This window comes from Kogia breviceps, chromosome 10 (genome assembly GCF_026419965.1).
Source record: "Kogia breviceps isolate mKogBre1 chromosome 10, mKogBre1 haplotype 1, whole genome shotgun sequence".
In the NCBI taxonomy this organism is placed as follows: domain Eukaryota; kingdom Metazoa; phylum Chordata; class Mammalia; order Artiodactyla; family Physeteridae; genus Kogia; species Kogia breviceps.
In genome coordinates, this window is record NC_081319.1 from 60,119,906 (window position 1) to 60,191,994 (window position 72,089).

The 72,089-nt window shown below is 45.5% G+C and overlaps 1 protein-coding gene across 1 annotated transcript; it reads right to left on the minus strand.

Annotated features, from left to right (window-relative positions):
• Positions 1-11,245: 11,245 nt before the first annotated feature.
• Positions 11,246-40,665, minus strand: LOC131764150 (death-inducer obliterator 1-like). Its single transcript, XM_059077147.1, has 13 exons — positions 40,210-40,665; positions 30,364-30,573; positions 29,379-29,574; positions 23,185-23,662; positions 22,778-22,937; positions 22,161-22,275; positions 21,898-22,004; positions 21,517-21,652; positions 20,765-21,293; positions 20,175-20,328; positions 19,360-19,449; positions 18,353-18,548; positions 11,246-12,663 (listed from the first exon to the last, which is right to left on the minus strand). The coding sequence occupies exons 1-13, from the start codon at positions 40,663-40,665 to the stop codon at positions 11,246-11,248; spliced, it is 4,245 nt and encodes a 1,414-aa protein (XP_058933130.1).
• Positions 40,666-72,089: the final 31,424 nt, after the last annotated feature.

Sequence of the window (72,089 nt, forward strand, 5' to 3'; positions counted from 1 at the left end):
TTGCTAACCAGGGACTTCCGTGTTGGTGCAGTGGTTAAGAATTTGCCTGCCGATGCAGGGGACATGGGTTCAAGCCCTCGTCTGGGAAGATTCCGCTTGCCGTGGAGCAAAAAGCCCGTGTGACACAACTACTGAGCCTGCCCTCCAGAGGCTGCAAACCACAACTACTGAAGCCCACGCACCTAGAGGCTGTGCTCTGCAACAAAGTCAGCCTTTGCAGTGAAAAGTCCCTGCCCTGCAATGAAGAGTAGCTGCCGCTCCCTGCAACCAGAGAAAGCAGGCTTCTGTAGGGATAGAAGCAATTACGGTAGCTTTTGCAAAGTATGCTCCTGAGTGGACAGCTATCCCTATGGTAAAAATCTGTTGGGCCCACAAGAGAAATCCTAAAAAGCCAGGGGGCATGACTCATACTATTCCCAAATAGCTGAAAGGCACTTTTTGTCCGAAATAGTATGTGATGATATGTGAGTTTATAAGAAACCCCGGTAGGCCATGAATACAGACTTCAGGGTGACCAAAGAATCACAGTAGTTGTTGGTATAGGGTACAGTCTCCTCCTGCAGTGTCAAAGAAAGTAGTGTTGAGATTTCTATCTCTTAACAGTATGGCAATTCTGGCTGCTCAGACTCAGAGTGGTAATTATAGTAATATGGCTATAGTTGGGGAAGATTAAACAAATAATGGTGTTTGGTATTCGGATATGACTGCTGGTTTTGTATGAAAGACTGTACTAATAAAAGTAATAGCACCAAGTAGAGAAGAGACACCTGCTAAATGTAAGGAGGAAATGGTTAGGTCGACCGAGGCTCCTGCGTGGGCCAGATTGCAGGCTAGATCTGAATACACGGTCCACTGGTACCAGAACCAGCTTCTACTATTGGTGATATGAGTAGGAGTAAGAACGATGGGGGAAGTAGTCAAAAGTTGACATGATTTAGTCGGGGAAATGCTACCTGAGGTGTCTGAGTTCTTAGTGGCCCAAGTGAGTTTTCAAACCCTGCAATATAATGGGTACAAGTATAAAGAAAATGATTACAAGTGCAGGGACTGTTAATGAGCACGTTACCGATTTGGGCATCTCCAAGTAGCGCTCCAGGTTAGCATAGCTCAGCCTGGATTAATGTACTTAGGGTACTGCATGCTACTCCAGCTCAATCAACAAATAGTAATTATAAAATGCCGATATCTTTGTGATTTGTTGAAAATAATCAGCAGCGTATGAGCAGAGGAAAACTGACCGAGCTAGCATTCGACTGTAAATCTAAAGACAGAGATTGAGCCCTCTTTCTCGCAAACCCTGTGGTGAATCAACACACTGGATTGTAAGTTCAGAGAAGCAGCTTCAATGCTGCTGGTGATTTTCCTGCCTTTTATTTCTTGTTTTCTTTCTCAAATGAAGGAGACCTAGACTGAAGCCAGTTGACTAGAGGATTTGCCTGTTACGTCAAGTTTCCTGGGGTTAAGACTCATCAGTCTCGTAAAGATTTGGCTAATTAGAGTGTTTGCTTTACATTCAATTGATGTAGGATAAAGTCTTCCAATCCTTATTTTTAGGAATTAAGTAAATTTTACTTGTTTAGGGTTTTGAAAGTTCTTGCTGTGACCTAACCTAAATGCCTAGTCCAGCACCGATAGAGTGGGTATTACGTGTAGTCATGGTCTGGGTATTATGGTTGGTAATGATAGGATAAGGTTATTTCTTTGAACGTTCAAATTGTTTTGTTTTTGTGTTGTGATGTGGAGTATGTTAGCTGCGAGTAGAAATATATGCTGAGGACTGCTAGGATGGCTACTAGTGTTGGTAGAATGTTGTGGTCATTTCTGTTATCTGTTGCATAAGTGTTCATTTGGGTAAACACCCTGATAGTGATGGGCTGTGTCCTAGTGATACTGTAATGGTGAGGGAAAGGATTGTGATGGGAGGTGTTTGACCTCATGTGTGTGATAATGATACTCTTGTAATACCTGATCTTGGCATAAATAAGAAGTAGATAGTGTTGTTATGATATAAATTAGTATGTTTAGGATTGTCATAATCTGAATATACACTGTAATAGCTGTTATTCATCCTACGTGGGCAGTTGATGGGGAGAGTGTAAGTTTGTCCAGGTGAGTATGGCTAAGTGTGCCTCCGTCTCCAGCTATGACCTATAATATCACTATGATCAATAGTATATTTAGGTTGATGGATGGTGACATGTGATATAAAACTGATGTGGGTGCAATTTTATCATGTTGTTAGCACCAGGTCTGCTGTTCACGGGATGCCTTGTGTGACTTCAGGCCCTCGGAAGTGAAATGGGGACAGTCCTACTTTTGTGACAAGGGCGATTGCCATGGGGGTGGATGCTGCTGGATTAAAGATTTTTGTTATTCATTGTGTTCCTTGACCAGAGTATATTGGATTGATGATAATAGCCGTTATAAGTAGTACTGGTGTGGTGGATTGTTTTAGGAAATATTTGTTGGATGCTTCTGTAGCTTATGGGTCCGTGGTTTTTTTTATTAGAATGGGGATACCATTAACCAGTGTGAGCTTCTTATACACTTATATTTCCTGAGATAATGGTCAGTAGAATGAGAGTAAAAACAATGAGAGTTTATTAGTACAGGAAGGATATAGGACAACATCTTTATTGCAGTATAACTGTTTTACAATCCTGTGTTAGTTTTTCCTTTACAACAAAGTGAATCAGTTATACATATACATATGTTCCCATATCTCTTCCCTCTTGCATCACCCTATCTCCCACCCTCCCTATCCCACCCTCTAGGTGGTCACAAAGCCCTATCAGATACTGGTCCATTTGGTTAGTGTCAAATACTTAGCTGTCTGATTCTCCAAATATCCTTTGCTCCTATATTTTCCATCCCAGCATACTACATACCCATTAAGGCATTGTTTTATCTCATGTTGGACCTACTCCCATCCAGAGACCTACACTTCGCTAGTTCTCATACTTTCTGGAAACCCTGTTATGGCCAGGTCTGGATTTTTTGGTGTTCTCCCCCAAAGCCTGTATCTTTTAGCAAGCTGGCTATAAGACCAACATAGATTTTCTAGTTTCTGATAGATTTATGTCACAATTTGTACATTGTCATGTCTATACATATTTGTATCATTTGTACTTTTTGGCCATTACGTGCCTATTGGATTTTTTCATAAATTGCAAAAGAATATTATATGACTTAGCACCAAATTGAATGTGCCTTATTGTAAGTTTGTAAACTATGTTGAGCTAACATGTATTTTTTCTTTATCCAAATAGTAATTTACTAATATTGTCCAATTTGTAATTATGTGGGAGTTTTCAGAATTGTAAATAAATGCTTGTGGATTGAAACTTGGTTCGACTGTGACTGTCCCAGATACCTTAAAGCTAGTGACCTTTTTACTCATTCCTTCACTCATTCAATAATTCTTACCTTCCTGACTCCGTTTACCCAGCTCAAATTGTTGTGAAGGTTACTAACAGTGTATGTAAGATACTTTGAGAAATGAGAAACTAAAAAGTAAAACTAACAGAAAACATTCGTTATTATAAATAACAATGGAATTTAGTATGCTATTATACCTTCAGACCCTACTGTAGGACATGCTGTTCTTTGCTGTTCCTCTTGTGGCAGGATTCATAGTTTTGCTAACGGGTACAGATCACTATGCCTGATACTGTGAGCAAATGTTATATGTTAGCTCCACTCTTATGTCTCTCAGGCATTTTTTGGTATTGCGTAAAATGTAAATACATACTGTCAACCTCCTGAATGATACCAGACACATCATAGGAACCCAATAAATGTTTCACTGTGAGTGGAGTATAAGTTGATAGAATATTTTCAAAGGTTGATTAGGCAGATTAGACTGATTGAAAATCTTTCAATATTTTAAGTTTGCATCTCTTTCATTCCAGAAATTCTATGTCTAGAAATTTATATATAGCTCTATACATGTATAAGGATGTTCACATTGCAGCCTATCTGTAACAGAGGACAAGAACAAACAAAAAACCCCCAACTGAAAACAACTAAAAGCCCATCAATGTTGGACTGGCCATGTAAATTATGTAATGTTACGCAGCTATTAAAGAGAATACAATGGATGTACACACAAATTGACTGGGAAAATCACTATCCAAGACAGACTGTAGACTATGTATAGTATGCTGCTCTTCTATAAAATACAGGATATCCATTACGTACAAATACTTACATACAAGATACAACAAGTGTGAATGTAAGCACTTGGGAAATATCTGAAAGAACCACAGGAGCAACTGGGAGAGTGGGACGACTTTCCATGTCCCTATGACTGGAATTCCGAAGGGTACACACACGAACTAATAGACCTCTCCTGCCATCCTCTAGATTTTGATGATTACACTCCATGTGTTGTTAACATATTCTTCAATCCTTTTATTTCCTGTAAATTGGTAGTTGATCAGAATGAAGCTTGCATGTTTTGTTTTGGCAAGACAGTTTCATAGGTGATGATGTGTTCTTCCATGGAGACATATAATTGTCTCTTTCTGTGATATTAGCAGTCACAGATGATTCATACCTACATCCATTAATTCAGTTGAGCCTTCAAAAGCTGGTGAATTCTGTTGTTCTTTTTTCACTTATTAGCTGGGTATATTTCTATCAGGAGAAGATTCCCCTCATCAACTACTTGGTTGCCCAGTTGTAGAGGCATGATTCTCTTCTTTTTTTTTTTTTTTTCCGGTACGTGGGCCTCTCACTTGTGGTCCCTCCCGTTGCGGAGCACAGGCTCCGGACACGCAGGCTCAGTGGCCATGGCTCACGGCCTAGCCGCTCTGCGACATGTGGGATCTTCCCGGACAGGGGCACGAACCCGTGTCCCCTGCATCGGCAGGCGGACTCTCAACCACTGTGCCGCCAGGGAAGCCCTCTTCTTTTATTTAAGAGATTTCAAAAGAATTGATTCACAAATATCCTACAGTGGTGACCAATTTTTAAAAATGTATTTATTCATATCCCTGTGGACTCCGTTACAGTTATTATTCTAATTGAGGTCCTATCTTTGGCCAGTTGGAGCTTCTCAGTGACTCCTGAGTCCTTTTGATATGACATCAGTTGTTTCTAGATTTTTTCAGTGGTCAGAGCTGGGAGATATGTATGTTTGTTTTCAATATAAAATATGTCATAGGTTCATACTGCTACTTTCCATTTAAATTCAGAACTACAGAATTTTCACTTATCCTTTTCTGTCTTCTATTGATAGTCTACTTTCTCCCACCCCAAGAATACCAGTTCTCAACAATGCCTGAAATTTGCTCTATTTCCCAATTTGAATCCAAGTTCTTCTGACTCTATTCTACTTAAATGGCAGCCGCTTTATGGCCCTTGAAATGTAAGATAGAACATAAATGTGGGTAGAACTGTTTATATCATTTTGAGTTACATGTGCATTCATTCACATAGATTTGCTTTTCCTTTTGCATGCCTAGTAACTGTCCATTCTGCAGTTTTAATGAAAATCAGGTGATACTTACTGGTTAAAGCAGCTTTGGAAAAAATGGCTCTCATCAGAATGACTGACATACTAAGTTTAATGTACTCTCTTGGTTTATATTCTGCCTTCTCTAATTAATTATTTATTCTTTCGTTACAAATGATGTAATACATATTTGCATGGTTTTGCCTTCTAGGACTTACCAGAAACTAGTCCTTATTTAAGAATTTGTGACATTGGGCATCAGGTGCCAAATGATGACACTATTTTTAAATTCCAATGTGCTGTTAATGGGTTTTTGAAAGAAAATAACGATAATGGTGAGTTGTTTCTGTATTTTTTCCTTTCCCTGAACTTTGGTATGCCTTTTGAGTGGGGTTGGGGATTTTTAACATTTTTAATAGTTCTGGCATTAGGCCTGTTGTGTTTGGTAACATTAAGGTGGAAATGTCTGATGGTGCTAATAGAGGATGGTGTTTTTCCTGTTTATGGTGACAAACAATTTAGTTTAGTTTGGAAAGTGATTTTTGTGAGAAATATGAACTGAACTAGCTTCCTTATCTCTTTTTTTTTTAAAAAAAAGAGACAAGTATATATCTCCCATTTGAGATAAGTATGTATTTTCCATTCGAATGGCAAATACATAAAAAAGATTAAAATGTTCTTTTGTCCTATTTATTGGGGTTGAGAGGTGGAAGAAAAGGTTAAGACTCTCAGGTTCTCAGCGTATATTAAAGAGAAAACAAAAAGCAAAGGTTCAGAGTGGGACAGATCCCTAGAAGCAAAACAAAACAGAGCGGACCAGAAGAGTGGCTTCCTCATCATATGCGTTGAAGATATTTTTGCTGCTTTTAAAAACCTTTGGGTGCAAGTGAGGAAGAATACTGCCACCTCCTATACTTATCTTCACACAGAAAGAACTGAAAAGGCTGGTGTTTTCTTGTTTCCACTTTAAGATCTACTCTGTTGCTAGTAGGTCTTAATAGCATTTGAATGTTAAGGATCCACTTGCCTTTTTCTAGCCTCTAATTATCAGAAGGAACATGGTATTTGCCGTGTTTGAAGACTGAGGAATCTTTCATCTTTGGAACACCACTGACCCACATGAGAAAGTGTTCATTTTGTCCTCTTTCTAAATTTAGCCTGAGGAGTGTGCACTTTATTAAATAAATCTAACAGACAGTAAGTATTCCGTGTATTTATAAAATGATGCACATATATACCTAAAACAGGGAGTAGGGGAGAAGGAATAGAGATGGAGGTGGGAAGATAGGGGATAGGAGGTGAGAGAGAGAGGGAGAGACTGGAATTTCAAGATGAATTTTCATTCTGTAACCTGGTTGCTTAATGCAGGTACTAGCTCTTAAATATCTTAAGCCCTATTCACAGATCTTCCCTGTACTTGAGCTTTAAAACTGGAGAGGCTTGTCCTTGCCTGTGATAACCAGGGTGTCAAGAAAGGAGGCAAATTATCTGATTTGTGTTAACTGTAGTCACAGAACTGTTACCTCTTAGGATGTCAGGGTGCAGCTGCCGGCCTACTAACTTCCTGCAGGCTCTTTTGTGTGTCTTCTGTCTGTTCCGCATGGGCTAGAAGATCCTTACGAGTGCATGAGAACACGTTTGTAAACCTTGATTGTTCACATGTTATTCCAAGTGTAGTCCATTGCATATGCTGACTCGTCTGTGGGTCTTCTGCATGCAGTGGGCTAACTTCACCATGCTCTCTGCCATTGCAGTCTAAGGACCTTAGTTATGATCCGCTGGTGGCTTCCTCTCCTCTAAGCCCCTCCCACAGATGCGAGGCTCACTGATAAAGAGGAGGAGACTCTACTATCCACTGCCTAGAATTGGTAGAGACTCAGAAAATAAATTGTTTTAGTAAACACCGAGAGCCTTATAGGTTTGTTGTTAGGGCACGGGAATACAGAGGAGACTAGAAGTCTTTGTTCAGTAGCCACTTAGAGTTATCTAGGAAGGTAAACATGTAGTGACTATAAGTGGGTTATTTATAATAAAAGAATCAAGTGCAGCAGGAATATAGAGGAAAAGTCGAGGAAGGCCTGACCGAGGAGACATCATTTGAGCTGGGCTTGGGGGAAGAGGATTTTGCCGGAATGAGGAAAGGACAGCCCAGGTATTGGGAAAAGGTACTAAAGGCACAGGGCTTGAACTTGTGCTCTGGAGGGGCAGCCTCTGGTGTGACTAGAGGGTAGTGTGAAAGGGCAAAGAATTCATACATTCATTTTCAGCAAATATTTGTATAACACCTTCTTAGTTGAAGGCACTGTTCTAGGAAGTAGGAAAAGAACAAAGTTCTTTCCCTTACGTACTTTATGTGCTAGTGGGGGAGAGAGATCAATACATAAGTAAATATATGGAGTGTCAAGTGGTGCTAATTCATTGGAAAATAGCAAAACATGATGAAGAGGTGAGGAATGTGGTAGGTGATCAGGGACACCTGATGTATAGACAGACTTATTGGTGTCCATTGTACCCATGGTTTAAACAGGACTGGCTACCTCATCTGTAGGTGAGTTGCCAACCCCAAGAGGCAGACCATGTTTAAATTGTTCTGTTTACCATAGTAATGTAAGCTAAGGTAAGCTGAATGCAAAAAAATGCAGTCAGAGAAATGTATGAAGTGGAAGGCAATTTTGCCCCCTACTCAAAGGTTGCCACCAGTCATAATTTAGCACATATGTTTTCAGACGTAAAAATGCAGATATAAGCATATACGATGGTCCCTTGGTATCTGCAGGGGGATTGGTTTTAGGACTCCCCATGGATACCAAAATCCTCGGATGCTCAAGTCCCATATGTAAAATGGTGTAGGAGGATCGGCCTTCCATATCTGCAGGATATGGAACCGTTGGATATACAGAACTGACTATACATGTGATTGAATGGTATAGTATTGAGACATTTTGGGTTATAATTTAATATATGGTGGACATCTTCCTATTATTATTTTTTCCCCTCCAAATTTTCTTTATGTACTTGGATATAAATTAATGAACAAAAACTTAAGCAAGATACATGTAACAATTTAATAGAACCAGATACTCTAATTCTTTCAGTTTTTCCTCAAACTCATCATGGGGTCGTAAGAAAATTAACCAACATGCATACTACTACAGTGAAATGTCAAATCTTTAAGTTCTTATGACATACTGAATTCTTGTATAATGCACTATGAAGAACCCTTCAAGAGACTTGTGTTTTGTATGTAGAAAAGTGTTAAGAGTCAAATATTCAACTCAATATAAAATAATAAGAAACACTTATGATTTGTTAGGTTGTGATTGCTTCTCCTTTTACTAGTGAATGATTTTTTTAGCTGTAGTATCACTGAGCTGAACAAATATGTCATCTTTGAGTACATAAGGAAAAATAAATACATGCTGAATGGGTAAAACATTACAACTACATCTTTCCTAGACCATCTCTACTTCTAACACTTCAGAAGCTTAGAGATTCAGAGTTTTCTTGTATTAATTGCAAGAAAAATATAAAGGAGAAATTCCTTCTTTTTTGAGATCACAACTGTGAAGTCGTGATTATACAAATTCTGCATTTGTGTGCAAAACGTGAAACACATTTATCTGACTTCTCCCTGCTTCGAATTGTCAGTCTCCCCGTGGCTGGGCCACAATCCACCTCCATGTTGACTGAAGGGCACCTGGATGGTTTCCTGCTTTAGACAAATATGAATAAATCACTATATGTACCTGAGTTCTCATCCCCTTGGGGTGACATTGCCCTCACTGGTGCTGTGTGCTTTGGGGTGAATGTCTAGCCGTGGGTGGCTGGCTTGTGTGGAATTTAATGACAAGTCACTGATTGGAAACCCACAGCTCTTTTCCAGGACGGTGCCACCCTGGAGAAAGGGACACCCTGGGGTGGCGTCCACAGTGGCTGATTTCTTCTTCTTTTTCTCTGGCAGTCCATGATACCCCGATTTGCTGCCTTGCAGCCAGAGGTGGCCGCGTGCCAACCTGGCCAATGAGGTCCAACCATTTAACAGGGGAACAGAGGCTCTGTCGCTCCTGCTGGCTTCCTCCTAGAACAGTGAGGTGATGACGTGATGGCTGCAGGGGCAGCCTTCTTGCAAACACGAGGACAAGAGTCATGAGCTGAGGACGGCAGAGCACGGGGGACCCTCAGTGACTTGGCAAGCCGCTCCAGCCACCAGGGCTGCCTGCCCCACCCTCGTGTGAAGCTCGAAGATGGAAAAAGTCTCTGTGCTTCCTTGGTGACCCCCCCACCTGAACACCAGCAACATGGGTGCAGGAAAAGTGGGCCAGAAACACCATTAAGAACACTTGTCTCCAGATGGCGGCATTTGGGAGGTCTTGATTTTCTTGGTACACCTCTTTCATTTCCCATATTCTGGGAACACACACGACCCCACAAATCTCCAGGGAGCCCACATTCTCTGGAAAGCAGAAGTTAGAAACTTTTAAACAATGTGAAAAATGTAAATGATGCTTTTTTCTAAAATAAATATATTTATATTTTTAAATTTTTGGCTGCGTTGGGTCTTCATTGATGCACGCAGGCTTTCTCTAGTTGTGGCGAGTGGGGGCTGCTCTTCGTTGCGGTGCACGGGCTTCTCATTGCGGTGGCTTCTCTTGTTGCAGAGCACGGGCTCCAGGGCTCTAGAGCGCAGGCTCAGTAGTTGTGGCACGCGGACTTTGTTGCTCCATGGCATGTGGGTTCTTCCCGGACCAGGGCTCGAACCTGTATTCCCTGCATTGGCAGGCAGATTTTTAACCACTGAACCACCAGGGAAGTTCTACATGATGCTTTTGATGAGTACTTGATACCTTAGGGAATTACCCAGGTTATAAGTAGTGAAGAAAAGATACAAGAATGTACAGAATCCCAATTTTGTAAAAGAAAAAGAGAGGGAAAGAAAGATTAAGGGAAAAGATACAGATGGCTGCCCATGGTGACCGCTGGGTAGATAGTGTGGGTGGTGTTGGAGGGCCTCCGCTTTCCTAAATGTCTGATGGGAAGCAGGCGTCAGAGCCATCCCAAGCCAGCAGCTCCCATCCCCACCCTGAGGGGCCTGGGTCGGAGGCTGGGGCTCGTACCCTGGGGCACCTGCCTCCCCAACCCTTGCTCAGGCCCCTTCAAGGGCACAGCCAGTTGGTCCCCGTCGCCGTGCCCTCGCCCTGCTGTCTCCCTGGCCCTGGACCTGCTGGTGCGGGGGTAGGGAGGGTCCAGAAAAAACAAGAAACGTGTTTTTGTTTCCTGGTTGAAATTTGTAATTCAAATTTCTTCATGACAAGAGTAAGATGCACCTGTAAATTTTGGTGTTTCTCAACATTCCACAGACGAGCTGACACAGCCATGCACAGAAACACGCGGCCGCCTGCCCCGAACAAACCCTGTGAAGTCAGCTTCTGGAAACAGATATCACAGATGAGATGTCAGGAAAGGTATGGCCCCGAGGTCCACTAAACTCCCTTAAAATGTACAATAGTCAAGTTACTAGAAAAGATAACTTCATAATCTGAAAAAGCAATATGCTTTTGTAGGTACTTTCCCATTTCAGTACATTTAAATGGAGATGTTCAAGAGTTCTTAGTGTTTTGTTTTTATTGAAAAAGCCTCAGAATTGTAACGGTATGAAATTTTGCAGGAAACCATCCTACATAAAATTACAGTAATTTCTCCAGTCCAGAAGGTTCAGTCCTGTGCGTGAGCTCCCAGCTCTTTCCAAGAGCACCTGCTTAGCATGTGAGGGTGGCTTCACGAGCAGCCCTAGGTCTGGGAAGCGGGGGCGGCGGCCCGTGGGGCCTCGGCCTTGGGATCCCGGGGTCGCTCCGGGCTCCGACTGCGGTCCCTGCGGCGCTCCCGCTCACGGGCCTTGTCACGGTGCCGATCCCACTCGTGGCCTCGGTCCCTATCCCACTCGCGGCTCCTGGTCCGGCCGCATTCCCACTCCCAGGGCTTCCCACGCTCCCGCTCGCGCCGCCGGTCCTCGAGGTCCTGCACTGGGCGGCTCTCAGCCGGCGGGGCCTCGGGCTCATCCGGGGCCTTGTCCCAGGCCCGCCCCTCGAAGCTTGGGCCTCTGTCCTCGTGGCCCCTGCCCTCGCGGAATTCGGCCTCGGTGCTGGGGCCCGGGGCCGGCGGCTCCTGCGGCAACGGTCCAGGCTTGTGCGGCGGCGGCGACGTGAGCGCATCCGACACGGGGAAGAGGGCCGTGGAGGCCCCGACAGCGGCCCTCTGCTGCCTGAGTGCCTCCTCTTGCACCTCCACCTGCCTCTTCTGCTCTTCGATCTCCTTGTTGAGCTCCTCTATCATCTGCTGCTGCTCGGCCAAGGAGGGGGCCGGCAGGCCAGGCCCCCCGTGTGCCGCCGCACACATTCTGCCGGGCAGGTCCTCGACCCTCACTTTGGCTTCTTCTAGGATTGTCTCGTCCTCTGGGTCATAGGCCACCTCCTCCCTCTCAGCTGCCGCCGCAGCCTTCTCCGTGTCCTGGTGGCTCCCGTGATCTTCGAGCTGAGTGTCGAAGGCTCTCTCAGGACAATACTCTTCCTCGGGGTCATATGGCCTGTCGTATTCCTCCTCCTCCAGAGCTTTGTCTTCTGAGAACTGACCAAACTGCTGGACAATTGGGTCCAGCAGAAGCGCCGCCGGCAGCCCGCCGCCGGCTTTGGCTCTCGAGTCCTGGTGGGGGGCTGCGGCCGACTCGGCAGGCTCTTTGGTGGGGGGGTCAAACGCCTTCCTCTTCCCAAAGAGAGTCTGCAGGATATATTCTAGGGGCGAAGCTGTTTTTGAAGAGGCAGTGACAGAGGAAGCGGCCACTGCAACCGTCACTGACGCGGGTGATGCTGTGACAGTGTTCGAGGCTCCTGGTTTGAGCAAGGACAGTATCTGTAACACGGAAGATGAGGCCGGTGCACCCGGTGCTTCTGGAGGAGGGGGTGGGTGTGGGGGAGACCCCGGGGCTGTGGTGCTAACAGCCGCGTCCCCTGGGCACAGCGGGTACTTGGGGGACTTCTTCTCAGGAAGCAGGGCTGCTGGCACTCTGGGGTGGATGGGATCCATTTCTTCTTGGGTTTGAGGCCGGGGCCGCTTCTCCTCTGTCTTGTCTAATTTGTCCGCATTTGAAGGACGCTTTCGTTTTTGACAGATTACTAACCCCAGGATTATGTTCGGACGCGGGGACTCAAGACCTAAAAAACAAAAAAAGTTGTGCAAATTTTAGAATCGAATTGTAGCCTTTGTCCTTCAGGGGTAAGCTCTGGGTGTGAAGGGCAGCAGGGGGGATGGTTTCCAGAGGGAGGAGGAGGAAATTCTGTGGCAGAACAGAAGCAAGTGTTTGAAGACCTGCTGCAAAAGATGCAGACTGCACTGCGCACCTGCCCAGCCTGACGGGCCCACAAACCACAAAACCAAGGGCCCAATGCACAGGCGCGTTCGCCCAGTGCTAAAATTATTACAGATTTTCAATTATACACGACGCTAGGGTAGAGGCGTGCAGGAGGAGGTGGGGAAGGGCAGCACGCACACACTCCAGGCCGTTCACCTACTGGGAATGAAGCCTGTATGTACCAGGATGTTTTCTAAACAAACTCTTAGCTGTGCTCCTTTATTTTGCCTCTTGCTACAAATCAGGAAGGCAGCGCCCCCTTTCGACTTTAACTTATGAGCTGCAATGTGTCAATTAAGCCATTCATACGAAAATTAAAGGTTCAATTAAGGACCAATTCTACAACTCAATTATAATGATCAACAAAATTATACTGATCGATATAGCACACGCCATTCGATAAGTTCATTAGTCACTGGTGTCAAAATTACAATTGACGGGAAAAGGGAGCTGACCAAAATGCCTAAAACAAATGTTCTTGCAGGTTTAGAAAGACACTCAATGACCAGTAATTTATCAAAAGCTACCGAACGCTCAGGTCTCTGTCAACACAGGACATGCGGCTTAAAGCCCAAAGGTGTTCAGGAGAGGGGCGACAAAGGACACACCACCTGGAGAACATGCTGGGAATTTCAGAACATCGCACAGTTCTTCAAAAATAATTATTTCTTAAAAAATTATTCGTCCCAACATTCTGGACTGTGGTGCACTGTACCAGGGATGCTACTGTTTCTGTACGGCTCCTCCACCCTCACACTAATAACAAACCCGGAATACCAACAGGGGAACAGAAAAGCCCAAGTCAAAGATCAGTCAGTTAGGGAGAAATGATAAACATGGGACCAAAATTTTGTTTCAACAGCATATTTAAAATGAATCAAATTGTATAAACTCGATTTACACATAAATCACTACTGTGTAAAAGATACTCATGCTATATATTTTTTGTTTACTCACTAAAAAAGAAAAGCAGCACTGTTTTTCCTGTTCTTTGTGTGACTGTAAGTTGATCACAGATCAAATAGTTGTCTCTGGACACCCCCTGTGTAGTTCTGAGCGCCTGTCACCCTTCCTAAATTCCAACAGAGATGGGTTGACATGCCGAGCACAAGAGTGGCGGATGTCCCATCCCACCCGCAAGGAGGAGGAAGACCAGGCCTGGCACAGTGAGCTGGGCTGGCCCAGCATCCGCATGGATCGGCGACGTACTGCCGGCCCCCCTCCCCACTGTGCTCAGTGCCTCGTTTCACAGGCTGACATTCAAGGGCTGAGGTGCCCATGAAGACACCCACTCGTGATCAGAGGAACGGCTGCCAGAATGTCCTCTGCCTGCCCTTCTGACGACAGTGGTGACTCAGGGGAAGGAGGAGCCGGCAAAGGAGGGTGTGGAGGCAGGAAGGCCAGGCCGTTGCACTGGGCATGGCACCCAGATGGTTCTGCTCAGATGTGAAAAGATACTCTAGCAGGTTCGTGTTCTAATCAAAATGAATTCTTTTAACTTAAAATAGTAAATCTCTCACTCACTATTACCAGCCACTTACTGGATAATTTACAGCTAACTGATATCCAGTCTGGGGCACAGTCAATAGCTCAACTGGCTCTCGTGGCCCTTCCTGGACCGACTGTCACTGACCTGGCCCCAGAGCTGGCAGAACAGGTCCCCAGGCCGAGCCACAAGCTAGAGCCTTGGCCAGCTCGGCAGGCAGCAGCAGCAGAGGAGGAATGTGCTCGGCCATGTGCGCGGGGGTGGGGAGGGCTGGGGAGTCCTGGCCAGGGGCATCTTTGCAGCAGCCCAGGGCCCTCGACTGTTCTCAGTGCACATGGGCTATGCTACCTCTGAAGAGCTAAACTTCTAAGGTGCCAACACTAGGGCCTCCGGCGTGAATCACGCTTCAGGTCAAAGACGCTCTCTGTGGAGGGTCAGCCACTGCGCTAAATCCAGGGAGACGGATGGGGTCCTGTCCTCGGGAGGTGTGCCAGCCGTACAACTTGCAATGGCTTTGCATGCTTCCTAACAAAAGTGATATATCCCAGACTCGGCGCAATTCTCTAGACTCTACCCTCTGTGGTCACAGGCATCACTGGGGAGGTTATGATTAAGTTACTTAACATTTACATTTGTTTCGAAAACAGTAAAACTCCCTGGAGACCAGCCTCTAACTAAGCAGCTAGTCATATTTTTAAATGCTTTCAGCTCTCAACTACTTCATCTACACACAACCGTAAGCGATCTAACAAAGCTCCAGAGTCTGAGGAGTGTTAGTTTTGATTTTCCCCACTAATCTTCCGCAGGATTTTACATTTAAATTGGGCTGTTTTTGAAGCAGTCAACTCTTATCTGCTTCGCCTGTGCACGTTATGGCTGCATGGAGACTTGAAATGTAACTGGCACTGTGGAGATGACTTACTCGTGGAAGAACAAGAATCACTGCTACTGGAGCCTCGGCAGTGACTGTTAGGGAGACGAGGGCAACGTCTGGCTCCACCCCGCTCCGCTCCCTCACGACAGGCGTCTGGCAAGGGCACGCTGGACACAGTCGAAGGGCTACTACCACAGGGGCGGTGGCAGGGGCAGCTTTCCCCCGAAGGCCCCATTTTCTGCCTGGGGCCCCTGCGGGCGCGCCCACTGTTGAGTGTGACGCCTAGAGAGGAAAGGGCGCCACCCCCCGAGAAGGCGCAGCAGCAGTGAGCACGCCGGCTGCATGCAGGGACAGGGCTCCCGCCAGGGCCCGGAATGCCTCCCCGGCTCCGCACAGGGTCTCTGTCCCACGGTTACAAGCGGGGTGCTTACTTACCGACCTCCCTTTGAGGGTAGTGGTGAGGCTTATGACTCATCAAGTAGATGAGAACTAGGTGGGGGCCACTGAACTATCATTTCCAGACAAGGGGTACTGATCAGACTGAGCACCGGGGTGTCGGCACCACTGCCCGACCCCCTCCAAACTGCGGGAGCAAACCTGTCCACAATGCCCCGTGTGTATTAAACAAGACTTCTTAGATGCATGTAGGTCCCCGAGTCTTCACTGTGAAAGGGGCAGCCCCAGACCACCCGTGCAGAGAGAGAAGTGGACAAACCCAGGGACGAGGGACAGCTTAAGAAAGGTGTGTGTGGATTTCCTGAGCCAAGACCCAAACCAGGATCTGTGTCCAGGTGTGTCAGCAACAGGGCTGCGGGGGACCACAGCCTGACCACGAGCAGGCCGTGCAGGCCTCCCCGGCTCCGAACATGGGTTCAACACCTTGCGTCCTCGCCTGCTTCTCGAGTGTGAGCCATACTGTCAAAATCTACGGGGCTCCCAAGTCCAGAGACTGACGAGCTGAGTCAGACACTCTCCACCCCCACAGACCTGCCCTCCTCTTCCCAGAGGCCCACCCGCTGGCGGGCTGCCCAAAGTGGGAGGCCTGTGCCCCACCGAGGCCTTGGGATGGAGATGCGGCCGGGGCGGACCCTGTCTCCACGCTTACGGGCCCTGCAACCTCAGGCAGCGGCAACCCTGGGCAGTGCGGGCGCTCCCCGCTGAGGGGCTGACGTGGGGGGTCAAGGGCACTCCCATCAGGTTGCGGGGCCAGCGCTGCCGGGCAGCATGTGCTCAAGCCCGCTGCCTGCTCCATCGAGGGACACAGCAGCCCCTCGGACTGGACCTGTGCCGTCAAAGGATGCTGTGCAGAGACAGGAGGAACACCCCCAGCCCACCTTCCTGACACTCACACACACACACAACACGCACGCAACGCACACACCACGAGCCTAGGACACACGGACGTTTGTACCCAGGGAGCGCCGAGTCACGAGACAAACGTGCGAAGCAGCTCAGGCAGGTAACGTGGCCTGGGGCCAAGGGAGTCTGACTGATGTGCAAGTGTAAAATATATATACTAAATTAAACAAGCTGAGATTTAGAAGCCCTCTGATTAAAAAATTAAGTCTTAAAAGTTTATGGTAAAATTTCCCACACAATTACGTTTGCAAAAACCCCCTTACTACTTTATTTTAATGAAACATTCATTCTCTATTGTGGGTGAAAACCTGCAGGCTTTGAGCAACCCCTTCAGGAAGTGACAGCCTTGGGAATGCAGGCGGAGGAGTGACGTCCACTCCGCTGCTCATCAAGTGTGGTCACTCAGCAGACGAGGTGAGTGCCCTGCCCAGCCTTCCTTGTCCCCGTGTCACCCCGAAACACCCAGCGTGGGCCCCTCCCTCCGCCAGCCGGGCCCCAACCCAGCACTGCACCGGCTCCCGCCGCGGCTCCAACTGGGGGTCTCCTCAGTGGCCCCCACCCCCCTGCCTCCTCAGCACGCCAGACCTCGTCCACCTCTGCCCCCTCAGGGTCTGTCTGTGGCCCTGAACCTGGCAGCCCCCTGCTCGTGTGACAAGGTGCACCGGGGTGCAGTGGGGCAAGACCCCACCGCAGGCTCTGCAGGTGGAGCCGTGAGAGGGCCTCCAACACGGGGGAAACAGGGCTTCATCCCCTCCCAGGTCCCACTGCCACAGACGCACAGAGGGTACGTGTCACAGGATCTACGCTCACACTAGGCCCCGCACAGGCTTCCGCCCTTGTGACTGACCGGAGGCTGCACACAGCTCCGTGTGTTGTGTCAGGGAACATGAGTCCCGCGGTCATGGGGACCGAGCAGGACGCCGGGCCCAGCCGCAGGGCCACCGGGCCGTGTAAGGGCCTGGCTGCCGCAGGGGCGCTGGCCGTGGACACGGAGGCGCCGGGCGTGGGCGTAGCCACCGCCTGTAGAAGCAAGCGCCTCAAGAGCGCTGACTGTGGGTTACCCTCAGCATCTTTTAGGCTTAGCCGTTTTGGGAGGAGCCACGGCCAAGGAGACACTCCCATTTAGGCATCTTTCTGCGAGACTTAAGTCCCGTCACCTTCTCAGGGTTAAGACGAGTTGGGTCCCCAGAGATAACGTCCCCCTTGGAATCACCCTTACTTAGCTCCCTTGACAAGCCTGAACTGTCTTTCCGGTCAGCCTGTATGTAAGTCATTCTTTAGAAGCAGCACTTTCTAAGGAATGAGTGAACAGAAAGTGGTCTGCCAAAGAGAAGAATTGGAGCAGCAGATTTCAAAGTGACTATTTCTAGAACTAGTTCCTGTCTCAACGTTATATCTCGTTTCTCCTCAAACTGAATACCTGTAGCACAGAGGCTCGGCCTGACGCCTGCAAGAGGCAAGCCCTCAGGCCAGGCCCAGGCCCCGGCCTCCCGGCACTGCCCAGCTCCTGCCGCCAACACCCTGCTCACACGAGGCGGGTGGGCTCCGGACGGGTTCGTCCCTCTTCACAGGACTTTTCTAAGACAATTCGCACCTTCCTCAGGGGACCTCCGGTGCCACCCTCCACTATCCGGGAAGCCCCACAGCTTGACGCTGCTTCACCCCTGCTCCCAAGTTCTGCTGCCAAAGGCCGGGACTGAGAGAGGCATGCAGCTCGCTGTGACGGACTCCGCAGGGCATGGGGGAACATGTGGGCCAAAGGCTAGGGCCTACCTGGTCCCTCAAAGGGCAGGAGCTTGGAGGGGACGGGGTCCGTGGCGCTCAGCGGGATCAGGTAGAGGTTCTTGATGTGTCTGCTGTTGTTTACCACGACGCCGAAGCGGCCGCGGCTGCTGAAATAGGAGTAGAGAGAGATATAGGCCACATCCTCCTTCTCCGTCGCAGGGTGGAAGTGGATCAGACACAGGTCCTGCAACAAACAGAGGGCGGGGAGCATTGACCCGCGGCCACTCGGGAAGGCAGCCACTTCACCTGGCACCTAAGCCCCCAAAGCAGGAGGGAAGCGAGGAGAGAAGCGACCAGCTCTGATTCTGACTGTCACACCCCTGCTGCCCAACACATCAAGACAATGAGCTGGTGAAGAGGACACAGGCCCGAGTCTCAAGACTGCTGGGTTGAGTCTTGCTTTCAGAGGAACTGCTTTAAAACTACTTCGCCCCACTGTCCTCCACACAGAGCCCACCTCCTGGGGCTCTCGTACTAATGGGGTACTCTGTGTGCAGGGGCAGCCTGGGGCAGTGTCTGACACAGAGTTAAGTGACCACAAAGCGTGCGATGAGCTGCCTGCGGCTCCGAAATGGGAGGGCTGAACTAGACCAGGGTCGTAACCCTTCTGTGAGCCCAGTGAAAACAAGAGCCCCTCCCCCAAAGAGCACTACACACGCAGACACACAGCTGCATCCGCATCTCAGGGGTTCACAGACTCCAGTCCAGCCGCCTCCCCCGACCTCTACTCCATCAGCTCAGACAAGAAGGGACAGAGCATCCGTATTTCTAACTCCGATCTACACATGCGCTTTCACAAAGCTTCCACCGTCGTGCTGCTCAGACACCCCTTCACAGGTTAGCCAGCTATCAACTTAAACGTTCAGCTGCAAATATCTCATGAACTAGAGACGTTTCAGGTATTAACATGCCAGACGAGACGTCCCAGAGTGAGCCGTGTGTAAACAACCCCTTCTTCCTTGGGTGCAGAGGTCAGACTGTGGGCAGGTAGGTACCTTAGACACTGAAGATCTGAGTTTGCCGACGTAATCCCAGACTGTCTTTGGGGCAATCCTTCCGCCGATGTGAATCGTGTTGGGCAGGACCTAAGTGAAATGAACTCTGATTAAATGGCCGGTGGAACCGTGGCGGTCACAGAGAGACCCTAAACTACCCGAGATTCACAACTAAGAAAACTGCAACTATCCCAAACAAAACGGCAATAACTGTGTCGAATGTTGCTTAGTTGACTAACATCCTGGATCATGAGTGACCAAACCCAAGGGTGGTAGGAGGATAAGCTTCTGCTAAATAGGATGACATTTAGCACAATCTTTTTTACTGTTGTCTTTTCTGAACATACACACATGGTAAAGATCCAGGTATGTCTCAGAAGTGACTGAGCACTCGTTGTCAAGTCTGACATGCTAGTGCTGTTTTTGTTCATTTTGAAAAATAAGAGACCTTTCATGTGTGCCCCTCCACACCAAGGCAGGTCACGTGTGTCTGGCCACACCTGCAGCGGGCACATGCACACCCAGGTTTGGTTTTGCACAAGCTCTAGCGGGACAGAGGGAGAAGGAAGACAAGCTTCAGCTTTTTCAGAAAAGATGGAGGGTCTGATTTCTCATTTGAATTTTCCCCACTGTCCAAACTGCATAACCTGCTGACTTGGCCCAGCAACCCCTATTTTGCCTGCAGAGGTGCTTGTGCGTCCAGACACTCAGCAGGAAGGTGGTCACACGCCTGACTCCAGTGTGGGCTCAGAGCGCCTGTGGAAAACGCGCGCACGCACACGCACACACACAATTCTCTCCCTCCTGCTCCTAACCTCACTGAGATAATCAAAACATCCAGAGACAGGATACGCCTTAGTGACAAACTTTGCTACACTCTGCATGTTCATAAATCCTTTCCAAATGGTGCTGAGTGTAGACAAAAAGAGGGTGGTATCTCCTTCTGGAGGGGACCGGGTCTCTGAGATGCTGCAAAACAAAACCACAGAAAATACATGAATCTTTCTCTGTGCCCAAAGAATCCCCAACATTTATTTATTTATTTAACATGTTTATAAAAGCAAAGTGAATTCCTGCAAGTTTGGATAGCTTACTTTTTCAAATTAATTACCTTAATCATAATGATATAAACACATTCTGGTCAAAGAGATATACACTATTTAGGCAATAAACTGGATGGCTGTACATTCAAATTCCAGTTTTCAAGAACTATATTTCTAAGGTGATAATTAGTCATCCTAAAACTGAAGCTTTAAAGAACGCCTTTTTAAAATAGAAAACTGAGGAGAGTTGTATTTCTGGGTGGATTTCAGAGCCGAATGACTGAATCGCTCATTACTGCTCCTCTGTCCATCTGAAAGAAAGGCCACAGCTCGGCTGCTCAGACCACACACGGGGGCCGCACCTGATGCTCGGTGACGGCGGGACCGACAGGAGGTATCTGGGCTCGGGCGACGTGGATGGCTTGACCAGGATAGACTTAGGCACCGTCACGGAAGTCGGCACAGGCTTCGGGACGCCCTGTCGGGGTTCCGCTGGGTGGGCGCTGCCTGGGCAGGCTGCTGAGGGAGCCGTACCCGTGCTCGGCCCGCCTGGTGCAGTCCTGGGGTCTCGGCCAGACACCGTGACTGTGGTGAGCACTCTGCCGCCACCTGGGGCTGGGCAGGGGGCACCTTCCAGGGCAGAGGGCTCGGGGTGGCCATCCTCTGGAGGCACCGGGAGGGACTTTCCCTCCAAATGGGCATGAGCAGCGCTTTCCAGGTCTGGCTCCGAGGCGTTTTCAGGCAGGGTTTCTGCTGCCACATCATCGGCTGAGCTGAGAGTGGGCTCAGAGGCAGAGTTGTCATGCTTGGACTTTGAGTCCTCCTTCTTGGCAGAAGTTGACCACTTTCGTGTTTGCGGCACTGGCTCATCTTCCGACGATGGAACCTGACCTGGAGAACAGAAGGAAGGCCTTCGTGAGAAATCCCACACGTTCGAGAGCAAAGCCTGCCCACGGGTGGACGGACGATCACCGCTTTAAAATGACAACACTATAAAGGTAGGGGCTCACTTCCTAAGCTTGAAGAAACGATTCTAGCCTTTCCACTGTGTCACTTGCTTTGAATGCAGCTGTCCTGACAAGGGTCTCCACAGTCTCCCCCCAGATCTGCTCACCTGTGCAGATCTTACAATTCAGGTCAAAGAGGTGCGCCCGGTGCTGCCGGGTCGTGTCCTGCAGCACGCTGCCGACAAGGTCAAGCAGGGGTGCTGCATTCCTCTCGGGGGCGGCCCGCACCGATTCTTGCTGTTCCTAAAGCACAAGGAGGAGATCATTTCTTTTCCACCCCCTCTCCAAATTAGCAGTACCCATGGAAAAAACTTCTTACGTGACTGAGAAGCACTGAAAAAAGAGAAAAAAGACTACTGAATACAAGTACTTGAGAAGCAATACAACTACACACACTTGTGTCAGCTCAGTGTCTTGCCCAGTAATTCAGGCACCTAACAACGTCTGGAATGGGATCATCTTAGTCACTGGAAATCCTAAATGCTTACATCACAATCTGATACTGGCGTAGAATCTTCCATATTGGAAATACTTTCCTGTTTAACGGTAGGCTTCTTAGTCTCCTTATGCAATTTAGTTCTGGACTCCATCACGTAAGATGAAAAAGACATACAAACGTGAAGCCTTAGCCCTTCTTTCGCAAGGGGACTCTCTCATGCCAACAGGCTATTCATTCACTCCGGGGTCGGGGGGGCGGTGCTGGTGTCTGGCTTCTGGCACCCGCAGCCGCCTCTCCCGTCGGCACTCACAGGCTTTGATGATCTCTCTTTCCACATGGGAAGCTCTTTGGAGACAAGTTCTTCTGGCTTCATTTTCACAAGTTTTGCCAAAGAGATTTCTTCATGCAGAACACAACGGAAGAGCCCCTGTAAACAAACATCTCTCGTTCACTCGTTCAAAACCCTCTAAGATACTAGAGAGGATGTAGAGAAGGGCAGCAAGGCAAGCCCCTGCCCCGCGGCGTGATGAGGGACCGGAGTATCCCATCGATGCTCGGAGAACAAGGGCCCCGAGGTCGGGCAGCTCATCTTGAGAATCCCACCGCACTGACCCTGCTACAAAGACCACCTCACGGAAAACACAATCGACCGAAGAAGGTACAGTGTTAGGGACAAAGGTAGAAGAAAGCCCTTCTGCCAGGGGGTTAACAAGGTGAAATGGAAAGTCAGAGTACATGCCCTGCTTCTAAACACAGGTAAGAGGTCAAGAGGCCTACCCAGACAGCGTGGGCCCCGGCAGGCACGCAGGCGTGCAGGAGGCAAGAACCTCAGCAGGCGAGCACCTGGCCCCACGGGAACAGCGTGCCACTCCCCCACGGCCGCAGGGGGACCCGGTGCCCTAACCCAGGCCTGACGGTGGGACACGCACCTGGTTCCTGCGGTCCCTGAGGTTGAACATGAGGCTGCGGTACTTGCTCTTGTACCGACTGTCTGTGGCTCGGAACAAGTTAAACATCTCCTCCTCGATGTGCAGTGCAATTTTTCCAACTTCATTTTGTGTCATGAATAAGTCATCGCTGTCAGTGACTCTACATGGAATGAAAAAAGACCCACGGTAACTGCTGCACTGACATGCCATGCGGGATCTCAGCTCCCCAACCAGGCATGGAACCCCGGTGCCCCCTTCAGTGGAAGCACGGAGTCTTAACCACTGGGCCGCCAGAGAAGTCCCACATGTGACATTTTTCTTAAACAGCGGCGCCACTGTGAAACAACCACCCTTTACGTGGAAAACCTTCTACTTTAACAGGTAAGACACAAAGTGGAACAGCCCACCTTTTCCACAAGATCTCCTTCAAGGAGCGTCTTATGTTTAGCCGCATTTGACAACCTGGCTGTGACGAGGCGGGGCTCGCGGGGCCCAGGCGTCCCGGGGCTGGAGAGGCCAGGGGAAGCGAGGTGGTCCCAGGCTTCCTGACGGCGCCCACCGAAGCAGCGGAGCCGGGGAACTTTCTGGAAGCAGACGTGGCAGCAACAGGTGCCAGCCTTGCCTGCTTGGCTGAGGGAGTGCTGCCCGAGGGGGAGGGGGCGGCCGAGAGCCATGGCCTCTTGGGGATTGTGCCCTTGAAACCCGGTGGCGACTTTTTGATGGCCGGTTTGGCTGCTGCCGTGTTTGCCAAAGGAGGGCACTTCTTCGGAAGGAGGTTCCTGAGCGAGGGCTGCTTGCCGCCCCCAGAAGAGCCTGGAGGAGCCACCTTCTTCGCCACCACCGCCACTGCCGCCTTGGCCTCTGCGCGTCTGTCCTCCTTCACGGCTGCAAAGGAGAGGGGCCCGCTTAGTGAGGCAGGGGTGCAGGGGACCCCACACAGCATGTGCACCCGAAACCAGCAAAGCTAATAACCAGGCATCACTGTGAGACAGATTTAAAGAGCATTTTTAAAGTAACTGTTAAATTCAGAAAAGGGGTGTCAAAAGGGCTACCAGCAACATTTATGATAGTGAATATACTTTGTTTCAGAAAGGAATGCTTCATTATTAAAACTTTTACTTCAACAGATAAACCAGTAAGCTCTCAAAGGCTTGATTTAAACCATTAGCTTAGCTTGGAACTGGAAGGGCAAATTTCGCTGTTATCAAGAAAGGTATAGATTTCAAAGACCACTCTCGTGGAGAGGCCCAGGGCAGTTTCTGGTCAACAGGAGCTGAGAAAATCCTTCCAGGGTGGATCAGACACTTCTCTTCGAAGGCACACCCAAGCCCCACCCCGGGGGCCCTTGGGGCACTGAAGGGCCAGCAGGAGCCCACCCTGGGGCGGGGCTTAGAGGTGCTCATCGTCCTCTTGGACAAATGTCAACCAGACAAGGTGAGGTTAATAAAAGACAGAATGTTGGCAGAAAACTGCAACACGGGGGGAGACCAGTTATTTTTACACTAGGAGCCGGGTGGCAGGAATGCCACCTGCTGTCATTCACGTTCCCATTCGCGCCCCTCTAGCTGCAGCTCGCTATTGGGGAAGACAGTAGGTTAGCACTTTTAACCCAAACAAGGATTACAGCCAAAAGCTAAAATGAGAGTCTCTATGCCAGTACTTCGCATGGACTGATGACATTTAAGCCTGTATCGGACCATCAGAATTACAGTCAGAGGCAAGCAAGCAGGTTCATCCTAAGGCCAGTCCCTTGGTCTTAGGGGCGTGTGGCCCAGCAGAGGTACATGGGCAGCCATGACTGAGAGCAGGGGCATGTTCCCAGACGGCCCTGCTCAGGCCCACCGCCCAGAACGTCTGGGACCCAGGGCAGAACGGGTTGGGGGGTGGGGGGCAGGCAGGTCCAGGGAGCAAGCCAGGAGAGCACAGGGACACCACCTAGGGCCACGTCACACAGGACCGACGGAGAAGCAACCTCCCCAGGCGCAGGCTTTTCTCAAACTACCCACAGCGCAGTGAACCCCAGATTCTAAACGGGACACTTCGAGATGCTCTAGCAGCCTTCCGATTTGACGCAGGGCTTGAAGACCCACCAATTCCAGTCAGCTGCCGGAGCTTCTTGCAACTGTCCTAGTGAAGCAGGGAGAAAATGTGAAGTCCTGGGAGAGAGGTGGGACCCTGTCTACAAATAAGGCCTGACCCCACAAGAGTCTCCCAAGGCGTTCACAGCCTACACCCTGCGTGACCATCCTGGCGAAGGGCCAGAGCGCTGCTCCCAGGACTGCCTTCCTCCAGCACTCGTCACGCCAGTTCAGCCACAGGTGTTAAAAGCCCAGGGACAGGGACCGCAAGATTTTTCCATTTCATAGTACAGGGGAAATTACTTAATTTTACAAAGTTTGCAACAGCGCTACACACATCCAAAACTTAGAACCGTGTTAGAAGTGCTTCACTGTCATCAAGCAACAGCCCTGACTGCAAATCTCCTATTTTCAACTCACAGAGCCCCCCCAACCTCATGTCCCCTTGTCCACGGTGTCCCAATCACTGGCCCCACGTGTGCCGGCACCCCCGGGCTAGGCTGTCCAGGCTTTCCCAAGACAACCCACTCCCCGCTGGGCAGCCCGCTTGTGCTCTACATCCATCCTGCTGTCACCCATGTCCCATCATCAAGTCACAACTAACTGTCTAACAATGTAGGTACTGGGAACATCATAGGAACTAAAGCTAAGAACTACGTTTCTACGTATATTATTTCATCAGCTCAAATCCATATTCCTAAGGCGCTACCAGACCTCAGTACATGGAAAGTTATCTTTACCAGCTCAGCCTTGGCTAACAGGGTCCACAGCACCTAATCTGGGGGGAGGGGGCTGCTAGAGCTTAGGTTAAATGAAATGGACAGAGGCCCCTCTTCTTGGGGGAAGGAACGAGACCGGAGTGGGGCAGGACCCGGTGCCAGCTGTGACTGCCAGCAGGGGATGAAAGAACAAACCTGTCAGGATTAAAATCGAGTCCTAAAACCAGCTCAGTCACTGACTTTTTATAAACTTTGCTGAGATTATTTTAGTAGCACACTTTTAAGCAAATCTAAGAAGCTGGCCTAAGGTGCTTCCAGAATTCTCAATGAGGCGCCCATGATGGGGCCTCAATCAAATCTTATCATGTGACATTTACATTGTTTCAAGTGACAATTCCTGTTGACTTCGAAAACATTCACTCCCTAAAATCAACGCTTCTACAGGTCTAACCGGGGTTTTCTCTCGTTCAGGGAAAACAGAAGACAGGAGCTTATTTTTAGGGCACTCACAGTACAGGTGATTAAAGTGACCTGCTATCCAAAAGTGGTAACGGTAAATGAACGTCATCTATTTAAAAAGCAGGGGATGGCTTTCCTTAACCATTATGCTGCTCTTCTATACAATTAGCTGCTTCTGGCTTTTAAAAGTCAACTTTCATTATCCCTCACCCGCATCTCAGAGCATATGTAAGTATAATCACAGAAATAAAAAGTTGGTAAGATGTGGAAACTGGTGGCCCTCAACAGCAAGTCAGCTCTATCCCTCCACTTCTTTGAGGAAAAATGCTCAAAACAGAAAACAGTTGCGTCTGGCCCCACCATCAGCTGGATGTGGGTTAGCTGCTGCTGGAATGGCAGTGACACTGTGTAGTGCTCAAGTGTCTGACAGTGACAGAAGCATTACTTCTGAGTCGAGCTAAACTCACATTTGCAAAATTCTTCATCCAAATTCCCTTTTAACTGTATTCTGTGTATACATTCACAGAAGAGCAAGGCGTAACCAACCACGAAGCACCAGTTCTAGATCAGGAAAGCAGCACACCCCCACGGTAGAGTGGCTCCAGCAGTGGCAGGCCCCCAGTGCTGCCAGCTCGAGGCAGGGTGACCACCTGCCCATGTGCTGGACAGAGACGGCCTCGTGGGGGTGTACACCCAGTCTGGGCCATCCCGGGGGCTGCCTATGGGGAAAAGAGTGGCCCACGTTCCAGGCCAGGTGCTGTCTTGGGGAGCAGATACAGGAGGAAAGGCTGGCCGGTAGCCAAGCCACCGCCCCAGATGACGTCCTTTCTGCTGGCTCTGCCCATTGGTTTATACTGGAAAGGAGTTGTTTGTGGTGAAGCCCGGTAGGAACCAGGGAGGCTGGTGCGCTCAGGGACCGGCAACACTCTAATTGGCTAACTTCCCAATAAGCATCTAAGTGGGGGCCTTGTCATATGGCAAGGTGGGCCGTGGTGTTATGGCATCGCAGGCCCCTGGGTGGCACTGGTGGGCCTTGGTGGGGTCAGGAGGAAAGGGGAGTGGAAGCTGGGTTACTGGGAGCAGACAGTGCTGTGCAGCAGGAAGAGGAACCAGCGCCGGGCCAGAAGCCCAGCCGCAGGGCATTGCGCGGCCCCAGCCCAGTGACAGCTGAGTGACAGCCATTGCCGGGGCGGCCCCTCACAGGGACCAGTGAGAAACCCTGAGGGACGGTCACTGCTTTATACCTTTTGTCCTGTGCCAAAGAGGTGCCAATTTACCCTGAAAAGCCCCAGATATGGGGCTTTGTCACACTGACACAGTAGGGGCTATGGGGGGAGACACTACTCAGAATGATTGGCTGTAAATGCCAATGGAATCAAAGAGCTTCCCATGTGACCAGGCGCCAAGCAAGGCCACGTGGTGCAGGTCGGAGCGTCCCCTCCCCCCCCATTCCCACAGGGCCCCAGATCCACCCAGGCTCAGGGGTGAGGCCGAGGCAGCTACCGCCACAAGGACCGGGTCACATTAAGGGGACCATCCAGGGCTCAGAGGACACAGTGGAGCAGCAGCAGGGGTTGGGGGGAGTGGGCTCTGCTCATTGTGACATCAGCTCTATTTTCAGCTTAGCCTGACACGTGTACGAGGACGTTTCTCATTTCAACTTTGTTTCTTGGCTGTCAAGACTTGTCCTAGTGTGAAAATTCAAGTAGCAAGAGAGAACCATTTTGCTTTTGTGCCTTTGCTTAAATATTCTGCACTGAATGATTCCTATACATGTAAAGTTATGCTTACACAGAAACAGAGAGAATCCCCACCAAAGACTCGGGAGGCCTGATCTCCATCTCTGGGGCCCTCGCGCCAGCTGCTCTCCATCGCTAGGGGTCTGTATGTGGGTCCAAAGCCAAACTGCCATGATCTGGGGCTACACAAAGCTTGTCCAGACTGACATTTTTCTTACTGATGTGCAGTATTTGAGCGACTTACACCTCAAGAGAGAGGTGCATAGAACTGGCCATAACAAGCTTGCAAAAAACCAAGTACACCTCTGGAGGCAAATGGACCCTTCCTTGTTTTGAGTTTCAGCTTTTGAAAACCAAAACCCAATTCATGTTGGACTGGTAATATATGAAAAAAATGGTCACATCATCCTTCAGCATGAACCACGAGAAGGAAACGGGGCCGAGGCTGTGTGTGAGGCAGGCGTTCCAATCTCCTGTCTACGCCAACTGGACTGGCGGGGACTGGCCACCAGACCTGAGACTCAGCTGGAAGTAGAGCTGCTGCTTTCTCTCACCTCCAAAACCCGCCAACAGGCACTATCACCACTTTGACTAGGTTCAACTTTAACAGTTGTCTGTGCCTGCACCATCTGCTACTTCAAGCAACATGAAGGGGCCGGGGGTGTGTTAAGACTCTGGGGCTCATAGCCTGCGGCACCTGCTGACCCCGGCGGGTTAAGCGGCCATTACCTTTGTGCTGTCTTGTGGACGCCTCCAGGTGCACGGCAACGCCCCGACCTTCTTTGACAGAAATCAAAGTGGAAACCCTTCTTACCGATCTTCCAGGTTTACTTCGTTAGCTTTCAGAAGGTGAGACTGACTACGTGCACGGTCATGTGCAACGCGCACAAAATCAAAAACATTACTTTACAGCTTCAAATACACCTGAGACTCCTCCACCGTGTGGGAGGCTTACAGCTGCACCTTCAGAAAGAACCCTTGGGACTCGATGCCACCTAAGGGACTCTGCTGCGGGACCATCTGTGAACAGTGCCATAGGAGATGCAGAGCCCCAGAGGCCACACAAAGGCCAAAGTGCAGGTGAGGTGAGCAGGACCAATCCTGCTAGAAACTTCTACCCACCCCAGCCCCGCTAAAGCACAAGAACTAAGGGCGGCAGCCAGGGTACATCTGAGGGTCTCTGTCAGAAAAAGTACATGTACATGCGAAACCACCCCTGCACTAATTTTCTGAACAGTTGGCTATTTTTTAAAAACCTGTAAAAAGTAAAACACTTAAAACTACGAGAGAATGTCGAATGACCAAGAAAATTCCCGCTATGTGGATAACTTTAAAAACAGCTGTCAAGGTAAATCCTTATCAGGACAAGTTTTGGTTCTCTCTCCAAATGGGGGGAGGAGAATGTTGAGATGTACAAGGCTGCTTTGTCCCACCCACATTGTTTTGCCACTAAAGATCTGGAAGAGACAGATAAAAACAGCTCATGGAGCTGATAAAACATGTCTCTCCGACATGGAGCTGATAAAAGATGTCTCTCCGACCTCACGATTTCTTTCCTTCCGGAAAGACCGGGAAGCATCCAGAGCTCCCCCCGGGTGATACATACATTTATACAACAGTGGCGGCCAGGGGGCAGCAGTCTTTTCTGGCTTTACTGCATTGTAATTGGGGTCGCTGGCCCAGGATGGCGTGCTGCTCTCACAGGTCGGCTCCTTAGCAAGGACCACGGCCATCTTCTTCACTGTGTTCTTCTTCTTCTCTGGAGCCAGTCTCTTGTGCACAGAAGAGATTTTAATGCCTGCCTGGATAATCAGTAAAGCCCCAATCATTAACAAGGTCAGAAATTAACGTTTGCTCATTTCACTCTGCAGTGAGGGTCACAACGCAATCAGCCCCTGGCCCATCCTAAGCCCAATACACTGCATCTGCTCGGCAGAGGCCTTGGCTACTCCCCCACACCCAGCAGGCACGCATCAACATCCAAGCGATGAGAAGGTCCCTGACAGAATCATCCGCCATCCTAGCATCCTGATGAGGTGGTAGGCCGCCAGCATAACCGAGGGGCCATGGAGTGAGGCAGTGAAGCAAGGAGGAGAGCACAGTGCACTGGGGCCCCGTGTGAGAACATGTCCAAGCAACACGGACAGGCAGGAACTGCAGACACAACAGCACGTGGAGAAAGGACAGGCATACAAATGACATCCCTGTACCTCACCAGGCCCTCAGTGAGGCACCCCCAGAACCCACTTGCCACCCACTGCCTGTGCGTCAACTCCCCACACAGACTCCAACAGGGACCGCTCTCCTCCCAGCGGGGCTGGTGTGTGGGTGGAGAGATATTCCATGCAGCAGCAGGTTCCCATGTTTCTAGCAATTAATCCCTCAGCTAGAGGCAGAGAAGGAAAACATGAGAACACGTGCCTGCTTGTAATTCTGACGAGAACACTGGTGGGCAAGGTGGAGGGCAATGTGAAGGTGCCTGCATCCCGTCTGGGCCTGTGTGCCCTACACTCCACATCAAACCACCGACGCTGTAACCTCCAGGTACTTTTGGTTTCAACTACACAAATGGTTGGTCTCAGTCAACTTACCTGAACGCTACATTTCTGAAGAACGATGTTTTCCGGATTTGTCTTGGGTTTCTCTTTAGGTGGTTTCTTCTCTTTCCCTGCGCTCTGGAAGCACTTGGTGGCCACGGCGTGTTTCAGGATACGGTCGCTGCGGCAGTAGACAGAGGCGGGCTGCGTCACGCTCGAGCGCCCGGGGCCGATGCATCTGGCGGCACCAGGCGCCTCTACGACCTGCAGGATCACACACAGCTTCAATGTACTCACCCACTTTGGTGCACATGACACTTTGTAACCTAACTCTTTAGAGTTCCGAGATTACTGCTTTTAATCATGTATGAAAAATTATGAATAAAAATGTACCTTTCTTTATCCAAAACACACAAATCTACCTCCCCTGAGTAAGGCACTCAAGTTCTTAACTGCCCTTTATGCCATGCATGATAGGCAGAACTCTAAGGGGACCCCGGGACGCACGCTGCACACTTCTGAACACAATGGGATTTCACACCACAAGCAGGTTCCCTTATGGGGCAAATGGGCAGGGACTTTACCAACGAAATTAACATCCCAAGTGAGACGACTCTGGTTTAGTCCAAGGGGTCCAACTTCATCAACTGAAAACCCTGAAAATGGAACTGAGCCTCCAGGAGAGAGAGGATTCCACTGCTGCCTCTGCTGAGAGGGCGCACATGCGTAGGCTCCGCGGGCAAGGTTGTGAAACGACACCTAGGACACCCGATTAAACGTGGGTCTCGACTCAGTTTGGAAGATGGCAGAAGTGTAAGACGCGGAGATCACCTCGCTCCCCACAGATACATCAGAAATATAACTACACGTGGAACTGCTCCTATAGAACACCCACTGAACGCTGGCAGAAGACCTCAGACCTCCCAAAAGGCAAGAAACACCCCACGTACCTGGGTAGGGCAAAAGAAAAAAGAATAAACAGAGACAAAAGAATAGGGACGGGACCTGCACCAGTGGGAGGGAGCTGTGAAGGAGGAAAGGTTTCCACACACCAGGAGCCCCTTCGCTGGTGTAGATTGCGGGTGGCGAATGGGGGAAGCTTCAGAGCCATGGAGGAGAGTGCAGACACAGGGGTGCGGAGGGCAAAGCAGAGAGATTCCCACAGAGGATCGGTGCCCACCTGCACTCACCAGCCCGAGAGGCTCGTCTGCTCACCCGCCGGGGCGGGCACGGGCTGGGAGCTGAGCCTAGGGCTTCAATGGGATCCCAGGGAGAGGACTGGGGTTGGCAGAGTGAACACAGCCTGAAGGGGTGAGTGCACCACCTGCTAGCCGGGAGGGTGTCCGGGAGAAGTCTGCAGCTGCCGAAGAGGCAAGAGACCATTGCTTTGGGGTGCGCGAGGAGAGGGGTTTAAGCGCACCGATTAAAGGAGCTCCAGAGATGGGCACGGAGCTGCCGAAGAGACAGGAGACTTTTTCTTGCCTCTTTGGTTCCTGGTGCAAGAGGAGAGGGGATTAAGCATGCCGTTTAAAGGAGCTCCAGAGAAGGGCGTGAGCCGGGGCTGTCGGCGCGGACACCAGAGATGGGCGTGGGAAACTAGGGGTGCTGCTGCCGCCACCATGAGGCCTGTGTGCGAGCACCGGTCACTCTCCACACCGCTCCTTCCGGGAGCCTGTGCAGCCCGCCACTGCCTGGGTCCCGGGATCCAGGGACAGCTTTCCCGGGAGAACGTGCGGCGGGCCTCGGGCCGGGGCAGCATGAAGCTGGCCTCTGCCGCCGCAGGCTCGCCACGCATCCGTGCCCCTCCGTCCCCCCGGCCTGTGCCAGAGCCCCCGAATCAGATGCTCCTTTAACCCCGTCCTGTCTGAGTGAAGAGCAGAGACCCTCGGGCGACCTACGTGCAGAAGCGGGGCCAACTCCAAAGCTGAACCCCAGGAGCTGTGTGAACAAAGAAGAAAGGGGGAGGTCTCTCCCAGCAGCCTCAGAAGCAGCGGATTAAAGCTCCACAATCAACCTGATGTGCCCTGCATTGGTGGAATACCTGAATAGACAGCGAAATATCCCAAGCTGAGGAGGTGGACTTTGGGAGCAAGATATACCATTATTTCCCCCCTTTTTTTTCTTTTTGGGAGTGTGTATGTGTGTGCTGCTGCGTGAGATTTTGTCTGTATAGCTTTGCTTTCACCATTTGTCCTAGGGTTAGACCGACCCATTTTTTTTTGTTTTTTTTTAAGTGAAATTTACTTCTTTATAATTATTTTTTATTTTAATAACTATATTTTATCCTACTTTATTTTGTCTTCTTCCTTCCTTTCTTCCCTCCTTCTTCCTTTCTTCCTCTCTTCCTTCTACCTTTCCTTTCTCCCTCCCTTCCTTCCTTCCTCCCTTCTTCCCTTCCTTTCCTCCATTCCTTCCTCCCTTCCTTTTTTCCTCCCTCCCTCCCTCCCTTCCTTCCTTCCTTCCTCCCTTGCTTCCTCTCTCCCTTTCTTCCTTGCCTTCTTCTGTCCTTCATTTCTTCCTTCCTTCCCTCCTTCCTTCCTTTCCTTTCCTTTCTATTTTTTCTCCCTTTTATTCTGAGCTGTGTGGATTAAAGGCTCTTGCCTCTCCAGCCAGGCATCAGGGCTGTGTCTCTGAGGTGGGAGAACCAACCTCGGGACACTGGTCCACAAGAGACCTCCCAGCTCCATGCAATATCATCAAATGGTGAAAATCTCCCAGAGATCTCCATCTCAACACCAAGACCCAGCTTCACTCAACGGCCAGCAAGCTACAGTGCTGGACACCCTATGCCCAACAACTAGCAAGACAGGACTACAGCGCCATCCATTAGTAGAGAGCCTGCCAAAAATCATAATAAGGCTACTAACATCCCCAAACACACCACCAGACATGGACCTGCCCACTAGAAAGACAAGATCCAACCTCATCCACCAGAACATAGGCACAAGTCCTCCCAACCAGAAAGCCTACACAACCCACTGAACCAACCTTAGCCACTGGGGACATCTGCCAAAAACAACGGCAACAACGAACCTGCAACCTGCAGAAAGGAGACCCCAAACACAGTAAGATAAGCAAAACGAGAAGACAGAAAAGCACACAGCAGATGAAGGAGCAAGATGAAAACCCACCAGACCTAACAAATGAAGAGGAAACAGAAAGGCTACCTGAAAATGAATTCAGAGTAATCATAGTAAAGATGATCCAAAATCTTGGAAATAGAATAGACAAATTGCAAGAAACATTTAACAAGGATGTAGAAGAAATAAAGAGGAAGCAAGCAACAATGACAAACACAATAAATGAAATGAAAAATACTCTAGATGGGATCAATAGCAGAATAACTGAGGCAGAAGGACGGATAAGTGACCTGGAAGATAAAAGAGTGGCAATAACTACTGCAGAGCAGAAGAAAGAAAAAAGAATGAAAAGAACTGAGGACAGTCTCAGAGACCTCCGGGACAACATTAAACGCACCAACATTCGAATTATAGGGGTCCCAGAAGAAGAGAAAAAGAAAGGGACTGAGAAAATATTTGAAGAGATTATAGCTGAAAACTTCCCTAATATAGGAAAGGAAATAGTCAATCAAGTCCAGGAAGCACAGAGAGTCCCATACAGGATAAATCCAAGGATAAACACGCCAAGACACATAATAATCACACTGTCAAAAATTAATACAAAGAAAACATATTAAAAGCAGCAAGGGAAAAACAACAAATAACACACAAGGGAATCCCCATAAGGTTAACATCTGATCTTTCAGCAGAAACTCTACAAGCCAGAAGGGAGTGGCAGGACAAATTTAAAGGGATGAAGGAAAAAAACCCGCAACCAAGATGACTCTACCCAGCAAGGATCTCATTCAGATTTGATGGAGAAATTAAAACCTTTACAGACAAGCAAAAGCTGAGACAGTTCAGCACCACCAAACCAGCTTTACAACAAATGCTGAAGGAACTTCTCCAGGCAAGAAACACAAGAGAAGGAAAAGACCTACAAGAACAAACCCCAAACAATTAACTAAATGGTAACAGGAGCGTACATGTCGATAATTACCTTAAATGTAAATGGATTAAATGCTCCCACCAAAAGACACAGACTGGCTGAATGGATACAAAAACAAGACTCATATATATGCTGTCTACAAGAGACCCACTTCAGACCTAGGGACACTTACAGGCTGAAAGTGAGGGGATGGAAAAAGATATTCCATGCAAATGGAAATCAGAAGAAAGCTGGACTAGCAATTCTCATATCAGACAAAATAGACCTTAAAATAAAAACTATTACAAAAGACAAAGAAGGACACTACATAATGATCAAGGGATCGATCCATGAAGAAGATATAACAATTGTAAATACTTATGCACCCAACATAGGAGCACCTCAATACATAAGGCAAATACTAACAGTCATAAAAGGGGAAAGCGACAGTAACACAATCATAGTAGGGGACGTTAACACCCCACTTTCACCAATGGACAGATCATCCAAAATGAAAATAAATAAGGAAACACAAGCTTTAACTGATACATTACACAAGATGCACTTAATTGATATTTATAGGACATTCCATCCAAAAACAACACAATACACATTTTTCTCAAGTGCTCATGGAACGTTCTCCAGGATAGATCATATCTTGGGTCACAAATCTAGCCTTGGCAAATTTAAGAAAATTGAAATCGTATCAAGTATCTTTTCTGACCACAACGCTATGAGACTACATATCAATTACAGGAAAAGATCTGTAAAAAATACAGACACATGGAGGCTAAACAATACACTACTTAATAACAAAGTGATCACTGAAGAAATCCAAGAGGTTATCAAAAAATACTTAGACACAAATGACAATGGAACCACGACGACCCAAAACCTATGGGATATAGCAAAAACAGTTCTAAGAGGGAAGTTTATAGCAATACAATCCCACCTTAAGAAACAGGAAACATCTCGAATAAACAACCTAACTTTGCACCTAAACCAGTTAGAGAAAGAAGAACAAAAAACCCCCAAAGTTAGCAGAAGGAAAGAAATCATAAAGATCAGATCAGAAACAAAAGAAAAAGAAATGAAGGAAACAATAGCAAAGATCAATCAAACTAAAAGCTGGTTCTTTGAGAAGATAAATAAAATTGATAAACCATTAGCCAGACTCATCAAGAAAAAAAGGGAGAAGACTCAAATCAATAGAATCAGAAATGAAGAAGGAGACATAACAACTGACACTGCAGAAATACGAAAGATTATTAGAGATTACTACAAGCAACTCTATGCCAATAAAAAGGACAACCTGGAAGAAACAGACAAATATTTAGAAATGCACAAGCTGCCGAGACTGAACCAGGAAGAAATAGAAAATATGAACAGACCAATCACAAGCACTGAAATAGAAACTGTGATTAAAAATCTTCCAACAAACAAAAGCCCAGGACCAGATGGCTTCACAGGAGCATTCTAACAAACATTTAGAGAAGAGCTAACACCTATCCTTCTGAAACTCTTCCAAAAGATAGCAGAGGGAGGAACACTCCCAAACTCATTCTATGAGGCCAACATCACCCTGATACCAAAACCAGACAAAGACGTCACAAAGAAAGAAAACTACAGGCCAGTATCACTGATGAACATAGATGCAAAAATCCTCAACAAAATACTAGCAAACAGAATCCAACAGCACCTTAAAAGCATCATACACCATGATCAAGTGGGGTTTATTCCAGGAATGCAAGGATTCTTCAATATACGCAAAATCAATCAACGTGATACACCATATCAACAAACTGAAGGAGAAAAACCATATGATCATCTCAATAGATGCAGAAAAAGTTTTTGACAAAGTTCAACACCCATTTATGATAAAAGCCCTGCAGAAAGTAGGCATAGAGGGAACTTTCCTCAACATAATAAAGGACATATATGACAAACCCACAGACAGCATTGTTCTCAATCGTGAAAAACTGAAACCATTTCCACTAAGATCAGGAACAAGACAAGGTTGCCCACTCTCACCACTCTTATTCAACCTAGTTTTGGAAGTTCCAGCCACAGCAATCAGAGAAGGAAAAGAATAAAAGGAATCCAAATAGGAAAAGAAGAAGTAAAGCTGTCACTGTCTGCAGATGACATGATACTATACATAGAGAATCCTAAGGATGCTACCAGAAAATTACTAGAGCTAATCAATGAATTTGGTAAAGTAGCAGGACACAAAATTAATGCACAGAAATCTCTGGCATTCTTATACACTAATGATGAAAAATCTGAGAGTGAAATTTAAAAAACACTCCCATTTACCATTGCAACAAAAAGCATAAAATATCTAGGAATAAACCTACCTAAGGAGACAGGAGACTTGTATGCAGAAAACTGTAAGACACTGATGAAAGACATTAAAGATGATACAAATAGGTGGAGAAATATACCATGTTCTTGGATTGGAAGAATCAACATTGTGAAAATGACTCTACTACCCAAAGCAATCTACAGATTCAATGCAATCCCTATCAAATTACCACTGGCACTTTTCACAGAACTAGAACAAAAAATTTCACAATTTGTATGGAAATACAAAAGTCCCCGAATAGCCAAAGCAATATTGAGAACGAAAAATGGAGCTGGAGGAATCAGGCTCCCTGACTTCAGAATCTACTACAAGGCTACAGTAATCAAGACAGTATGGTACTGGCACAAAAAACAGAAATATAGATCAATGGAACAGGATAGAAAGCCCAGAGATAAACCCACACACATATGGTCACCTTATCTTTGATAAAGGAGGGGAAGGATATACAGTGGAGAAAAGACAAACTCTTCAATAAGTGGTGCTGGGAAACCTGGACAGGTACATGTAAAAGTATGAAATTAGAACACTCCCTAACACCACACACAAAAAATAAACTCAAAATGGGTTAAAGACGTAAATGTAAGGCCAGACACTATCAAACTCTTAGAGGAAAACATAGGCGGAACACTCTATGACATAAATCACAGTAAGATCCTTTTTGACCCACCTCCTAGAGAAATGGAAATAAAAACAAAAATAAACAAATGGGACCTAATGAAACTTAAAAGCTTTTGCACAGCAACGGATGCCATAAACATGACCAAAAGACAACTCTCAGAATGGGAGAAAATATTTGCTAATGAAGCAACTGACAAAGGATTAATCTCCAAAATTTGTAAGCAACTCAGGCAGCTCAATAACAAAAAAACCCAAAAAACCCAATCCAAAAATGGGCAGAAGAACTAAATAGACATTTCTCCAAAGAAGATATACAGATTGCTAACAAACACATGAAAGAATGCTCAACATCATTAATCATTAGAGAGATGCAAATCAAAACTACAATGAGATATCATCTCACACCAGTCAGAATGGTCATCATCAAAAACTCTAGAGACAATAAATGCTGGAGAGGGTGTGGAGAAAGGGAAACACTCTTGCACTGCTGGTGGGAATGTAAATTGATAGAGCCACTATGAGAACAGTATGGAGGTTCCTTAAAAATCTACAGCTAGAACTACCATACGACCCCGCAGTCCCACTACTGGGCATACACCCTGAAAAAACCATAATTCAAACAGAGTCATGTACCAAAATGTTCATTGCAGCTCTATTTATGATAGCCAGGACATGGAAGCAACCTAAATATCCATCAACAGATGAATGGATAAAGAAGATGTGGCACATATATACAATGGAATATTACTCAGCCATAAAAAGAAATGAAACTGAGTTATTTGTAATGAGTTGGATAGACCTGCAGTCTGTCATACAAAGTGAAGTAAGTCAGAAGGTGAAAAACAAATACCGTATGCTAACACATATATATGGAATCTAAGAAAAAAATGTCATGAAGAGATTAGTGGTAGGATGGGAATAAAACACAGATCTACTAGAGCATGGACTTGAGGATATGGGGAGGGGGAAGGGTAAGGTGTGATGAAGTAAGGGAGTGGCATGGACATATATACACTACCACATGTAAAATAGATGGCTAGTGGGAAGCAGCTGCATAGCACAGGGAGTTCACTTCTGTGCTTTGTGACCACCTAGAGGGGTGGGATAGGGAGGGTGGGAGGGAGGGTGATGCAAAAGGGAAGAGATATGGGAACATATGTATATGTATGACTGATTCACTTTGTGGTAAAGCAGAAACTAACACACCATTGTAAAACAGTTTTACTCCAGTAAAGATGTTAAAAACAAAACAAAACACAACAAAAAGAAAACAAAAAAAACGTGGGTCTCAGAAACAACAGGTAACATTTTGGTATTACCATGCCACAAAAATTGCCCGGGACATATTTTACATGCTAAATCAAATTAGAGCTTTTGGAAGTGGATCTTTCCCCAGCTGAGCCTCTGGTGGGACCTCAGCCCCCACCAACACCTAGAGGGCAGTCTTGTAAGACCCAGAACAGAGAGGGCCCAGCTAAGCCAGGCCCGGATTTCTGAGCTAATAAGTGTGTGTTGTTTAAGCTGCTAAACAAGTCTGTGGTTGCCTGCCATGAAGTAAGAACCTGGTTCACTACAAGGGCTACACACAGCTGTCCATGATCTCTAGAGAATGTTTTGATGGTCGAGACTAATAACATATGTGAACATACCCCTCGAATGTACTTAAGCAAAATCTTATATCTCAAATTATGCACTTAAGGGCTTCCCTGGTGGCACAGTGGTTGAGAGTCCGCCTGCCGATGCAGGGGACACGGGTTCGTGCCCTGGCCCGGGAAGATCCCACATGACGCGGAGCTTCTAGGCCCATGAGCCATGGCCGCTGAGCCTGCGCTCCGCAACGGGAGAGAACACAGCAGTGAGAGGCCCGTGTACCGCTAAAAAAATATATATATATATATATATATATATATATATATATATATATATACATATATATATATATAATTATGCACTTAATTGTATTTCCTCCGCAGAATCCAAGGTTTACTCAGAGAAATACTTAAGTTTATGTGTAGTCTCAAATCCATCAGCAATAACATGACGTTTCCTACTGACTTACATTTCCATTAATTCTTCTTCCTTACCAGTTATCATACTTCCACTCCGTGCCTCCTCATACCCCCACGGCAGGTAAAATTTAAACGGTCCAGCCCGCGAGGCTACCTCAGTGCAAGGGAGAGATGGTGGGGAGCTATGACACGGCCACGGCAAAGCCATCTGCATGCCCAACACTGGCTAGAGAACGGGCTGTGGGGGCGGCATGGGCCCCAATTCAAGGAAGGCCTGGGGTGAAAACGTGCTCTGAGTAGGACAATCATGAGAGCCTGAGGCAGCTCTCAAGATGCACGGAAACCATGACAAAGAATCATGGCCCTTGGGCAGGGGACACGAGTGACCAGAGCTGGGAAAGGAGAAAATCGAGCTGCATGAGCACTGGTGAGCGGGAGAACACCATCACAGAGGGCGCGCCAGCCGCAGCTGTCTTGTCACCCTGGGGAGCCGTGCGGTCACCACCGCTGGCCTTGGCACCTTGCTGCGAGGCAGGTACAAGACCACGGGTTCTCTCAAGGCAGTGACGGGTAATATAGGTGCACACGTGCCCCCGTGACTCAAAAATAATTTTGTTTGCTCACATATGTACTTCAAACTCAGGATCCATTCATGAGAAAACTTACGGGAAGACTTTAAAAAGTGAGCCCACTGATGGAAAATGTTAAGTCAATAATAACAGCATAAGAGATAGATATGATTAACAAACACAGAGAAAGAAGAGATAGGCCTGCCAGCCTCGAGCAGGCGCATGGACCTGGGAGCTGGCAGAGCCCAGCCCCACGCACAATGCCACTCCTGGGAAAAGCTCACTTATCTCAGAAGACAAACGCTTCTGTCTTGAGGTTTCTGCCAACGGCCGATGACGGCTCCACACTCACCTCTACCGCTGACCCGTCACTGTCACTATCGGAGGTGTCATCCTCGTCACCACGCCCTCTGGCCTTTGCCCAGGAGGCCGTTCGTTCCTTAGCACCCGTGGAACCAGACCCGGGACCGCTCGTCCCGTCTGAGGTGCTTTCCACGCTCCCCTCATCTGTCACCGGACAGGACGCCGGCTCCGCCCAGTCCTCTAGGGACACGGGGATACCCCTCCGGCCCCGGCACCGTACCGTGGTCAGGGACTCCTCCACCCACTCAGTCCGCTTCGGCTGCCTTCGCGACGGGCTCTGCTGCTGCCAGGGCAGCGGCTCCAGGGCATCCACCTCCACATCCCCGGCGCCCTCGCGCTTCGCGATGGTGGTCCTCTGCAACACCTGCATCTTCCTGAACTCTTTCCTGGTGGGCTTGATGGCCTTGGGTGCGTCCTCACCACTCGGGTCACCCTTCTCGTCCATACCTAACAGGGAAATGCAACCGAACCACGCCAGGCATCAGCCAGGGCCACGGTCCAGGCCCACGACCGGCACCCACCAGCCACGAGAGCGCACGAGAAGGGGCACCACCCGCATGGAGGAAACCCAGACACGGTGAATCGCAACAATTCTCCACCTACAAAAACTGAAGGTGTTTCCTAAAGTGCGCTGACAGGATTCAAAGGGATTCTTGAAGAAAACTGTAACAGTCTTGTATCTAACGTTCAGTAGAAAAACACAGCTAGCAAACCAAATCTGTGAATTTGTCAACTGCTGAGGACAAGGATTTGTACAAGAGGTAGCGTGGAAAGAGGAAGTGAGCGGCAGCGTGGACAGGACAGGACAGGGTGGCGGGGGCCTTGGGCTCTCCCCGCAGAGCTCGCTGGACAGAGCGCCGTGCTGGCTCTGGGCCTAGTGCTTGGAAGCCCCGAGCTGCGTGTGAGACGTCTGACCACGCTCCTGCAGGGATCATGTGGAGATGGGGGGTTCGGACCCTGAACACCCACACCCAGCCCCCGCTGAACCCTGCCCAGATTCCCAAGCCACGACTGTGTTGACACAAGATGGGCCCATCCAGCTCTGCGTGCAGGGTCTGCAGCAGCAGACAATTGGGACACTGAGAAAATACTGACCACACAGCACCTTTGGTGTATATTTCGTCTCTCCTCTTTCTAACAGACTGTTTAAAGGGTCGTGTTTGTGAAAACTTCACTCCTGTTTAAAATGAAAAAGCCTGAAAAAGGTAGTATATATGTTGAGAATTTGTTTCCAAGCTGTGCAGGCTTCAATTACATTTAAATGCTAACGATGACTCAGGTTTTATGCCATGTTCCATCCCAGGGGAAGGACTAGTACAGAATGAGAACCTTCAAACAGAAAATACACAAAATTCAAAATCACACACAACTGAATTCTCTTTTTGGTTCCCATTAAGTTTGGTTTCCACCTCCCATTTCCATGTCCAGCTCTGCAACTCCCTGACCCTGGGCCTAGGCCCACACTCTCCCAGGCCACTTGGAAGCTTGCAGGAGTAGCTGTGACATCAGCACCTGTGCCACAAAGGACCACGCCACTGTCCTGGTCACCCAAGGCTTTCTGCAGGAAGGACTCTCCTCTACAAAATACAGTTCTCACCAGAGAGAATATACAACGTCATCGTAAATGCACTCAAAAACCCAACCATGTAACAATAAACGAGTGTTCTGAATCAAATTCTTAACACACAATTAGACATTCTTCAAGAAATCTTGGGCTAAAGCTTAAACCATTTCAAACAAATACTAACATTACATCAGTTTCTTTACATATAATGCCGCTTTTGAAATAGAAAACATGACATCAAAACTTAAACTTGTGTTGCTGGCCTTTAACACTGTTACCATGTTACCTGCCCCACACAGAATCTTGGGCGCTTCTTCCAACTTCCTAAAAACAACCAAAACCTGGCCGATGCAACTGAGGGTCCAAGGGAATCACCAAGCCCCGAACCACTCTGCTGCTGCTGGTCACTATTCACAGATGACAATGCAGATTATCTCGAGACTGTCACCACGGAGTAAGCTCCTAAAAGAAAACAACAAAACAGTTTAAAGATTTAAAGCAACTATAACTAAAATCATGTTTAAGAGAAAAAAGGCATGAAGCTTTCCAAACAGCCTCTTATTTGAATGTCCATTACGTGACCTACAAAGACTATTCGGCGAGTCGACAAACAAAATCCACAAAAAAAGTGCCCCGCTTCCTGAAGGACTTTGAAAGAAGGGAAGATACTTCCACTACACTCTGAAAGCAGGGGGCTGCACAAGCCACGCCTGGTGCACTGGTGGGGAGGAAGCTGGTGGGCAGTGGGCAGAGGCCTCAGTGGGAAGGAGGGTTTCTAAACTGATCACTGGTACCAGCTGCTTTCCAATTACAATCCTACTTTTGAGATGGACCCAGGTCAATAAAACATCAGACACAGAGAGAAAGGAACAAACCATGAAAAGATGAACAAAAATATTACACATGAAAGTCATTATTTAGAAACTCTTTTTTTTAAATCTATTTAATTTTTGGCTGCGTTGGTCTTTGTTGCTGTGCATGGGTTTTCTCTAGTTGCAGCGAGCAGGGGGCTTCCCATTGTGGTGGCTTCTCTTGTTGTGGAGCACGGGCTCTAGGCACATGGCTTCAGTAGTTGTGGCACGCGGGCTCAGTAGCTGTGGCTCATGGGCTCTAGAGCACAGGCTCAGTAGTTGTCGCACATGGGTTTAGTTGCTCCGCTGCATGTGGGATCTTACGTTCCCTGACCAGGGATCGAACCCGTGTCCCCTGCCTTGGCAGGCGGATTCTTCACCTCTGTGCCACCAGGGAAGCCCTAGAACACTACACCTATGTCATCCTTTTAGTTAAAAATCTAGGAAATAGAATCTAGGAAGATGGCAGAAGAGTAAGATGTGGGGATCACCTTCCTCCTCACAGATACATCAGAAATACATCTACACATGGAACTTCTCCTATAGAACACCCACCGAACACTGGCAGAACACCTCAGACCTCCCCAAAGGCAAGAAACTGCCCACATACCTGGGTAGGGCAAAAGAAAAAAGAATAAACAGAGACAAAAGAATAGGGACGGGACCTGCACCAGTGGGAGGGAGTCGTGAAGGAGGAAAGGTTTCCACACACTAGGAGCCCCTTCGCGGGCGGAGACTGCCAGTGGCAGAAGGGGAAGCTTCAAAGCCGCGGAGGAGAGCGCAGCAACAGGGTGCGGAGGGCAAAGCGGAGAGATTCCGCAGAGGATCCGTGCCGACCAGCACTCACCAGCCCGAGAGGCTCGTCTGCTCACCCGCCGGGGGGGCGGGGCTGGGAATTGAGCCTCGGGTGGATCCCAGGGAAAGGTCTGGAGTTGGCAGAGTGAAAACAGCCTGAAGGGGTTAGTGCACCACGGCTGGCCAGGAGGGAATCCAGTTGAAGTCTGGAGCTGCCAAAGAGGCAAGAGACCTTTTCTTCCCTCTTTGCCTCCTGGTGCGCAAGGAGAGGGGTTTAAGAGAGCCACTTAAAGGAGCTCCAGAAACGGGCGCGGAGCTACCGAAGAGACAAGAGACGTTTTCTTGTCTTTTCGCTTCCTGGGGTGCGAGGAGACGGGATTAAGGGCACCGTGTAAAGGAGCTCCAGAAAGGGGCGTGAGCCGCGGCTGTCGGCACGGACAACAGAGACGGGTGTGGGACGCTAGGGTTGCTACTGCCGCCACCAAGAGGCCTGTGTGCGAGCACAGGTCACTCTCCACATCGCCCCTCCTGGAAGCCTGTGCAGCCCAACACTGCCGGGGTCCCGGGATCCAGGGACAGCTTCCCCGGGAAAACGCACGGTGCGCCTCGGGCCGGTGCTGCGTCACGCCAGCCTCTGACGTCGTAGGCTCGCCACGCGTCCGGGCCCCTCCCTCCCCCTGGCCTGAGTGAGCTACAGCCCCCGAATCAGCTGCTCCTTTAACCCCGTCCTGTCTGAGCAAAGGGCAGACGTCCTCCGACGACCTACACGCAGAGGCGGGGCCAAGTCTAAAGCTGAACCCCAGGAGCTGTGCGAACAAAGAGAGGGGGAGGTCTCTCCCAGCAGCCTCAGAAGCAGCAGATTAAAGCTCCACAGTCAACTTGAAGTGCCCTGCATCTGTGGAAAACCTGAATAGACAGCGAAATATCCCAAGTTGAGGAGGTGGACTTTGGGAGCAAGATATACTATTATTTTCCCCTTTTTTCTTTTTGTGAGTGTGTATGTGGGTGCTGCTGTGTGAGATTTTGTCTGTATAGCTTTGCTTTCACCATTTGTCCTAGGGTTAGACTGACCCATTTTTTTTGGGGGGGGTTCTTTAATAGAAATTTTTCTTCTTAATAATTATTTTTATTTTAATAACTATATTTTATCCTACTTTATTTTGTCTTCTCCCTTTCTTTCTTCCTTTCTTCCCTCCTTTCTTTCCTACTTCCCTCCTTCCTTCCTTCCTTTCTTTCCTTTCTGTTTTTTTCTCCCTTTTATTCTGAGCCGTGTGGATTAAAGGCTCTTGGCACTCCAGCCAGGTGTCAAGGCTGTGTCTCTGAGGTGGGAGAACCAACCTCAGGACACTGGTCCACAACAGACCTCCCAGCTCCACGTAATATCAAACGGCAACAATCTCCCAGAGACCTCCATCTCAACACCAAGACCCAGCTTCACTCAAGGACAGCAACGAACAGTGCTGGACACCCTATGCCCAACAAAGAGCAAGACACGTCCACAGCCCCATCCATTAGCAGAGAGGCTGCCTAAAATCATAATAAGCCTACCAACATCCCAATACACACCACTACACGTGGACCTGCCCACCAGAAAGACAAGATCCAGCCTCATCCACCAGAACAGAGGCACAAGTCCTCCCAACCAGGAAACCTGTTCACACCACTGAAACAACCTCAGCCACTGGGGACACCACCAGAAACAGAGGGAACTATGAACCTGCAGCCTGCAAAAAGGAGACCCCAAACACAGTAAGATAAGCAAAATGAGAAGACAGAAAAACACACAGCAGATGAAGGAGCAAGATAAAAACACACCAGACCTAGCAAATGAAGAGGTAATAGCCAGTCTACCTGAAAAAGAATTCAGAATAATGATAGTAAAGATGATTCAAAATCTTGGAAATAGAATAGACAAATTGCAAGAAACAGTTAACAAGGACCTAGAAGAAATAAAGAGGAAGCAAGTAACGATGAGCAACACAATAAATGAAATGAAAAATACTCTAGATGGGATCAATAGCAGAATAACTGAGGCAGAAGGACGGATAAGTGACCTGGAAGATAAAAGAGTGGCAATAACTACTGCAGAGCAGAAGAAAGAAAAAAGAATGAAAAGAACTGAGGACAGTCTCAGAGAGTTCTGGGACAACATTAAACGCACCAACATTTGAATTAAAGGGGTCCCAGAAGAAGAAGAGAAAAAGAAAGGGACTGAGAAAATATTTGAAGAGATTATACTTGAAAACTTCCCTAATATAGAAAAGGAAATAGTCAATCAAATCCAGGAAGCGCAGAGAGTCCCATACAGGATAAATCCAAGGATAGATACGCCAAGACACATAATAATCAAAATGTCAAAAATTAAATACAAAGGAAACATATTAAAAGCAGCAAGGGAAAAACAACAAATAACACACAAGGGAATCCCCATAAGGTTAACATCTGATCTTTCAGCAGAAACTCTACAAGCCAGAAGGGAGTGGCGGGGCATATTTAAAGGGATGAAGGAAAAAAACCCGCAACCAAGATGACTCTACCCAGCAAGGATCTCATTCAGATTTGATGGAGAAATTAAAACCTTTACAGACAAGCAAAAGCTGAGACAGTTCAGCACCACCAAACCAGCTTTACAACAAATGCTAAAGGAACTTCTCTAGGCAAGGACCACAAGAGAAGGAAAAGACCTACAAGAAAAAACCCCAAACAATTAACTAAATGGTAACAGGAGCGTACATGTCGATAATTACCTTAAATGTAAATGGATTAAATGCTCCCACCAAAAGACACAGACTGGCTGAATGGATACAAAAACAAGACTCATATATATGCTGTCTACAAGAGACCCACTTCAGACCTAGGGACATTTACAGGCTGAAAGTGAGGGGATGGAAAAAGATATTCCATGCAAATGGAAATCAGAAGAAAGCTGGACTAGCAATTCTCATATCAGACAAAATAGACTTTAAAATAAAAACTATTACAAGAGACAAAGAAGGACACTACATAATGATCAAGGGATCAATCCATGAAGAAGACATAACAATTGTAAATATTTATGCACCCAACATAGGCGCACCTCAATACATAAGGGAAATACTAACAGCCATAAAAGGGGAAATCGACAGTAACACAATCATAGTAAGGGACTTTAACACCTCACTGTCACCAATGGACAGATCATCCAAAATGAAAATAAATAAGGAAACACAAGCTTTAAATGATACATTGCAAAAGATGCACTTAATTGATATTTATAGGGCATTCCACCCAAAAACAACAGAATACACATTTTTCTCAAGTGCTCATGGAACATTCAACAGGAGAGATCATATCTTGGGTCACAAATCTAGCCTTGGCAAAATTAAGAAAATTGAAATCGTATCAAGTATCTTTTCTGACCACAACGATATGAGACTAGATATCAATTACAGGAAAAGATCTGTAAAAAATACAAACACATCGGGCTTCCCTGGTGGCGCAGTGGTTGAGAATCCGCCTGCCGATGCAGGAGACACGGGTTCGTGCCCTGGTCCGGGAAGATCCCACATGCCGCGGAGCAACTAAGCCCGTGAGCCATGGCCGCTAGGCCTGCGCGTCCCGAGCCTGTGCTCCGCAATGGGAGAGGCCACAACAGTGAGAAGCCCGCATACCGCAAAAAAAAAAAAAAAAAAAAAAAAAAAAAAAAAAAAATACAAACACATGGAGGCTAAACAATACACTACTTAACAATGACCTGATCACTGAAGAAATCAAAGAGGAAATCAAAAAGTACTTAGAAACAAATGACAATGGAGACACAACGACCCAAAACCTATGGGATACAGCAAAAGCAGTTCTAAGAGGGAAGTTTACAGCAATACAATCCCACCTTAATAAACAGGAAACATCTCGAAAAAACAACCTAACTTTGCACCTAAAGCAATTAGAAAAGGAAGAACAAAAAACCCCCAAATTTAGCAGAAGGAAAGAAATCATAAAGATCAGAGATCAGAAATAAATGAAAAAGAAATGAAGGAAACAATAGCAAAGATCAATCAAACTAAAAGCTGGTTCTTTGAGAAGATAAATAAAATTGATAAACCGTTAGCCAGACTCATCAAGAAAACAAGGGAGAAGACTCAAATCAATAGAATTAGAAATGAAAAAGGAGATGTAACTACTGACACTGCAGAAATTCAAAAGATTATTAGAGATTACTACAAGCAACTCTATGCCAATAAAAAGGACAACCTGGAAGAAACAGACAAATATTTAGAAATGCACAAGCTGCCGAGACTGAACCAGGAAGAAATAGAAAATATGAACAGACCAATCACAAGCACTGAAATGGAAACTGTGATTCAAAATCTTCCAACAAACAAAAGCCCAGGACCAGATGGCTTCACAGGAGCATTCTAACAAACATTTAGAGAAGAGCTAACACCTATCCTTCTCAAACTCTTCCAAAAGATAGCAGAGGGAGGAACACTCCCAAACTCATTCTATGAGGCCACCATCACCCGGATACCAAAACCAGAAAAAGATGTCACAAAGAAAGAAATCAACAGGCCAAAACCACTGATGAGCATAGATGCAAAACTCCGCAACAAAATACTAGCAAACAGAATCCAACGGTACATTAAAAGCATCATACACCATGATCAAGTGGGGTTTATTCCAGGAATGCAAGGATTCTTCAATATACGCAAATCAATCAACGTGATACACCATATCAACAAACTGAAGGAGAAAAACCATATGATCATCTCAATAGATGCAGAGAAAGCTTTTGACAAAATTCAACACCCATTTATGATAAAAACCCTGCAGAAAGTAGGCATAGAGGGAACTTTCCTCAACACAATAAAGGCCATATATGACAAACCCACAGACAGCATTGTTCTCAATCGTGAAAAACTGAAACCATTTCCACTAAGATCAGGAACAAGACAAGGTTGCCCACTCTCACCACTCTTATTCAACCTAGTTTTGGAAGTTCCAGCCACAGCAATCAGAGAAGGAAAAGAAATAAAAGGAATCCAAATAGGAAAAGAAATAAAGCTGTCACTGTTTGCAGATGACATGATACTATACATAGAGAATCCTAAGGATGCTACCAGAAAACTACTAGAGCTAATCAATGAATTTAGTAAAGTAGCAGGACACAAAATTAATGCACAGAAATCTCTGGCATTCTTATACACTAATGATGAAAAATCTGAGAGTGAAATTAAGAAAACACTCCCATTTACCATTGCAACAAAAAGAATAAAGTATCTAGGAATAAACCTACCTAAGGAGACAAAAGACTGGTATGCAGAAAACCATAAGACACTGATGAAAGAAATTAAAGATGATACAAATAGGTGGAGAGATATACCATGTTCTTGGATTGGAAGAATCAACATTGTGAAAATGTCCCAATTACCCAAAGCAATCTACAGAATCAATGCAATCCCTATCAAATTACCACTGGAATTTTTTTTACAGAACTAGAACAAAAAATTTCACAATTTGTATGGAAACACAAAAGACCCCGAATAGCCAAAGCAATCTTGAGAACGAAAAATGGAGCTGGAGGAATCAGGCTCCCTGACTTCAGAATCTACTACAAGGCTACAGTAATCAAGACAGTATGGTACTGGCACAAAAACAGAAATATAGATCAATGGAACAGGATAGAAAGCCCAGAGATAAACCCACACACATATGGTCACCTTATCTTTGATAAAGGAGGGAAGGATATACAGTGGAGAAAAGACAGCCTCTTCAATAAGTGGTGCTGGGAAAACTGGACAGCTACCTGTAAAAGTATGAAATTAGAACACTCTCTAATATCACACACAAAAATAAACTCAAAATGGGTTAAAGACCTAAATGTAAGGCCAGACACTATCAAACTCTTAGAGGAAAACATAGGCAGAACACTCTATGACATCAATCACAGCAAGATCCTTTTTGACCCATCTCCTAGAGAAATGGAAATTTAAAAAAAATAAACAAGTGGAATCTAATGAAACTTAAAAGCTTTTGCACAGCAAAGGATACCATAAACAAGACCAAAAGACAACCCTCAGAATGGGAGAAAATATTTGCAAATGAAGCAACTGACAAAGGATTAATATCCAAAATTTATAAGCAACTCAGGCAGCTCAATAACAAAAAACAAAAAACCCAGTCCGAAAATGGGCAGAAGAACTAAATAGACATTTCTCCAAAGAAGATATACAGATTGCCAACAAACACATGAAAGAATGCTCAACATCATTAATCACTAGAGAAATGCAAATCAAAACTACAATGAGATATCACCTCACACCGGTCAGATTGGCCATCATCAAAAACTCTAGAGACAATAAATGCTGGAGAGGGTGTGGAGAAAAGGGAACCCTCTTGCACTGCTGGTGGGAATGGAAATTGATACAGGCACTATGAGAACAGTATGGAGGTTCCTTAAAAAACTACAGCTAGAACTACCATGTGACCCCACAATCCCACTAGTAGGCATATACCCTGAGAAAACCATAATTCAAAAAGAGTCATGTACCAAAATGTTCATTGCAGCTCTATTTACGATAGCCAGGACATGGAAGCAACCTAAATATCCATCAACATATGAATGGATAAAGAAGATGTGGCACATATATACAATGGAGTATTACTCAGCCATAAAAAGAAATGAAACTGAGTTATTTGTAATGAGGTGGATAGACCTGCAGTCTGTTATACAGAGTGAAGTAAGTCAGAAGGAGAAATATAAATACCATATGCTAACACATATATATGGAATCTAAGGAAAAAAATGTCATGAAGAGATTAGTGGTAGGACGGGAATAAAACACCGACCTATTAGAGCATGGACTTGAGGATATGGGAAGGGGGAAGGGTAAGCGGTGACGATGTGAGAGAGTGGCAGGGACATATACACACTACCAAATGTAAATTAGATAGCTAGTGGGAAGCTGCCTCATAGCACATGGAGTTCACCTCTGTGCTTTGTGACCACCTAGAGGGGTGGGATAGGGAGGGTGGGAGGGAGGGTGATGCAAGAGTGAAGAGATATGGGAACATATGTGTATGTATAACTGATTCACTTTGTTGTAAAGGAGAAACTAACACGTTATTGTAAAACAGTTACACTCAAATAAAGATGTTAAAAAAATCTAGGAAATATTTCAGAGGACTAACGTTATCACTATTGACCATCACCGTGGTACAGCTCATCTAAGTGTATTTACACATTTAAACAACATTTCTCTTCCTGTGCCCTCATTCAATCACGATACCTAGTTTGTTCCACAAAGTGTCTCTGTTTCTAGGTAAGTCCTCGGTGTTAACAGTTTAACACATTTCACTTTCTAGACCCAAGACTCCCTACGGGCACCTTACCTCTTCCTCACCTCACACCAACTGCCTCCCCTGTAATTGTGGTCCCCTTGGTGACCTCAGAGCAAACATTCTGTCCCACCTCCTTTTAAAGAGACAGCCACCATCTCACTCTGGTCACCCCCGCCCCCCACCCCATGGCCTCCACCTCTCTCACATGTAGTCAACCCATCTCAAAACGATAAACATCTAAGGAGAACCTGTTCACAACAGTGAACATTTTTTTTTTTTGCGATATGCGGGCCTCTCACCACTGTGGCCTCTCCCTTTGCGGAGCGCGGGCTCCGGACGCGCAGGCGCAGTGGCCATGGCTCATGGGCCCAGCCGCTCCAGGGCATGTGGGATGCTCCCAGACTGGGGCAGGAACCCGCGTCCCCTGCAATGGCAGGCGGACTATCAACCACTGTGCCACCAGGGAAGCCCAGTGAACATTCATAAAAGCAAAGAAATTATGACGTTCTCAGGAATTAAAAAGTTTTTAAAATTTATGTTACTCTGAACCCCGGCCCCTGCAAAACCCCATGCCTCTGGATGTGAGTTCTGAATAATCAGAAAGGGAAAATCCAGTTATTTCTGTTAAGTGGAATGAAGTACTTTATTCAGAATAGATCGTATCATTTTAGATAATCTGGTTCATTTTGGTTCTTTTTTTTGATTTTACATTTCCAAAATCGCTTTCATAATTTCTTTCCAGAAATTCTAACGTAAAATTTCAGGTCATGAAACAAAAACAAACCCCTAAGATCAAGGGAAAAGTTAAAAAAGAAAAATTGTGTTATGTTCCTAACACAACTTAAAATGTGCGTCCACACACAACAGCAGGTCACCAAACGGTGGTCACACCGTACTGGTAACAACTTTTCCCCACAGGGAAAGAACGGTGGGTGGGCAACCGTGAAACTGGGGAAAAGAAAACCTGGAGGAGAACATGATGCACTGACATAGTTTTATATCTTTACATTTCTAAGTGCAAATGCCCTCTCAGCTGAAAACGGCTCCAGTTCCTAAGCAGACCTCTGAATACCTTGAAACCTTAGGTTCCCCCAGGCCACCCAAGGACAGGAAGCAGCCCACCACCTCCCAGGCAGCTCTCCAACTTTTTGCTGTCGAGGTCCCTTTATACCCTTAAAAATTGAGGACCCCAAAGAACACTTGCTCAAGTGGGATATGAATTTCATTAATTCATTTGCTCATTTCACTCTGCAGTGAGGGTCACAACGCAATCAGCTCCTAGCCCATCCCAAGCCCAATACACTGAATCTGCTCGGCAGAGGCCTTGGCTACTCCCCCACATCCAGCAGGCATGCATCAACATCCGAGCAATGAGAAGGTCCCTGACAGAATCACCCGTCATCCTAGCATCCTGATGAGGTGCTAGGCCGCCAGAATAACCAAGGGGCCATGGAGTAAGGCAGTGAAGCAAGGTGGAGAGCACGGTGCGCTGGGGCCCCGTGTGAGAACACGCCCAAGCAACACTGACAGGCAGGAACTGCAGACACAGCAGCGCGTGGAGAAAGGACAGGCATACAAATGACATCCCTGAACCCCACCAAGCCCTCAGTGCGGCACCCCCAGAACCCACTAGCCACCCGCTGCCTGTGCGTCAACTCCCCACACAGACTCCAACAGGGACCGCTCTCCTCCCAGCGGGGCTGGTGTGTGGGTGGAGAGATATTCCATGCAGCAGCCGGTTCCCATGTTCCTAGCAATTAATCCCATGGCTAGAGGCAGAGAAGGAAAACATGAGAACACGTGCCTGCTTGTAATTCTGACGAGAACACTGGTGGGCAAGGCGGAGGGCAGTGTGAAGGTGCCTGCATCCCGTCTGGGCCTGTGTGCCCTACACTCCACATCAACCCACTGACGCTGTAACCTCCAGGCACTTTTGGTTTCAACTACACAAATGGTTGGTCTCAGTCAACTTACCTGAACGCTACATTTCCGAAGAATGCTTTTTTCCGCCTTTGTCTTGGGTTTCTCTTTAGGTTTTGCTTTCTGCCCTTTCCCTGCGCTCTGGAAGCGCTTGGTGGCCGTGACGTGTTTCAGGATACGGTCGCTGCGGCAGTAGACAGAGGCGGGCTGCGCCACGCTCGAGCGCCCGGGGTCGATGCATCTGGCGGCACCAGTGCCTCTACGACCTGCAGGATCACACACGGCTTCAGTGTACTCACCCACTTTGGTGCATATGACACTTTGTAACCTAACTATTTAGAGTACCGAGATTACTGCTTTTAATCATGTATGAAAAATTATGAATAAAAATGTACCTTTCTTTATCCAAAACACACAAATCTACCTCCCCTGAGTAAGGCACTCAAGTTCTTAACTGCCCTTCATGCCACGCATGATAGGCAGAACTCTAAGGGGACCCCGGGACGCACGCTGCACACTTCTGAACACAATGGGATTTCACACCACAAGCAGGTTCCCTTATGGGGCAAATGGGCAGGGACTTTACCAACGAAATTAACATCCCAAGTGAGAGGACTCTGGTTTAGTCCAAGGGGTCCAACTTCATCAACTGAAAACCCTGAAAATGGAACTGAGCCTCCAGGAGAGAGAGGATTCCACTGCTGCCTCTGCTGAGAGGGCGCCCATGCCTAGGCTCCGCGGGCAAGGTTGTGAAACGACACCTAGGACACCCGATTAAACGTGGGTCTCGACTCAGTTTGGAAGATGGCAGAAGTGTAAGACGCGGAGATCACCTCGCTCCCCACAGATACATCCGAAATATATCTACACGTGGAACTGCTCCTATAGAACACCCACTGAACGCTGGCAGAAGACCTCAGACCTCCCAAAAGGCAAGAAACACCCCACGTACCTGGGTAGGGCAAAAGAAAAAAGAATAAACAGAGACAAAAGAATAGGGACGGGACCTGCACCAGTGGGAGGGAGCTGTGAAGGAGCAAAGGTTTCCACACACTAGGATCCCCTTCGCAGGTGGAGACTGACGGCAGCGGAGAGGGGAAGCTTCGGTGCCGCGGAGGAGAGCGCAGCCAAACGGGTGCAGTGTGCAAAGCGGTGAGACTGCCGCACAGAGTATCGGTGCTGACCTGCAGTCACCAGCCCCAGAGGCTTGTCTGCTCACCTGCCAGGGCGGGCGGGGGCTGGGAGCTGAGCCTAGGGCTTCAATGGGATCCCAGGGAGAGGATTCAGGTTGGCAGAGTGAACAGAGCCTGAAGGGGTGAGTGCACCACGGCTAGCTGGGAGGGAGTCTGGGAGAAGTCTGTAGCCCTGGAAGAGGCAAGAGACCATTGCTTTGGGGTGCGCCAGGAGAGGGGATTAAATGCGCTGCTTAAAGGAGCTCCAGAGTTGGGCACAGAGCTGCCCAAGAGATACTTTTATATCTTCACATTTCTAAGTGCAAATGCCCTGTCAGCTGAAAACGGCTCCATTTCCTAAGCAGACCTAAGAATACCACGAAACCTTAGGTTAAGGACTAGCGCTAGTGTCAAGTAATGACCTAGGATTAGTGTCAAATCCTTAGTTACTTAGAGAATCAGGGCCTAATTTAGGACCCGTGTCAGGGCTTCAGGTAGGGGCAGCGTCAGAGCCTGCACTTCACATACCTGCAGCGTTCTAAATGATAACTATCGTCCAAAAATATATTGATGTTAGGCAACGAAGAGGATTTGAAAGCAAGGCACAATTGCAGGAAACATCGCTGTAAAAATCGCTACAGATCAACTGAATTACAAAACAGAAGAGAGTCACACATTTAGAAAACACACTGATGCTTGCTTAAGGGGAAAGGTGAGGTGGGATGATGCATAAAACAAGAGTTTGAAATTAGCACAGATGCCGTTCCATAAACCAAATATGGAATCGTCAAGACCTACTCATTGGTCAATGATCTGGACTCAACGCACCCTATTCACTGCAGAAGAATATATCTGAGTAGTACGAATAGTAAAAAGTATTTATTGATATCCCTGTGGAAGTGAATCACGTTAGTGTAAAGCGACATAACCACAGCAGTTAAAATCAGCTAAACCCCATTATAAAAATAAATATATTGAGGAAAAACACATAGGCCCTTTGGCGAACCAAACAACCGCGAAATGAAAATCAGTGCTACAAAGAATTCTGACTTCGCATGCGTCCAAAGGGCCATCTTGGAAAAGTGTAAAACCAGAAATGCAGCTCAGGGCATGGAGAAAAGAAAGCCTTGTTACCCTGATGGGTGGGGGGGATGTAAATAGCCAACGGCCACTCTGGAGAAGTGTGTGGTGTTTCCTAAAAGTTCTAAAAAATAGAGCTACAGACCATACGGCACTTCCAATCTTGGGCGTATATCTTGGTAAAACCAAAAATCTACAGGACACAGGCACCCCTACGTTTAGTGCTGCTCTGCTTAGAAATGCCTTGACTTGGGTACAACATACATGTCCTTGGAAGGAAGAAATGGATAAAGAAGATGTGGTACTTATGTACACTGGAATATTCCTGAGCAATTAAATCAGTGAAATAAGGCCAGTTGCAGCAACTCGTGGAGACTGAGGTACGATCATTCTAAGTGACATAAGTCAGACATTCTAGAGACTTATCATAAGGTATCACTTATAGGTGGTATGTAAAAATGACTACACATGAACTCAATTACAAAACAGGAACACAGTCACACATTTAGAAAACACACTTATGACTGCTAAAAGAGAAAGGTGGGGTGGGGTGATGCATAAACCAGGAGGTTGGAATTAGCATAGATACGGTTCCATAAACAAAATACGTAATCAACAGGACTTGCTGTATAGCTCAAACAGCTGGACTCAGCACACTGCTGTCACTGGAAAAGCGTATATAAGACTGTAAGAATCTGTAAAAGAATTTATTGATGTCTCTCCTTAAGTGAATCAAGTGGATAGATGTAGTGCACGAAGAATCATAGCATTGAAAATCAGCTATACCCCATTATAAAATTAAATAACAAGAACCAAAAAAAAGACAGTGAGAGGGAGAGAAATTCTTACCACATGTGTTCAAGGGCTGTGATGCAACCTGGGCTGATCACATCTAGACACACAGCTGGATGGGACCTAAGGCTCTACACTCGTGGGTCTGAGAGGCTTGCTGAGGATGGGACAGCAAATGCAGCACTTTTAGAGTAACACTGCCTGGCCCCCGTTCCATGGGTCCCATACCTCCAGGTGCAGAGGACCCTTCCTACAGCTAAAACATGAATGGGACATCCAGAGGATGGTACACCGTCTGTTCGGGAAGAGTTTGGAAGAGGTATCGCTTCGCACCAGTCAGAATGGAAAACCTCACAAAGTGTAAAACCTGAAAGGCAGGACAGGGTGTGGATAAAAGGGAACCCTGACAAGCTGATGGTGGGAATGTAAATTGCTAATAGGCACTCTGGAGAAGTGGGTGGGGATTCCTTACAAATCTAAACAACAGCTTCAGAGCATATTGTGCTTCCACTCCTGGGCCTGTATCTTGGAAAAAAAAAAAAGGTAAATTGACAGTACCCGGGCACTCCAAAATTTATGCAGCCCTGTTTACAAGAGCCTCTACTTGGAAGGTACCTAAACATCCTTGGAAAGAAGACTGGATAAAGAAATTATGGTAGATATGTACAATGGAATATTACTCAGCCATACAATGAATGAAATAAGGCCATTTGCAGCCACTCGGAAAGACCTAGATACATTCATACTAAGTGGCATAAATCAGACAATGATAACTATCATATGATATTACTTATCGGTGGAATCTAAAAATTGATACAAAGGTACTATCTTACAACACAGAAACAGAGTCCCAGACTTAGAACACAAACTTATGGTTACCAAGCTGGAAAGGTGTGTTGGAGGCATAAATCATGAGGTTGGATTTAGTATATACATATTTACAGACAGGAAACTTGTAATCAAACTGGACCTGCTGTAGAGCACTTGGAACTCTTCTCAACACCCTTTAGTAACCTCAAAGGGAAAATAATTCCAAAAAGAATATATAGTCATCTCTGTATAAATGAATCATGTTGGTGTATATCAAAAATGAACACAACATGGTAAATCCACTATACTCCATTCTAAATTTAAAATTAAATTATAGAAAAGAGAAATGATCACTAAATTCGTTTAGTCACGGTGAAAGTGCTAGTGTCACATCCCTGGACACAGACCCAATTTGGTCCCAAGGCTGGACTGCTGTGGGCCTGAGGACCTCGGGAGGATATGCCAGCTAATTCACCCCCCTTGAACATGTAGTACCTGGTCCCCACTGCATGGGATCACAATCTCCAGATCTAAGTGTGCCCTCATACTACTAAACCAACCCTCTGACACCCAAAGGATGGTGGAACTCTCTGGGCTAGATGACATTTGGAAATGCACCTGGTCTCAACATATCCCGGTGTTTGGGTTCCGACCTCCCGACTCCTTTGTTAGGGTCATCGCACTCTACAAGACAGCTCCCTCAACAGGTGACTTTGCAGGGGTTTATGCTTGTCTGGGGGATGAAGGGTAAGGGGGAAGGAGGAATGGGACGGAAGCCCTTACGTGTTTGGTCAGGCACATCCCACTCTAAGTTAAAACCCAGGAACAGGACTTTCCCTACAGCTAAGGTTGTGTCAGTAACCAGAGAGGGACAGGAGAAATCCTGCCACCTTCTCTTTCCCATAACAGAAACTCTAAAACTGGACCCTATAGGCACTTCATATTCACAATGCCTGGGCAGCTGTGACAACAGCCCTCAAAAAATGTCTTGGGGGGCTTCCCTGGTGGCGCAGTGGTTGAGAGTACGCCTGCCAATGCAGCGGACATGGGTTCGTGCCCCGGTCCGGGAGGATCCCACATGCCGTGGAGCGGCTGGGCCTGTGGGCCATGGCCGCTGAGCCTGCGCGTCCAGAGCCTGTGCTCTGCAATGGGAGAGGCCACGGCAGTGAGAGGCACGTGTACCGCAAAAAAAAAAAAAAAAGTCTTGGGGTAGGTCATCGAAATAGACTTCAAAACAAGGCAACCTTACAATAACCCTTTTTCAAGGGGTAAATTTTACTCACACTGTTCAAACAAAAAGCACATATGCAGATGCTCACCATTGCTTTATGTTAGACAAATGCAAATCAGATGTACAAAGAAGTATCACCTAGAACCACTCTGAATACCCATCCTCACAATGTCTAGAAACAAGAAATTCTTCAGAAGGTGTGGAAAAAAGAGAAATCTACTACTTACTATTCTTATTTTTTAATCTGCTTTGGGTCCCCTTTGCTGCATGCAGCTTTTCTATAGTTGCAGCAAGTGGGCGCTACTCATCGTTGTGGTACGCAGCTTTCTCTTTGCAGTGGCTTCTCTTGTTGTGGAGCACAGGCTCTAGGCACACAGGCTTCAGTAGTTGTGGCACGTGAGCTCAGTAGATGTGGCTCGTGGGCTCTAGAGTGAAGACTCAGTAGTGGTGACGCACAGGCTTAGTTGCTCTGAGGAGTGTGGGATCCTCCTGGGCCAGGGCTCGAACCTGTGTCCCCTACACTGGCAGGCAGATTCTTAACCACTGCGCAACCAATACTACACACTATTGGTGGCAATGCCAATTGGTAACAGCCACTATGGAGCACAGAATGGAGGTTACCAGAGTAAGGGGAGGTGGGAGGGATAAATCGGGATTGACATATACACACCACTATATATTAAAAAAAGACAACAAATAAGGACCTACTGTATAGCACTTGAGGAACTCTACTCAATACTCTGTAATGACTTGTATGGGAAAGGAATCCAAAAAGGATTGGATATATGTATAACTGCTTCACTCTGCTGTGCAGCAGAAAGTAACACAACATTGTAAAATCAACTATACTCCAAGAAAATTGAAATTGAAATAAAATAAAATAAAATAGAGCTACCAGATGATCCAGCAAGTTCACTCCTGTGCGCATATCTGGAGGGAAGCATAAATCGAAAAGACACATCTTCCCCAATGTTCACTGCAACACTCTTTACAAAAGCGAAGACATGGAAGCAACCAAAATGTCCATCAACATACGAATATAGGTAAAGAATACGTGATACATATATATATAATGGCATATGACTCAGCCATAAAATAGAAGAAAATAGGGGCTTCCCTGGTGGCGCAGTGGTTGAGAGTCTGCCTGCCGATGCAGGGGATACGGGTTCGTGCCCGGGTCCCGGAAGATCCCACATGCCATTGAGCGATTAGGCCTGTGAGCCATGGCCGCTGAACCTGCGCGTCCGGAGCCCGCGCATCCTGAGCCTGTGCTCCACAATGGGAGAGGCCACGACAGTGAGAGGCCTGCATACTGCAAAAGAAAAAATAAATAGAAGAAAACAATGCCAATTACAGTAACATGGATGGACCTAGATATGACTGTACTAAGTGAAGTCAGTCAGACAGAGTAAGACAAATATTGTATGATATCACTTCTAGGTGGAAACTAAAAATTGATGCAAGTGAACTAACTTACGAAACAGAGGCAGACGCACAGACTTGGAAAACAGACTTATGGTTACCAAAGGGGAAAGGTGGGGGGTAGGGATAAATCAGGAACTTGGGGTAAACATATGAATACTACTATATATAATATAGATAAGCAACAAGGACCTACTGTATAGCACAGGGAACTCTATTCAATATTCTGGGAATATCTTTATCAGAAAAGACTGAAAAAGAATGAATATATGCATATGTGTAACTAAATCACTTGCTGTGCAGCTGGAATGAACACAACATTGTAAATCAACTATACTCCAATAAAATTTAAACTACAAAATAAAGAAAATCACCTATATTTCAAAAGAAAAAAAGAATTCCCATGTATTTTTATGGCTTGATAGCTTACTTTCTTAGTGCTCAATATTATCCCACTCCCAGAATATACTAATACTATATCATTTCACTCACCTATTGGAGGACACCTCAGTTTCATTCACATTTTGGCAATATTGAATTAGGTGCTATAAATATCCATATGCAGGTTTTCATCTGGAAGTATGTTTCAAACGACTTTCAGTTCATATCCATGAGAACACTTGCTGAAGTGTACAGTAAGGGAATGTTCAATATTATAGCAAGTGTCAATCAGACTATCAAACTAGCTGTATTATTTTTCATTTCCACCAATAACAAATGACATTTCCTAATGATCCACATCCCCTATGGAATTTGTTCTTGTCATTGTTCACATTTTAGCCATTCTAAGTGTTACATAGTGGTATGTAATTGTATTTTTAATTTGCTTTTTTATGGCAGCATGTAACCTGGATTACTCTTCTGTATACTTATATGCATAGTGTCTATTTTCTTTGGTGAGGTGCCCATAAAGTATATTGGTCTACATTTTATTTAGGCTGCCTTCATTTTTTTCTAACCAATCTGTGTTGTTTTATTTATTTTCATACCTTATTGCATTAGTAAGGACTTGGAGTAAAATATGGAAAAGGAGTCATGAAAGGGGACATCCTTGCTTTTACCTGAACTTAGTGAAAAAGCTTCATGTTTCTCACCATTAATCATGATGTAAGATAAAAGTTTCCTGTAGATCTTTATTATCAACTTGAGAAACCTCCAGTCTATTTCTTTAACTGAGAGTTTTTATGAAAAATGGGTTTTAGGTTTTTTCAAAGGTCTTCTGAATCTAGTGATATGCTAATGGTTGTCTTAGGGTGTTGATATGATGGATATAATTATTTGATTTTAGAATGTGGAACCCGCCTTGCATAACTGGGATTATTCCCTCTCTTTCATGATATAAAATTCTCTCAAAATATTGTTGGATTTGACTTAATATTTTGTTGACGATTTTTGCATTGATGTTCCTGAGAGTTATTGGTCAGCTAGCTTTCTTTACTATTCATATGTTCCTCTAAGTTTCGATGTTATGGATTTAGTGTGAGACATTCATTTGGGGAGATTCTCAGTCATTTAAAACAATACTTTCTGTTCTGTTATCTTTATTTTCCTCCTGCTATACCCATTATGTAGAGTTCACAGCATTTTCATTGTTCCACAATTATGGACTACTCTGTTCTGTTGATTTCTTTCCTGCCCATTTTCTCTTTTCTTTTGAGATTTAAAGGTTTCTCTTGATATGTCTTCAAGCTCACAGATATTTCTCCTCAGCCGGCTCTTTGACTGCTAAAACAAAATACAAGAGACTTGGTATTTTATAAACAACAGAATATTTCTGTTTTCTCATAATTGCTGAGGCTGAAAAGCTCAAGAACAAGTTACCAGGGGCTTCCCTGGTGGCACAGTGGTTAAGAATCTGCCTACCAATAAAGGGGACACAGGTTTGAGCCCTGGTCTGGGAAGATCCCACATGCCATGGAACAACTAAGCCCGTGCACCACAAATACTGAGCCTGTGCTCTAGAGCCCACAGGCCAGAACTACTGAGCCCGTGTGCCACAACAACTGAAACCCGCACGGCTAGAGACCATGCTCCGCAACAAGAGAGGCCACCCAGTGAGAAGCCGGCGCACCACAACAAAGAGCCAACACAGCCAAAAAATTAATTAATTTTTTTAAAAAAAAGAACAAGTTGACAGCTGACTTACTGTCTGGTGAGGGACAAATATCTGGTTCATAATTTGGGTCTTCTTGCTCGGCAATGAAATCATGTAACGGGCATGAGATCTTCTGTGTGCTACATTTATTAGGTCATTACTCCCATGTTTGGGGTCTCTGGCCTCATGACCTAAGCACCTCCCAAAAGCCTCACCCCCTAATACCATCAATATGGGAGCTGGGTTTCAAAATTTTTAAATTAGAGGTATAAAATGTTTACACCATAACAGGGACCAGAGTTAACTGATTTTTCCTTTCATATTAAAGGTTTGCACATTTATATTTATTATATAATCCCAAAACCCTTGGTTTTTTAAAAGATTCTTTTCCCATATACGCCAGTACACATCATTGAGTAGAGTTCCCTGTGCTATAAAGCGGGTCCTTATCAATACTTATGTATTTTGTATATACTAGTGTGTATATGTCAGTCCCAATCTCCCAGTGTATCCCTTCCCCACTTATCCCCTGGTAACCATAAGTTGGTTTTCTATATACATGACTCTATTTCTGTTCTGTGAATAAGTTCATTTGTATCTTTTTTCTTTTTTAGATTCCTGATATAAGCAATATCATATATCTGTCTTTCTGTGTCTGAATTTCTTCACTCAGTATAACAATCTCTAGGTTTATCCATGTTGCTACAAAACCCTTAATTGTTAAGGATAACTCTCAATTTTTTCCAGTACCATCAGCAATTCTTTCTGGCAGACATGTGATAACACTTTTTAAACAGGGATATTGAGACCAAGGCTCCTGACCTGCAAACAAACAAAACATCATTCATATAGGGAAAACTTTGCACATCAAAGGATCAAAGTACTTGGTCTAAATACCTCTGCACCCACTGCTGACAGAGGGCAGAGGAGATTGACTCACTCATCTGTTTACGTGCACTTCCTCCTAATGGGGTATTCCATCTAAAACTTATAAGAAGCGGGAATGCATCATGGAACACACCAATCTCTATCACAGATTCAGAAGCAGCACGCACGCACACACACACACACACACACACACACACACACACACACACACACACACACAATGAATCCATCCAAAGGGTTCTGTCCACATTGTTACAGTAGTTTTCCTCGCACTGTGAACCCTTTGCAAATGCTATCACTTGACCCAACTTTTATTTTTTTCAACAAAAATCATGTCAATCTGCAGTCACATGCTCCAGGAATATTACACTATCCCTTGTGCCAGTATGTAGGGATTCAAGGAGCTATATGGGAGGCTATCATGAGAGCTTGCCTAGAGTAACTAGGACATTTCATTTAATGTTGGCTCTTCTCCCTAAGCTGTCTGCTGTCCTCTTCTTTTTGTGGTTACTAGCATTGAGAAAGTGACCAAGATAAGGCCCTTCTCTTTTACTGCCCATGAATGCAGCTGTGATTAACCCCACAGACCTTGGTGCTTCCAGAATCCCCTGAACCTACTGACCCTCCCCATGCATGGCATGACACAGGTAAGGATAGTGACGTGTATACTTGTATAGAGCATGCTATAAAATTTTTGACTCTTCCCTTCCTCATAATTCCAAACAATACATTTCTTTGGATTTCTGCTGAATGCTTCTGGAGGTGGTACATAAGTTGTGGGAGGTATCAGGGCACACCAAAAGAGAGGGTAACTGCACAGAAAATACAAGCAGGTACATTTCTGTATAGTTTCAAGCAGATTGTTTGCTATATCAACCATGGTGACATGTTGACCCTTCCTCTTTCTACTAGCAGTACAACAAACAGAAAGGATATTTAGGCTGCTTGTTTTATCCCCACCTCTCACAACTGATCTGCATGCACATATAGCACAATGAAGGGCAATTTCTACCATCTTAACCAATACTTGAGAACTAGAAAATGTCCAGATTTTTCCGGGGATTATTTTCATATTCCCCAATCAGGCCTATGAAGGAATCTTACCTATTGTGTTTAATGAAGTCATATCTCTGATGGGATCCCATCATCAACAAAACTGGAAAGAAATTTGAAGGGTCTTAGATTTTACCATATTTGAAATTCCAATATTTTAGCCTGACACGTTTTTGGATTTTAGAAAAAAAATTTTAATGAGACAAAAAATCATTTTTATGACACACAAAGACAGCAATAATTTTATATTTTTATCTGTTCCACTTGTGCACAAAAGTCTCATGGGGTTATGTAAAGCAGTCCTGTTCGGTGCTGTGCATGGTGCAAGTATGCATTAAAGCTTAGGAATCTTAAGCTTCAGTCACCTGAAACTTTTAAATTGAGATGCAAGCAATCCTGTCCAATATTTGAACAGAGCAAGACACTGTCTTTATTTTATTGGTCAGGTAATTAATCTGTCTTTTGCCCCAAGGAGACAAACAACTGGCATCTTCCATCAATGTGTTGTACAAAAATCTTTGAACACAGAGTGCAAGCAGAGGCTGATACAAGATGTGAAAAAAAAGACAGACCCTTGTGGCATTTACTCCTAAGTTATTGCAATCTCCCATTTAACATGTGGGATAATCAATCTTCGGAGGAAAAAGGCCCAAGGAAGATTTTTGCTTCTGTGGAATAATGGGATTGCTAAAGATTTCAGGAGGCAAGACGAATTCGTGAGAATGGCCATGAGAAATCAGAGAAAAGTCAGATCCATGGATGAAGAGATGTTTACATCTGTGAATCAATAAGAAGTAGGAGCAAATGAAAAGAAAGCTGAATACAACATTTTCTGAATAAATGTAACCTTTCAGCTGTCATAGAAAAATTAATACTATGATACAACATATTTAGCTTAGAAAGTTAACGTAAGTTTAAAGCTTAATAATTAGATTTACTGAAGAAATGAAAACATCTTTGTGGTTTAGAATGAATAATGTCTTCTGTTACAGATAAGAAGACTACATAAAAATAGAAATAAGACTAAATAAATAAAGAGGAAAATAACAAATTACATGTTATTAACATTAAAAACTGACACTCATCTAAAGAAAGAGAAGGAGAGACAGAAAGGGAGAAGAACTCATAGCAAGCATATATTAAAAACTCCTAAATAAGAAGTCTTCAGATGTTAAAAAAAAGAAGTCTTCAATAAGAAGACAGTGTAATAGCAAAAATGCAGAAAATATACCAAAAGCTATTTCAAATAAGAGAGTACAGAATGTTAAGTAAACATATCAAAAGATGCTTGGCTTTTTAGTAGTCAATTAAATGCAAAAAACTGATACCTGATATTATCACTCACCAACCAGAAAGTCCAGATGAAAACGACAGGTATTATCAAGTTTGACAAGAATGTGTATAATCCTTGAATCTCATTCACTGTTGCTGAGGATGAAAAATCATACAAGTGTTTTGAAAATATTTAGAAATACCTAAAAAGATAAACACATGAAAGCTATGACTCGAACATTTTACTACTACATGCATACTGAACAATAATTTATACACACACCACCAAAGCTCAAGTTCTAGAATTTATATAACAGTGCTATTCTCAATAGACACAACCTGAAAATCACTCATATTGTAATACACATTGGAATAAATTCATTAATAGTTAAATATTTACTCTATGGCATCCTTTGCAACAGTGGCAATGCATGATCACTACAACAGGCAACCATATAGGCATATTCACAAGCAACGTAAAAGAAAAAAGCCCAATCCAAAAGTGATTTCACTGTGCCATAACATTTATGTAAAATACAAAATACAGGTAACGTGATCTTTTAATTAGATACAAGAACAATATTAAACCTTAAGGGGAGTCACTAGCATGGGACCGGGGGCCTCTGAGTATCTGGCAATTTTCTGTGTCTTTATCTAGAAGCTATGTATAGAGTGTATTCAGATTCTGAATTTTCTGAAATTTGTCATTTCCTTACAAACCGTGCATGTTTTTTATACATAACAAAAAGTAAAAAAGATAGACTAGGGAAGCTAATTATATTAGCACATTAATATCCATGCTTTTCAAGGCGGAAGTGAAAGGTATTAAATACTTGACATTGTGATTACTTCTTAAAAGTAAGCTGAAAATTTGAGATTAATAAATAAGACATACTTCTTCATATATAATCCTCAAAGAGGAGGGGTAGAAAGGACTATTATTTTTTCTATTTACTACAGAATCATTAAGATAGAAAAATAATGAAAACAGACTAGGTTTAAAAAAGAGCACACTGGAATTCCCTGGTGGCACAGTGGGTAAGAATTTGCCTGCCAATGCAGGGGACAGGGGTTCAATCCCTGGTCTGGGAAGATCCCACATGCCGCAGAGCAACTAAGCCCATGTGCCACAACTACTGAGCCTGCACTCTAGAGCCTGCAAGCAATAACTATGGAGCCTGCAAGATGCAACTACTGAAGCCCATGCACTTACAGCCCATACTCCACAACAAGAGATACCACCGCAAGGAGAAGCCCGTGCACCGCAATGATGAATAATCCCTGCTTGACACAACTAGAGAAACCCTGTGCAGCAACAAAGAAAAATACATAAAATTAAATCTTTTGAATTCTGAGATGACTCACTCACATGGCTGTAGGTAAGAGGCCTCAGTTCCTTGACACATGGATCTCTCCTTAGGGCTGCTTGAGTGTCCTCATGACATGGAAGCTGGCTTACCCCAGGATGAGTGATCTAGCAGAAACCAAAGCAGAAGCTGCAATATCTTTGATAACCTTGGAAGCTGCACTTTGTCATTTCTGCAATTTCTTATTAGTTAAACAGTGAGCCCTTTTCAACTGCGAGGAGCCACACAGGTAGATGAAGACTGGGAGATAATTAGGGGATAATTAGGGCCATCTTGGAGGCTGGCTACCAAAGTGGCTGACTAGCCGAAGGCTGAATTTTGTTTTCTTCACTTCTGGAGAGAAAATGGTCGGTGAATCCCATTGGTGGTCTTTGAGATGTACCAAAGCTATCTCTTGCTCTCACCCCCAGCCGTGTGGCTGACAGCAGCCATCTTGCTGCTCCGGCCAGGTGTCAGGCCTGTGCCTCTGAGGTGAGAGAGCCAAGTTCAGGACATCTGTCTACCAGAGACCTCCAGCACCTTATAATATCAAATGACGAAAACTCTCCCAGAGATATCCGTCTCAATGCTAAGACCCAGCTCCAGTCAGAGACCAGCAAAATACAGTGCTGGACATCCCGTGCCAAACAACTAGCAAGACAGGAATGCAGGCCCACCCATTAGCAGAGGGGCTGCCTAAAATCATAATAAGGCCACAGACACCCCGAAACACACCACCGGATGCCGACCTGTCCACCAGAAAGACAAGATCCAGAAACACCCACCAGAACACAGGCACCAGTCCCCTCCACCAGAAAGCCTACACAACCCACTGAACCAACCTTAGCCACTGGGGGCAGACACCAAAACAATGGGAATTACGAATCTGCAGCCTGCAAAAAGGCGACCCCAAACACAGTCCCCAAAGCCAAATGAGAAGACAGAGAAAACACAGCAGATGAAGCAACAAGGTAAAAACCCACCGGACCAAACAAGTGTACAGAAAACAGGCAGTCTACCTGAAAAAGAATTCAGAGTAATGATAGTAAAGATGATCCCAAATCTTGGAACTGGAATGAAGAATATACAAGAAACGTTTAACAAGGACCTAGAAGAACTAAAGAGCAAACAAACAATGATGAACAACACAATAAATGGAATTTAAAATTCTCTAGAAGGAAACAATAGCAGAATAACTGAGGCAGAAGAATGGATAAATGACCTGGAAGATGAAATAGTGGAAATAACTACTGTAGAGCAGAATAAAGGAAAAAGGATGAAAAGAATTGAGGACAATCTGAGACACTTCTGGGACAACATTAAACACACCAACATTCGAATATCAGGCTCCCGGAAGTAGAAGAGAAATAGAAAGAGACTGAGAAAATATTTCACGAGATTATAGTTGAAAAGTTCCCTAATATGGGAAAGGAAATCATTAATCAAGTCCAGGAAGTGCCAGAGAGTCCCATACAAGATAAACCCAAGGAGAAACATGCCAAAATATATATTAATCAAACTATCAAAATTAAATACAAAGAAAATATATTAAAAGCAGCAAGGGAAAAACAACAAATAACATACAAGGGAATCCCTAAAAGGTGAACAGATGATCTTTCAGCAGAAACTCTGCAAGCCAGAAGGAAGTGGCAGGACATATTTAAAGTGATGAAAGGGGAAAAGCTACAACCAAGATTACTCGACCCAGCAAAGATCTCATTCAGATTTGACAGAGAAATTAAAATCTTTACAGACAAGCAAAAGCTAAGAGAATTTAGCACCACCAAACCACCTTTACAACAAATGCTAAAGGAACTTCTCTAGGCAGGAAAAACAAGAGAAGGAAAAGACCTACAATAACAAACCCAAAACAATTGAGAAAATGGTAAAAAGAACATACATATCAATAACTACCTTAAATGTAAGTGGATTAAATGCTCCAACCAAAAGACATAGACTGGCTGAGTGGAACCGAAAACATGACTGGTATATATGTGGTGTACAAGAGACCGACTTTAGACCTAGGGACACATGCAGACTGAGAGTTAGGGGATGGAATAAGATAATCCATGCAAATGGAAATCAAAAGAAAGCTAGGGTAGCAATTCTCATATCAGACAAAAAAGACTTTAAAATAAAGACTATTCCAGAAAACAAAGAAGGACACTACATAATGATCAACGGATCAATCCAAGAAAAAGATATAACAATTTTATATACTTATGCACCCAACACAGGAGCAACTCAATACATAAGGCAAATGCTAACAGCCATAAAAGGGGAAATTGACAGTAACACAATCATAGTAGGGGACTTTAGCACCCCTCTGTCACCAATGAACAGATCACCCAAAATGAAAATAAATAAGGAAACACAAGTTTTAAATGATACATTAAACAAGATGGACTTACTTGATATTCACAGGACATTCCATCCAAAAACAACAGAATACACGTTTTCTCAAGGGCTCGTGGAACATTCTCTAGGATAGATCATATCTTGGGTCACAAATCAAGCCTTGGTAAATTTATGAACATTGAAATTATTATCAAGCATCTTTTCCAACCACAATGCTATCAGACTAGATGTCAATTACAGGAAAAAAAATCTGTAAAAAATTACAAACACATGCACACTAAACAACACTCTACTTAATAACCAAGACAACACTGATGAAATCAAACAGGAAATTTTAAAATACCTAGAAACAACTGGCAATGAAAACATGAAGACCCAAAACCTATGGGATGCAGCAAAAGCAGTTCTAAGAGGGAAGTTCATAGCAATACAATCCTACCTCAAGAAAAAAGACACATCTCCAATAAACAAGCTAACCTTACACCTAATACAATTCGGGAAAGAAAGAAAAAAAAACAAAGTCAGCAGAGCAAAGAAATCATAAAGATCAGATCAGAAATAAATGAAAAAGAAATGAAGGAAACAACAGCAAAGATCAAACAAACTAAAAGCTGGTTTTCTGAGAAGATAGACAAAATTGATAAACCATTAGCCAGACTCATCAAGAAAAGAAGGGAGAAGACTCAAATCAATAGAATTGCAAATGAAAAAGAAGTAACAACTGACACTGCAGAACTACAAAGGATCATGAGAGATTACTGCAAGCAACTATATGCCAATAAAATGGACAACCTGGAAGAAATGGACAAATTCTTAGAAAAGCACAGCCTTCCAAGACTGAACCAGGAAGAAATAGAAACTATAAACAAACCAATCCCAAGCACTGAAATTGAGACTGTGATTATAAATATTCCAACAAACAAAAACCCAGTACCAGATGGCTTCACAGGCAAATTCTATCAAACATTTAGAGAGGAGTTAACACCTATCCTTCTCAAACTCTTCTAAAACAGAGAAGAGGGAGGAACTCTCCCAAACTTATTCTATGAGACCACCATCTCCCTGATACCAAAACCAGACAAAGACGTCACAAACAAAGAAAACTACAGGCCAATATCACTGATTAACATAGACGGGAAAATCCACACCAAAATACTAGCAAACAGAATCCAACAGCTCATTCAAAGGATCATACACCAAGATCAAGTGGGGTCTATCCCAGGGATGCAAGGATTCTTCAATACATGCAAATCAATGTGATACACCATACTAAAAAACTGAAGGATAAAAACCATATGATCATCTCCATAGAGGCAGAAAATTCTTCTGACAATATTAAACAACCATTTATGATTTGAAAAAACCCAAGAAAGTAGGCATAGAGGTAACTTTCCTCAACATAATAAAGGTCATATATGAGAAACCCACAGCCAACATCATTCTCAATGGTGAAAAAGTGAAACCATTTCCACCAATATCAGGAGCAAGACAAGGTTGCCCACTCTCACCACTATTATTCAACACACTTCTGGAATTTTTAGCTACAGCAACCAGAGAAGAAAAAGAAATAAAAGGAATCCAAATCGGAAAATAAGACGTTGAGCTCTCACTGTTTGCAGATGACATGATACTATACATACAGAATCCTAAAGATGCTACCAGAAACCTACTAGAGTGAATCAATGAATCTGGTAACGTGGCAGCATACAAAATTAATGTACACATATCTCTTTCATTCCAACACACTAAAGATGAAAAATCTGAAAGAGAAATTAAGGAAACACTCCCATTTACCACTGCAACAAAAAGAATAAAATAGGGTTTCCCTGGTGGCGCAGTGGTTGAGAATCCGCCTGCCGATGCAGGGGACACAGGTTCGTGCCCTAGTCCAGGAAGATCCCACATGCCACGGAGCGGCTGGGCCTGTGAGCCATGGCCACTGAGCCTGCGTGTCCGGAGCCTGTGCTCCACAACGGGAGGGGACACGGCAGTGAGAGGCCCGCGTACCACAAAAAAAAAAAGAATAAAATACCTAGTAATAAACTTACCTAAGGAGACAAAAGATGTTTACTCAACGAACTATAAGACACTGAGGAAAGAAATCAAGGATGACACAAACAGATAGAGAGATATACCATGTTCTTGGATTGGAAGAATCAACATAGTGAAAATGACTATACTACCCAAAGCAATCTAAAGATTCAATGCAATCCATATCAAACTACCAATGGCATTTTTCAGAGAACTGGAACAAAAAATTTCACAATATGTATGGAAACACAAAAGACCCCGAACAGCCAAAGCAATCTTGAGAAGAAAATCAGAGCTAGAAAAATCAGGCTCTCTGATGTCAGACGATACTACAAAGCTACAGTAGTCAAGACAGTATGGTACTGGCACAAAAGCAGAAATATAGATCAATGGAACAGGAGAGAAAGCCCAGAGATAATCCCATACACATATCGTCACCTTATTTTTGATAAAGCAGACAAAAATATACAATGGAGAAATCATGGCCTCTTCAATAAGTGGTGCTGGGAAAACTGGACATCTACAGGTAAAAGAATGAAATTAGAAGACTCCCTAACACCATACACAAAAATAAATTCAAAATGGATTAAAGACCTAAAGGTAAGCCCAGACATTATCAAACTCTCAGAGAAAAACATAGGCAGAACACTCTATGACATCAATCACAGCAAGATCCTTTTTGACCCACCTCCTAGAGAAATGGAAGTAAAAAGAAAAATAAACAAATGAGACCTAATGAGACTTAAAAGCTTTTGCACAACAAAGGAAAATGTAAACAAGATGAAAAGACGACCCTCAGAATGGGAGAAAATATTTTCCAACGAAGCAACTGACAAAGGATTAATCTCCAAACTTTACAAGCAGCCCATGCAGATCAATATCGAAAAAACAAACAACCCAATCCATAAATGGGCAGAAGACCTAAACAGACATTTCTACAAAGAAGATATACAGATTACCAACAAACACATGAAAGAATGCTCAAAATCACTGATCATCAGAGAAATGCAAATCAAAATTACAATGAGGTATCACCACACACAGGTAAGAATGGCCGTCATCAAAAAAATTCCACAAACAATAAATGCTGCAGAGGTGTGGAGAGTAGAGAACCCTCTTGCCCCGTTGGTGGGAGTGTAAATTGATACAGCCACTATCAAGAACAGTATGGAGGTTCTGTAAAAACCTAAAAATAGAACTACCATATGACACAGCAATTCCAATACTGGGCATATACCTAGAGAAAATCATAATTCAACCAGAGTCATGTTCCATAATGTTCATTGCAGCTCTATTTGCAATAGCCAGCACATGGAAGCAATCTACATGTCCATCAACTGATGAATGGATAAAGAAGATGTTGCACATCTTCAATATAAAATGGAGTACTACTCAGACATAAAAAGAAATGGAGTTAATTGTACTGAGGTGGATGGACTTAGAGTCTGTCATAGAGAGTGAAGTAAGTCAGAAAGAGAAAAACAAATACTGTACACTAACACATATATATGGACTCTAAAAAAAAAGAAAACAAGGTTGGGAAGAACCTAGGGGCAGGATAGGAATAAAGACGCAGACATGGAGAATGGACTTGAGGACAGGGGGAGGAGGAAGGGTAAGCCTTGACAAAGTGAGAGAGTGGCATGGACTTATATAAATAGATAACTGGTAGGAAACAGCTGCATAGCACAGAGATCAGCTCAGTGCTTTGTGACCACTTAGACGGTGGGATAAGGAGGGTGGGAGGGAGACGCAAGAGGGAGGAGATATGGGGATATATGTATATGTAGAGCTTGTTCACTTTGTTATAAAGCAGAAACTAACACACCATTGTAAAACAATTATAGTCCAATAAAGATAATAAATAAATAA

Excerpts from the sequence above, each read along its gene's own strand:
- LOC131764150 (XM_059077147.1), bottom strand. The coding sequence starts at position 40,665 with ATGGACGAGAAGGGTGACCCGAGTGGTGAGGACGCACCCAAGGCCATC. Across the intron at positions 22,938-23,184 it reads AAGGAGATCTTGTGGAAAAG|AGTCACTGACAGCGATGACT; the intron begins GTGGGCTGTTCC and ends CATTCCATGTAG. Across the intron at positions 20,329-20,764 it reads CCGCCGTCACCGAGCATCAG|CATCTCAGAGACCCGGTCCC; the intron begins GTGCGGCCCCCG and ends TTTGTTTTGCAG.